The following is a 72,089-nucleotide window of genomic DNA, read 5'->3' as shown; positions in this document are numbered from 1 at the left end:
ATACAAAGTCACTCAGGTGCATCTCTAATAAACGGGATGGTTTCTCGCGGTGGCTTTTGCTGGACTTTCCTAATACCATCCAGTCAGGGAAAAGGTACCCTGGGCGAGGACTAAACCTGAGCTTCCATTGGAAACAAGCCTAAATCTTTGTGCACGTCCGCTATTGATTCCTAATTATCGCCAGGAGATGGCGCTGTGCATTAGTGAACATCCGGCTTACAAAAGTTCACGGTTTCCGGGAAAGAATCACTGGGGAAATGGTAAATGAGACAAATGTTTGTGAGAGAAAAAATATTGAACAGCTGACGCAGGACAAAGGCACATTTGTGGGATTTAGAAGATGGAGTATAAAATTGTGACTTAACTTTTTAATAAGGCATGTAAAACAATTATTTCGCTTTTACTTTTTAGAATATTGCTGGTGAGTCAAATCAAACAGAAATTGTTCTGTTCAACGCAATGGATAGGTGCTCAGTAATACAGGGGAATGTTTGCACTCTGTTGACATCGACCTAGCTCTAGAAATGTTAAATGATTATCCAGTTATTTCCCAATCCGACAGTTCTTTCTTCTTTGTCCAAACTGCTTACTCCAAGCTGTTTCAGGTATGAAAGCAACCTTTGTCTCTTAGGATCATCCTCCTTGTGGTTATTTTTATATGTAAAAAATTTTAGGCTCATAGCCTTTTTATGAATTTAAGAAAAAAAATTTGATCTTTTTATGTTACTGTTTCAATGAGAATGAAGGGTTTTCACATCTTACAGACTTAGAGCCCCTTGATTTCATCAAGGTCTTGCAGTCTGAGGGTCTAGCAGTGTTGTAGTTTCAGTTTCAGATATACATCTAAGATTTTTTATTTTTGAGATCTCATAATCTTGCAGTATTTATTCGTTGTTACTTAAAAGAAAGTCTCGAACAAGTGGCCAAGAAATTTAAAAGAAAGTTAAAACGAGTCTAATTAAAGCTGAAATTACTGAAAATTCTGATAATATCAAAATTTTAGCATTTTAGTGGCCCAAATATTTGGGGGATGAGCCTAAAAGAAAAGAGACAACTACTTTGATTCCTAGTGATTGCATTCTAAGACTTGCCAGATAGATTAAAGTCGCCACATCTCTACAAACATTTCAAATTCTGCTTGAAGCAACAAACTGATCAGTCCTTTACTCTAGCTACCTAATAGAGGAAAACAGAGGAAAGTGGATCACTTCTTAGAGAAAAAGAAACAAATAAAACTATATATATATAAATATATGCAGTATATATATTTTATGCATAATATATATTTATATATTATATAGTGTATATAGTATACTGCATATATGCTATATATAATAGTATGTAGTATATACCATATATGCAGTGTAGTATATATATTACACATACTATATATAATATAGTATATATACTACATATACTATAATAATATAGTGTATATGCTACATATACTATATACAATATAGTATATATAATACAGTATGTTATATATAATACATATATATTCATATGTATACTACATATATGTATTACTTTAGTCTTTCCTTTTATACACTATATTAGCATAAAAATTAGAATTATAAAACATGAATGAGTAGGAGAATATGACCTATGGCAAGGAAATATTCAGTAAATAAAAAGACATTTAACAACCAAGCGTTTGAATTATTAGACAAGAACTTTGAAACAATCATATAAATATATTAAAGAATTTACAGGAAAGGACAGATATGATGAGTGAAAAAATAGGACATTTCAGGAGAAACTTGAAAGCAACTACAAAAAATAGAAAATCTAGAGCTAATAAATATAGTATCAGAAATAAAATTACTGAATGTGATTAAAAGCAGATTAGACATAACAGAAGAATGTATCGTGAACTTTCTATTTGTTGAGTCAATAGAAATCATCCAGTATAAAGCACCCAGAGAAAGAAAATATAGAAGAAAAGGGACAAAGTCTCAAAGACTTCTGAGAAACTATAAATTAGTCAAGCATATGTATAAATGGAGGGTTGTAAGGACAGAAAAGAAGACACTGAACAAAGCAACATTTGAAGAAATAATGGATACAAGTTTTCAAATGTGATTCTTGAAAACACAATTTATAGATTCCAGAAGCTCCAAAGACAAACTCCAAAGACAGTGAATGCAACAAACAGAAAAAGCTATACTTAAGAATTTCCTAGGAAAGCCGCTGCAAACTAAACGTTAAAATAATACAGTCATGCGTCATTTAACCATGGAGATACATTCTGAGAGATGTGTTGTTAGGTGATTTTGTTGTCATACGGAACTCACAGAGTGTACTTACACAAACCTAGATGGTATGTCTACTATGCACCTAGGCTATATGGTATAGCCTATTGTTCCTAGGCTGCAAACCTGTACAGCATGTTACTGAACTGAATACTGTAGGCATTTGTAACATAATGGCAATTATTTGTATCTCTACACATATTTAAACATGTAAAAGATACCGTAAAATACAGTGTAAAAGGTTAAAACATGGTACACTGAATAGGGAGGGCCCTTGCCATGAATGGAGCTTGCAGAACTGGAAGTTGCTCTGGGTGAGTCAGTGAGTCAGTAGTAAGTAAGTGTGAAAGCATAGGACATTACCGCACACAACTATAGATTCATAAACACTGTACACTTAAGCCACACTAAATTTATTATAAATGGTTTTCTTTTTTCAATAATAAATTAACCTGAGCTCACTATAGCTGTTTTACATTATACACTTTTTGGTTTTTTTAACTCTTTTGTAATAACACTGAGTTTAAAAAACAAACACATTGTATAGCTATATATAAATATTTTCTTTATTTATATCCTTACTCTTTGTTTGTTTCTACTTTTAAATTTTCTTTTTTAAAACTTTTTTTTGTTCAAAACAAAAAATAAACACATATATTAGTCTAGGCCCACACAGGATCAGGATCATTATACCACTGTCGTCTATCTCCACATCTTGTTACACCGACAGTCTTTAAAGGCAATAACATGCATGAAGTTGTCATCTATGATAACAGTGCCTTCTTCCGGAATATCACCTGAAGAACCTGCCTGAGATTGTTTCACAGGTAACTCTGTCTATGTATCTCTCTCTCTCTCTCTCTCTCTCTCTCTCTCTCTCTCTCTATCTATCTAATTAGAAGGACTACACTCTAAAGTAAAGATAAAACGTATAGTATGGGCCAGGCGCTGTGGCTCATGCCTGTAACCCCAGCATTTTGGGAGGTAGAGGTGGGTGGATCACGAGGTCAGGAGATCAAGACTATACTGGCTAACAAGGTGAAACCCTGTCTCTACTAAAAATACAAAACATTAGCCTGGCATGGTGGCATGCACCTGTAGTCCCAGCTACTTGGGAGGCTGAGGCAGGAGAATCACTTGAACCTGAGAGATGGAGGTTGCAGTGAGTTGAGATCACCACCGCACTCCAGCCTGGGTGACAGAGTGAGACTCCATTAAAAAGAAAAAAAAAAAGCATAGTATGATAAATACATAAACTACTACATAGTCACTTATTATCATTTTCAAGTGTTACGTAGCGTCCAAAATCGTGTGTGCGATACACCTGGAAGCAGAGTCATCGTCTTTACCCTAGTGATCCACAAACACAGAAGCGTAGTATTGTGCTATCCTGTTACAATGGCTGTGAGTCGGTCAATAAGTGATAAACATTTTTCACTTCTATTGTAACCTTATGAAACCATCATTTTATATGTGGTTTGTTGTTGACAAAAACATTGTTACATGGCACATGACTGTATTTTAAAAGAAACTAAAAGAGACATTTATATAGTAGAACAATAATAACAATGACAAAATCTCATTACCAAGAGTGGAGATTAGAAGGCAATGACAAAAATATATAAAGTGTTGAAAGAAAGAAACTGTCAAACTCAATCTCTATGTACAGAAAAAAGAATTTTATAGATAAAGTTGAGGCATTTCACACAAAGAAAGCCTGAGAGAGGCCGGGCACAGAGGCTCATGCCTGTAATCCCAGCACTTTGGGAGGCTGAGGCGGGCGGATCACGAGGTCAAGAGATTTAGACCATCCTGGCCAACATGGTGAAACCCTGGGAGTTAAAAAGTACAAAAAGTAGCTGGGAGTGGTGGTGCATGCCTGTAGTCCCAGCTACTCGGGAGGTCTAGGCAGGAGAATCACTTGAACCTGGGAGGCAGAGGTTGCAGTGAGCCGAGATCATGCCACTGCACTCCAGCCTGGTGACAGAATGAGACTTTGTCTCAGAAAAAAAAAAGGAAAAAAGAAAAGAAAACCTGAGAGAATACACTGCAGTAAGACTAACACAGGAACATAAAAGGAAATTCTTCAAGCTGAAGAAAAATTACATCAGATGAAAGCCCATTTCTGTAAAAATATATGAAAATAACCAGAAAGTGTACATATGTAGATAAATACAAAATATCTTTTAACTCTGTCTATCTAAACACACACTCACACACTTCTTATAATACCTGTGCTTATACAAAAGTTATTTAGGAGTCTATAACATATAGAATTGAAATACATGTTAACAACAGCACAAAAAATATGAGGGTCAATGAAATTATATTACCGTAGGGGTTTTAAAGTGTTTATGAAATAGTATGACATGATTTGAGGGTAGCAGTGATCAGTTAAAATTAGAAATATATACCAAAACAAGTCATGATTGACCATACAGAAGACTGGACATGAGGATCTGACATATTCAGAAATACTTTTTTTAAAAAGGGGAAATACTTTTTAAAATCCAAGATGGTTAAGATGGTAGACTTAAAAATATATACTTAAATATAATTAAACTGGTTTAAATATTCAGTGTGAGAGGCAAAGATTGTCAAACCGAATATGGAATCAAGAAGAATAATATGCTGCTTACAGAAATTACCTTTCAAATACAAATGCAGAGGCAGGTTAAAAGGAAAAGTATGAGAGATAATATACCATACATATTCAAACATTTTAAAAGGTGGCATTTCCATATTAATATCAACCAAAATAAATTTTAGAACAAGAAGTATTACCAAAATTAAGGAACGGCATTTCAAAGTGATGAAAGAATCAATTCATCAAGAAGACAAAACTGGCAAAACTGAAGAGAAAAATAACCTGTTATCATAATTGAAGATTTGAACATCATTTTTAGTAATTGATAGAATAAGTCTAGAATTAATAGAGCAACAATTTTAATCAACTTAATCCTGCTGAAATGTATATGGAGCTTCATCAAATAATAGAAAAACACATTTATTTTACAGTTAGTCTAGTTATTTTAAAGTGAATACTTGTGCAGTGTAGACAGATAGCCTTCAAAGATGCACACATTCTAGTACCTTGAAACTGTGAATGTGTTATATTACATGGCAAAGAGTTACTAATGTTGTTAATCACTGGAACTTAAAGTTGGGATATTATCCTCTATTATCTGAGTGGGCTCAAATGTAATCACAAATGTTCTTAAAAGTGAAAGAGGGAGACAGAAGATTTAATGTTAGAAAAGGTGTGACAATAAAAGCAAGATTGAAGTGGTGTAGGGTAAGAACTTAACCTGCTCTTTCTGCCTTTGAAGGGAGAAGGGAGACATGAGCCAAGAAATGTGGGAGCATCAAGGAATAGGAAAAAACAAGGAAATGGATATGCTCCTAGAACCTTCAGAAGGAACTCAGTCAGTTATCTTTTAGAGCTATGAAAAGTAAGGAAAAATACATTATGCATATCCTTTTATTTGTTTTATTTCTAGTACTGTTTGTTTTTGTGTCTATGTGAATATCAAATTTTCTGATTCTATATATCTTCTGTCTGAAGAATTTTCTTCAGCACTTCTTGACAGCATGCCAGGAATCTTGACAATCAATTATCTCAGTTTTGGTTTCACTGAATAGGTCTTTATCCATTTCAAAAGAAATTTGCTTAAAATATAGAATTCTGGGTTGATAATGATTTCCTTTCAGTGCTATTAAGATGACACTCCATTGTCTTCTGATTTGTGTAGCTTCTAATGGTAAGTCTACTGTAATTCTCGTCCTTGTTTCTCTCTATATAATGTGTCTTTCATTCTTTAGTTGTCTTAAAAATATTTTTTCTTTGGCTTTCAGAATTTTGTGTCTGGCCTGTTCAAGTTTATATGAGTTTGTGTGGTGGTTCTACTATTCTTGTAGATCAATTACATATATAGTTTGTTGTTGTTGGTTTTTGTTTTGTTTTGTCGTTGAGACAGGGTCTTGGTCTGTCAACCATGCTGGAGTGAAATTGTGCAAACATAGCTTACTGTAACCTTGCACTCTTGGGCTCAACCAATCCTCTTGCCTCATTCTTCCAGGTAGCTAGGACTACAGGTGCACACTACCATACTTATTTAATTTTTAAAAACAATTTTTGTAGAGAGGGGGTTGAACTCCTGTCCTCAAACAATCCTCCCACATAGGCTTCTCAAAGTGCTGAGATTATAGGCATGAACCACTATGCTCAGCTCAATTACATATATGGTAAAACTTCAGATATTTTCCAAAAATTCTGAGAGGCTCCATCCTGATTTCTATTTAAACAAGTAAACAAAACCAAAAGGTTTTATTTTCCCTCTTTGCTTTTCAACTTGTGTTATTTCTGTTGACTTACCTTAAAGTTCATTGATTCTTTTTTTGACCATGTCAAGTTTACTGATAAGTCCATTGAAGAAATCCATTATGTCTGTTACTGTGTGTTTTACTTACAGCATTTCCATTTTATTATTTCTTTTGTTTTCATCTATCTGCTGAAATTATACATCTGATTGTGCATAGTGCAAACCTTTCTATTACAGTCTTCAGTAGATTAATTATAGTTATTTTAATTTTTCTGTCTGATAGTTCCAATATCTGTGTAACACTTGAGTTTGGTTTTGTTGATTGCTTTGTTTTGTAACAGTGTGTTGTTCTTTCTTGTTTATTTGTACATCTCTTATTTTTGTTTTTAGGCTAGACATCTTTAGCAGAGCAGTAGAGACTGAATTAAGTTGTTTTTATGCCTGGAAATGGGCATGGTTCTCCACCTTTTCAGCTTTTGATTACTCAACCTAGTGAGAAGTAGATTTGCTTTCGGGTTTTTCAGTTGTTATGGCTACTCTTCGTGCAATACGGGCTTTAAATTCCTCCAGTGTTACTTTTCATTCAGAATGGAGATGAGTTTTCCAGAGGGTTTTCTTAATATCTATTCTACTCTGAGTTTTGTCTTTTTTTTTTTTTTTTTTGGTCCTGTACTTCAGAGAATGCCTTCATTCATGCTGTTTCCCTCCCTCAATAGTAGAGAGCAGTTACTTGTTATCTAACTCTTATTAGCCTGGTTCAGAGGAGGTTTGAAAATATTCTCTGTTTTTAATTTCCTTTAGTCTTAGATAGGCACTGTGTTCCTGGGTCTTATGAGAGGTGCTATCTTCTCAGTGGTTGTACTGCATTATAAATCATAAGTTTGACCTCACTAAGTATTTATGACCTTCTCTCAATGAGAAATAGATTTATTTACTGTGACGTTATCTAGCTACAATATGTGTCCACCAATGTCTTAAACTTAACAGAATACATTATCTTTCTATCAGTGGTGCAAGTATTTTGTTCTACAGGAGATTTACAGGAGAAGAATCTAGGTGGACTTTGTGCTTTCCCTGCAGCAGCTACAATCACCCTTCCCCATATCTGCATCATATGGAATGATTGCTCATATACCTTGCCCTGCTCCAATCTTTCTTGCTGAACACCCACTTAGGTCTGTGGACAAGAGCCTGTGAGTCAGTATTAAATTTCTTCACAGGTTTTATTTTTTTATTTTTTGCTACCTCACACTCAGCCTTTAGCAAGTTTATGTTAACAAATTTAGCCCAATTTTTCTCACCATGGCCAGGAAGATTCTGCCTCAGGTAATCTCTGTTGCTGCTTATCTTTTCTTAGATTTTTGGTTAGTTGTTTGTCCTAACGCATGGACTGTCTAATGCGTTTAAGTAAAGTTGGGAATTTGAAAACTGGCCACTTTTTGCTATTCTTGTGAGTGTAAGAGTAATACCCTTTTAAACTTTTTACTTCCCTAGAAGAAGCTGGGATTTCTTATATATTTACTTAAAGTGCACATGCAGCATCTATCAACATTGATGATAAGCCGGGTCGTAAAACAAATCTTACAAAATTTGAAAAGATTGAAATCGTATAGAATATGTTCTCTGATCACAACAGAACTAAGTTATGAACGAATAATAACAAAATATCTATAAAAGCATCCCATACTTAGAAATTTAACAACAAAACAACTCACCACCACCACCAATAAAAACACACACAAATAAATGAAATAATAATTTAAATCAAACCATGATAAAAATTTAACACATCAATATTTATAAGGTGCACATAAAGAATCTCAAAGGAAAGTTTATAGCATTAAATACTTATATTAGAAAGTAAAAAGTATTAAAGCCAGGAAATAAGATTGCAACTTAGGTATGTAAAAGTAAGAGTAAATTTACTTGCTTGATCCTGCTAGTAACAAAATAGAATAATTTTTAAAAATAAAATTTCAAAAGAGTAAAAGAACTCCAATCAATAAAAAAATTAATTAAAAAAGCTGAATTTAAAAAAATATTAGTAATATTGATAAGTATCTAGAGAGACTGCTCAAGGGGAAAAAGAAAATATTTACTACTAATAAAGAAATGAAAATAAGACATATCTACAGATCATATAGATATTGAAAATATAAAAATATTATGAAACGTTTACATGTATAAATTTTACAACTTGGAAGCAATAACAGATTTTCTGAGAAACACAATTTACCCAATCTGACATTATTAGTTTTCTAATCCTGTATTAAAAAATGTCCACAAGTGCACAGGCTTAGAATGACATTGTCTAACATGTCTGTAGATCATCAGTCCATGCATACCTCAGCTAGGTTCTCTGCTCATAGTCTCACAAGGCTGAAACCAAGGTGTTATCTAGCCTGTGTTCTTATCTGATGCTCAGAGTCCTCTTCCAATTCTTCCAGTTCTGGTAGAATTGAGGCTGTTAGGTCCTTGAGGTCATTCAGTATTCCCTGAATCTCTACAACATGAAAATCTGCATTTTTTAAATCAACAGGAGAATCTCTCTTTTCAACAAGAGGCAGAATCCCCCTTTCAATTGTTCCCTTATTAGGCCAGGTCTATCTGCAAGAATCCTGCTTTTAATGAACTCACAGTCATCTGCTTAATAACATAATCGTATGATAAAATGCCATCGTATGGGATTTTACAAGTCCTGGTATATTGTCCTTGAAAGTGGAATGGACATAATAAGATGTTATGAGTAGAAAAGAAAAAGAAAAAGAAAAGAAAAGCTGGGTGTGGTAGCTCACGCCTATAATCCCAGCACTTTGGGAAGTCGAGGCTGGTGGGTCAGTTGAGGTCGGGAGTTCAAGACCAGTCTGGCCAACATGGGGAAACCCCATCTGTACTAAAATAAATAAATAAATAAATAAATATTCTTTTAAAATTGACTACTCATAACACTTCACACGTTCATCCCACATTCAAGGAGAATATACCAGGCATGCACATTAGAAGGAAGGAATCTTGAAGGCTATCTCAGAATTCCTCCCAGCATACTGACCAATAAAAATATCAAATCTGAATATTTCTGTATTTATTAAATAAATTAAATGCATAGTTTTTAAAAATTCTATTTATACATTTTAAGCTTAGACCCACTGTTTGCTATACAAAATATTTAGGAAGAATTAAACCAGTCTTACATAACTCATTCAGAATATAAGAAAGAGGGAACAAGTCTAGACTTGCTTTATGAAGTTGGAGTAATTGAGATATGAAACTCTAGTAAGTACAAGAAAAAAATTAGACCAATCTTCCTCATGAACATAGACATAAAACTCATCAACAAATTATTAGCAAGTCAAATTCAACAGTATCTGAAAGAGACAATACATAATGATCAAGTAGATTTTATCCCAGCAATACAAGTTTGACTTAACATTAAAAAGTTAGCCAATATAACACATCTTAATGAGCAGTAGAAAATAACATAATTATCTCGTGATGTGCAGAAAAGGATTTCAACAAAATTCACATCTTTTCATGGCAGAAATGACCGAGAAATAAGAACTAAAAAGCAGTTTCCTCAATCTAATAAACAGCATCATAACAAAATGAAGCTCACATCATGCATGCATCATATGTAATGGTGAAATATACAAATTTTCCCCACCAAATTCAAGTAAAAGAAAAGGATTTCTTTTAAATGGAAGATGTCACAACCTCTATTTAACATTTTTCTAGGTCTCCTAGGGAATACAATGAGTCAATAAAAATAAATAAAAGTCATACCTAAATCAAAGTGAGATTTAGTTTAAACAAAACCACCCCAAGACCTATTATAATCAAACTATCAAAAATCAGACAAAGAGTAATCTGAAAGCAGCAAGAGAATGAAGCAAATAACATATAAGGGAATTCCAATATGACTAACAGCTGAATTCTCAGCGGAAATCTTACAAGCTAAGTGAAAGGGAGATGACGCTCCAAGTTCTGAAGGAAAAAACTCCCAACAAATAATGCTGTACTTGGCAAAACTGTTCTTCAGCAATAACACAGAGAAAAAGATTTCCAAGACAAAGATGTAGAGAGTTTATTACCAGCACACCTTTTTATAAGAAATGATGAGGGGAGTTATTCAAACTGAAAGGAAAGGACACTACAGGTATACTCCCAAAATATTGTGGGTTCAGTTTCAGACCACCACAATAAAAGCAAATATTATAATAAAGTGAGTCACACTGGTTGTTTTTTTTTTTTTTTTTTGGTTTTTCAGTGCATATAACAATTATTTTTATACGATACTGTAGTCCGTTAAGTGTGCAATGGCATTATGTCTGTAAGAATAATATGCATACCTTAATTTAAACATAGTTGATCATTCGAGCCCAGGAGTTCTGGGCTGTATTGTGCTCTGCTGATTGGGTGTCCGCACTAAGTTTAGCATCAATATGGTGATTTCGCAAAGCAGAGGACCACCAGGTTGCTTAAGGATGGTTGAGCCCACCCAGGTCAGAAATGCAACAGGTTAAAACTTTCATGCTGATTAATATTAGGTCCAGAGGTAGCCAGCCCAGAGATTCTGGACAGGCCATCTGATATGGCATTAAGGCAGCATTCCTGCTGGAGTCTGGGCTGGCTGCCCTGGAGCCTGGGTCAGCAAGTAGGTGAGCCTTAAGCCTGGATACATTTGATCCAGTTGATTTAGTTGGTTGGGGGGGTCTGGAGTTTGTATTCCTGGATCCTGCAGAGCTTCCCTGGTTCTGGGGCAAGACTGAAGCCTGCTGCCACTAGAGTTGGCCTAATTATAATCTGAACCTGAACCCCAAGGTTGCTAAGTCGAGTTGGTGAAGGGGCAAACCTGGAAATACTATGGCAGGTCTAGCATTGTAATGGGTCCACTAATAGCCTGTGAGTAGCCACTGCACTCTAGCCTGAGCACCACAGTGAAACCTCATCTCTAAAAAAAAAAAAAAAGAAAGAACTATAAAGGATCGTAAAGGCCTACAGCTGCCTCTTGAAAAACATAGGGCATAGGGGGCAATGATCCACAGCACAATCAAAAATCTACATTTAACTTTTGACATCCCAAAAATTTAACCACTGATACCCTATAGCCTACTGTTTATTAGACACCTTAGCAATAGCATAAACAGTTGATTAGCATGTATTTTTTGTGTGTGTGTCTGCGTATATATATATATATATATATAAAACATTGTAGTCTTACAATAAAGTAAGCTAGAGAAAAGAAAATATTATTAAGAAAATCATAAGGAGGGTAAAATATATTTACTATTCATTAAGTGGAAGTGTGTCGTCATAAAGGTATTTTTCTGTTGTCTTCATCTTGAGTAGGCTGAGGAGGAGAAGGCAGAGAAGAGGTTAATCTCTCTGTCTCAGGGGTGGTAGAGACAGAAGAGGTGGATGAGGTGGAATTAAAGACAGGCACACTTGGTGTAACATTTATTTTTTAAAAATCCATATATGAGTGGACCTCCACAGTTCAAATCCATGTTGTTTGAGGGTCAACCGTATTATAAATAATTATATGATAACAAATTGAATCTAAAAGAAATGGATAAATTCCTGGATAAATGCAATCTGACAAGATTAAATCACAAAAAAGATAGACAATCTGAACGTATCAATAACAAGTAAGGAGACTGAATCAATAATCAATAGTCTTCAATCAAAGAAAAGCCCAGTACCTAATGGCTTCACTTCTAAATTCCCCCCACCCCAATTTAAAGAATAATGAATAAGAATAATGAATATCAACTCTTCCCAAACTCTTGCAAAAAAGTGGAAGTGCAAAGAAAACTTCTGAACTTACTTTACAAGGCTAGCATTATCTTGATAGGAGAACCAGTAAAACTATTAAATAGTAGCCAGTATTTCTAATTAGAGGCACAAGACTCTTGAAGAAAATATTAGGAAACCAAATTCAACACTGTCCTTTGAACAGAAAAAGAAAAAAATATACATAACTTTGGTTGCCTTTTTCCATGTTGCTCTCCCCTTTTCTTTATGGTTTTGTGAAAACATGTTATGTGTTAAGTTTCTGTGCATGTGGAATAAAAAGACACTCACCTAAGATTTGGGAGACCTGGATTCTCTCATCCCCACTACCTTTCTGCGTAATGATGGTCTTCCCTTTTTTAAAGAGGGAATCTGACCAGATAGACATATATTCTCACACAATCTTTTGCTACCGCAATTGGTTTCAAATTCAGGCTAGGTTGTTAGTATATGGAGGTTTAGCATATAAGCCACCCACATACTGTGGGGTCATATGTGCTGCTTGAATGTATATAAAATAAGCACAAACAAAAATCAAATCAAATGGATGATTTCTGTGATGATAAATGTACCGGTTAAACTTCAGATGCCGTCATGTCATTATATATTTCCCTATCATTCATGTACAGATAATATTTTTAATCTATGAACTCCATGGAGATGTTTGACATATTCAATAAGCTTGGTAAAGCAAACAGACTTAGAAGTAGATAACCCTGAGACATGTTTCATATTAGTAGTAACAAAAAAAGAGCCAAATGTGGTGGCTCATGCCTGTTATTCTAGCTTTTTGGGAGGCTGAGGCAGAAGGATTGCTGTGCCCAGGTGTTCAAGACCAGTCTGGATAACATAGCGAGACTCTGTCTCTACAAAAAAACTAAAATATATATATAGCAGAGTGTGGTGGCACATGCCTGTAGTTGCAACTACTCAGGAAATCCCTTGAGCCAGAGAGGATGAGGCTGTAGTGAACTGTGATTGCTCCACTGCCCTCCAGGTTTGTGACAGAGTGAGACCCTATCAAAAACAAACGGACAAAACAAAACAAACAGAAAGAGGCTTGGAGCAATAGGCAACATTAAAAGTAAAAATTAGCAAGTGAATCAAATATGAATGAAATATGGCATTAGAATAATGAGGGAAAAATTGAAAGATCAATTTTCCACGTCAAAGCAAGCATAGGGTATAAAAATACGTTTAGTCCCAGCATTCTAAACTTAGCTGCTTGCTGAGGTCTACTACACTCTGCCATTCTGTATTTCCAAGATTCTTTTCCGTATGTTCACTTTCCTTTTCCACCAAGTCGTGTTTGTGGGTTACTAGAAGAGTCTGGGTGATTCAGCCTATGGAGAGAAGTTAGAGTGCAGATCCTGCAGTCAGATTTTCTGAATTCAAATATTGAATCTACCCTTTCCTAACTGTGAACTCTTGGGCAATTCACTTGTCTCTCTGGGTCCTACTTTCTCATCTGTAAAAGGGCAGGATAGTAGTGATGACTTCATTGTGTGATTTTGCAATTACATTCATTAATATATGGTAAGCTTTTGGACCCATGACTCACCTATGGTAAAATAGTCAATCAAGAGTTGCTATTACTATTTTAGTTCAATTTGTAACTGCTAAAGATAGATATTTTATGCAGTTCTGTCTGCTTCTCTTCCTTCCTTTCCTTTTTTCCCCTTTCCTTTTCTTTTTTCCACTTTCCTTTCCTTTCCTCTCCTCTTTCTCCTTCCCTCCTTCCTTCCTTCCCCCTTCCTTCCTTCCTTCCTTCCTTCCTTCCTTCCTTCCTTCCTTCCTTCCTTCTTTCCTTCCTTCTCTTTTCCTTGTGTCTTCATCACCTCTGTCTGTACCACCTTATGGTCTTAGGTGTGTCTTAGGAGATCTTCACTTAGTTACCAAATGCTTTGGGTACATCCTTCTTGGTGAAGAAGGCCACGTACCAGTCAGCTTGCTGAGCCTCTCTAGTGTCCAGGCCATGCTCATTGTAAGCTCCCTCAAGCTGCAGGGAATGCCGGACACGGATTTCACTAATCCTACCATCAGTAGGTCTAAATTCATTGCAACTAATACAATACTTGTTTCTCTAACCATGCCAACATTTTCTTGACATCGGGTATGACCTCCTGTTATTTCTCAACAAAAGCTGGCAAGCACAACCTGGCTGGGGAAGTAAAACAGCCCAGCGGGCCACAAACTGCTGCTGAGTGCATCCATGCTTAAATGAACAGCACATTCCAAAGAGATCCAGAGAAGCTCAACTCAGAAGAAAAAATAAAAGAACGCGGAATCCCTTACAGGAGAGAGTAATCCTCTAGGCCACTAGACTTCCATATTTATATTTTCTACAGTGAAAACCAGAATGACTTCTACTAAAAAATCCTTGACCATTCCTATTGTACTACCATGCTTTGAAATGTCATTCTCACCTTTCCGTATCAGAATTTACCCTCACAAAAAGAATCACAAATGTCCTCTTGATGGAACAAGTCTCTAAAATCTTTGAAGTCTCTGCCAGCAACACCAAAAGAGGAAGCAGCATGCCCTATGTGTAAGTAGGTTTAGTTACAGCTTAGCTTGAACTAAAATCATACTGAGAAGACTGCTACGTAGGATTAGGTTGGTGCAGAAGTAATTGCAATTTTTTCAATTAAAAGTAATATGAAAGAAAGGTGGTTTGCTTAATTTCAAACCCTTTAACTTCTCCCTTATGATTTCTGTGAAAACTGGGTATTTTAAACCAATTTTTATAATCTATATCAAACTTTTCTATGAGCACAAGGTGAGGTTTTTGTTTGCTTCTAAAACATCAGATTTTCCTTGAAGTCTTCTCTGACAGAATGATGCAAGGAATGTTAATGGAAAGAAAGACCATTGACAGGAACACTTTAGATGTCCCACAGTCTTTTAAGGCATAACTGTTGAACAGTACTCTTTCTAATCACTATCATAAGACCAAGGGAGGAAGATGAACAATATCAAGAATTTCTGGCCGGGCGCGGTGGCTCACGCCTGTAATTCCAGCACTTTGGGAGGCCGAGGCGGGTGGATTATGAGGTCAGGAGATCGAGACCACCTGGCTAACACGGTGAAACTCCATCTCTACTAAAAATACAAAAAATCAGCCGGGCGTGGTGGCGGCGCCTGTAGTCCCAGCTACTCGGGAGGCTGAGGCAGGAGAATGGCGTGAACCCGGGAGGCGGAGCTTGCAGTGAGCTGAGATCCGGCCACTGCACTCCAGCCTGGGCGACAGAGCGAGACTCCGTCTCAAAAAAAAAAAGAAAAAGAAGAAGAATTTCCCTGCTCTCAAGGAACTCACACTCTAGTGAAAGTGATAGACATTAAACAAATTGATAACTATATAATGTAGGAATTGCTGTTAAGAAAATGTTTAAGGTTTTGTGGGAGAGAAAAACGTGAGAATCTAGTATAATTTGAGTGACATAAAAGAAAGACAAGGAATTTCAGAGGAAAAGGTCGTGTCCAGTTGCAATCTATAAAAAAAGTAAGTCTAAAAACTAAAACTGCCATATGACATTATTAATACATTTATGTATGAGTATGACATCCACATATTTCTTCTTTTTTTTTTTTTTTTGAGACGGAGTCTCGCTCTGTCGCCCAGGCTGGAGTGCAGTGGCCCGATCTCGGCTCACTGCAAGCTCCGCCTCCCGGGTTCCCGCCATTCCCCTGCCTCAGCCTCCCGAGTAGCTGGGACTACAGGCGCGTGCCACCTCGCCCAGCGAATTTTTTGTATTTTTAGTAGAGACAGGGTTTCACCATGTTAGCCAGGGTGGTCTCAATCTCGTGACCTTGTGGTCTACCAGCTAGCTTAGGAGGGGATCAGGAAAAATAGCTAATGGGTACTAGGCTTAATATCTGGGTGATGAAATAATTCACACCACAAATCCCTGCAACACACATCTACCTAGGTAACAAACCTGTACATGTGCCCCTGAATGTAAAATAAAAGTTTTTTTTTTTTTTTAAAAAGACTATCATTTAAAGAAAAGCTAGTTTAAAAGAGGATGTAGTTTAATGTGTTTAGATTTAGTCTTCTGAAGAATCAGAGGAACTTCTTGCTGTTTACTGAGCTACCAAAGGATAACTACTGACTATTCTCCTCAAGCCTGCAGAGGCCAAGCTGTTATTTTACATTCTAGTCTCTTCTGGTGTTCTTCACTGCATTTAGCATAGACTTCAGCATAGAGTAGGTATTAACAAATAGCCGAATGATAGTGAGGACCAGTTACAAGTGCTTGCACAAAGCTAGGAAAATAAGTTTAAAAATAAGAAGTGACATAAGTTGGCTCAGATGAAAAAGGATTAATTCATGAGCTGATGATCAGGCTTGAAAAGGAACTTTTCTTGAAAACTAATTCCTGGATCTGAACATTTACATTTTCCTGCATTCTGTAGCCAGAGAAGGAAAATTTGGGTGTCTGGCCCTTGTTCCTTCTGTGAATACAGAACACTCACAGAGGCCTGTTATGAGTATTAATATAGGGGAAGTTAAGGCTTCTTTAAAATGTGATGTTTATAATAAAATGCTGTCACTAAAGGATAATGGATTTAACCATATAAAATACTATGAGTCATAAGGCATTCATAAGCATGATAAAAATGATACATAATGATACCGTTGCAACCTGCGTCTGGAAAACTAGGTCTGTAGCTGTGCGCTTTGGTCAAATAACTTAATTTTCAAAGCTGAAGCTTGTTCATCACTAATTGAAACTTCTAACATTCGAATTGTTTTTATACATCACTTTTTACATGCAGTTCCTCACCTAATTCTTGCAGCAATGCTTATGACAGATTTTTACTAACCTCATTTATCGATAGAGAAAATGAAGACTCCGACTATTTACTTGTTCAAGTTCATCTAAACAGAAAAAATGACAAAGACAGCACTCAAATTTTTATCTTCTGATTCTAAATTTCATTCACATCCCAGTATATCATACATCTTCTGAATATCAGTTATACTGAATATATTTGAAAGTATTTGCTAAATGGTGATATGTTGTATACATAAGAGGGACTATGTAATCACTGAAAATCCATTTCATAATTAATCTATTGATTTTTCCTTTAGCAGTCCTTTGCTAAATGCCACTAAATGTTTTCATCACTAACCAAGGTGCTAGAGGAATATGAGGAACTACTTACAAGTGCCTCCTTATTTCACTGTTACATTTGATTGCACCCATTCGAATAAAAGTAGATCACTGCACACCGGTGTGCACTGACCTGGTTAATATACATGTAAATGACAGCTTTTTCAATGGAGTCATTTAAAGATAAGCAGCAAATATTTATATTCCTTTAAAGTATTGTTCCAAAAACGGCAGCAACAATTCACAAAAATAAGGCAGTTATTTGAGTTTAAAGCTTTGTTTTATTACCTGGACTGCATATAACTGTAAGTTCATTCTTTGATGTATTTGCAATACTACAGAGTCTATTGAAGAACTCCAAGGGAAGGTGTTTGTTTGCACATGGGCAGTAAAACTTCTCTGTCCAATAAAATCTGACACAGAGCTTTTAAGTAACAAGCACACTGTTGATTAGGTTGGTTTGATTTTCTAATGATTACCAGCCCTATATTTGGACTAAACTCTAAAGTGTATTTAATGGTTAAAAATGATCTGAATTAGCTGTCTATGTTGAAATTAAACAGCATTATTTTACAATCGAGGTAATCAGTCTCAGAAAAGAAATATTTAATTATTTAGTATCAGATGTAAAGTGGTTACTTCTAGCTCTTTGCTTATACACTTTGCTTGCCAGCCTAATTTATTAAGCACTTTCACAGATATTTTTCCATAAAAGTACATTACATGCCTATTTAGATGGATTAAATTATATAAAACAGAATATTAGACCATATTTATCTTATATAAATTTTAAACGGTTCAACTTGATAGATAATCCTGCTAATGGGAGATTTGAAATGTACTCTTCCCTTTTCTACCTTTAATTAAATCAGTGTTCGCATATTTTCAGGTGGCCTTATCAAATTTTTACATGAACTCATCCTTCTAACCAATTCATGCAACAAAAAATATTTTTTGAAGGGCGATTGTGCTGGGATGACAACATCAATTTCTTATAAATGTAGTAATGGGTAATGATATAGAAGACTCTACCGTACAAGATTAAGTATAATAGATAAAAATTCCAAATTATAAAAGACAAAGATACATTCAAATAGTTACTTAGATTTCATTAAAATACAGTATTTTGGTCAGATTATCAGCAGTATTGTGAACCCCCAAAGACCCTGACAGTCAAAAAAAATAAGCTTAGAGATACTTAGAAGATATTATTAATCAGTAGTACTGAGTTTAGTATTTGCCTATTTAATGTCTTGTCATATTTAATTTTATTTATTTCATTTTCAAAAGCTATGTTGAAGTTGGCAAAATTGCTCATCTCTGCAATGATTATTTTCCTCTTATGACTATATTATTAATATTTCGTGAGGCTCTAGCTTGGCCTAAGTAAGTGACAGCCCAAAGAATTCCGATCTTGATAGAGCAATTTTTCTGCCCTTCTCTGCCGATCTTATTTCTGGCAGCATGGAGCTATTTCATCTTAGATGCTAAGGCTTGGTACAACGGGTAATGCTCATGAACTAAAATGGAAATCAATGGACCAGGGCTGGAAAAGATGATCCATGACCAGACTGTTCTGACCTTCCGGAGTACTGTCTGCTGACCTACTTGGCAAGTTGAATTAACTATTCTCATTCATGCATAGCTGCAATCACTTAAACATTAAAGGGTTGGAACTCATTTCCTTCTCATTTTTTGACCTGAGTCAAAACTCTGTTGTTATTCCTTGAATATGTGGAATGAGGGAATGAGGGAGGATATGTGGGTAAATACATCAGTGTAAATTGGTGTGTGTATACATATGCATGCCCAAAGTTGTGTGCATTTTAAGTGATGATTTATTTTATTTTATTTTATTTTATTTTGATTTTTTAGACAAAGTCTCACTCTTGTCCCCCAGGTTGGAGTGCGATGGCGCGATCTCAGCTCACTGGAACCTCCACCTCCTGGGTTCAAGCCATTCTCTTTCCTTAGCCTCCCATGTAGCTGGGATTACAGGTGCCTGCCACCATGCCCAGCTAATTTTTATATTTTTAGTAGAGATGGAGTTACACCGTGTTGGCGAGGCTGGTCTCGAACTCCTGACCTCAGATGATCTGCCAGCCTTGGCCTCCCCAAAGTGTTGGGATTACAAGTGTGAGCCACCGTGTCCGGCCAAGTGGTGATCTATTTTTAAAAATGGGGCCCAGTTCTATGTTTCTTTTTTCCACATTCTATAGGGACATATGAAAATGGGGAATATCAGCTTAACCTGCAATCAATAAGCACCCATTAAGTCTTAACAGATATTTAGCTCTTGCATATCCTCTTTCTATGCCTTGAATGCCTTGTGTCTACTCTTAAAATATTTTTAAGGCGCTGGAGCAGGAAAGGCTGGAGAGAGAAAGAACGGAAAGAGGAAGGTTGGAGAGAGAGAGGTTAGAAAGGGAAAGGCTGGAGAGGGAGCAACTGGAACAAGAACAGCTGGAGAGAGAGAGAGACAGAACGGGAACAGCAGGAAGTCCTGAATCGGGACAGGCAAGAAAGACAAGAAAGAGACAGGCTGGAGAGACTGAAACGGGAGAGGCAAGAAAGGGAGTGACAAGAACAGTTAGAAAGGGAACAGCTGGAATGGGAGAGAGAGTGCAGAATATCAAATGCTGCTTCCCCTGCCTCCGTTGAGACTCCTGTAACCTCTGTGCTGGGAGACTCTTCTGCTTCTGACCCAGGCTTGCAGGCAGTCTCTCAGCTGGCTGAGACTCCAGCCCAACAGGGCATTGTCTTGGGACCACTTGCACCTCCACCTCCTCCACCACTCCCACCAAGGCCTGCACAGGCTTCAGTAGCACTCCCTCCTGGCCCAGGACTCCCTCCACCTCCTCCACTCCCATCTCTTTCCCTCTGAGCTGGCTGTTTTTCTCTGGCCTTTACAACAGAATGGAAGAGAATCATATAAGAGTTCCTGTAACAGTTATGCAGAAAATACTAAAACCCATCAGGCAAGATCGCTGCACATTGAAATATTTTCATGTCAAGATAAAATAGCACATTTTCCACAATTCATTGCTTAAATAAAGAGGAGGAAGGCTTAGGAAGTTTTTTGCAGAGAGTGCTGATAAAGAATTGAGCAAGTTTCCTATTGTATTGTAATGCTTCTCTCAGGTTTGCTCTTCCTATCATGTCTGATATTCCGTGAATAATTGAGATCAGCCCTATGTAAGTTCAGATCATAATATGTGGAACAAATGGAATTGTAAGTGCTTTCAAAGGATAATATTTAGAAGAAAGTGTCATAAATTTGTTCAGCTTGAGGGATTTTAGAACGATGGAAAGTCTCTTGAGTTAGCCTTCATGCAATTTTGTAAATTAAAACATAAAATTTGTCCAGAATTTAAAGATTTAGATGCCTTCCTAAATTCTTACAATGCTTTACCACATCTAAAGACTTCTACATAACACAAACCAGTGGTCAAATGTAAACACTATATTGCAGACTTACTGTAGATTTTCCACCTTTTTAGATTTATGCATGTGGGCATTTTTATAATGTAATTACAATCACCACGAAGTGAGCTTTTTAAATTGCAGACAGTAATGCATGTGACACTAATATGTAGTGGCCTTTTCAAGGCCTAGTTCCAGAGAAAACATTTTGTAGAGTATAGGGGGGTGGCAAGAAGTGGAGAAATAATTTTTTATTTGAAGTTGATTTCTGCGCTATCTTTTTCTCAATTACCTGCATGAATAATAATGAGGAATATTTTGTGACTTTAATTGGTAAACATGTTACAAAACCAAGTACTTAATCTTTTATTTCATGTCTTCAGCTATTTGTATTTTATTTATTTATTTTATTGTATTGTATTTTTGAGACGGAGTCTCGCTCTGTCACCCAGGCTGGAGTGCAGTGGCGCGACCTCGGCTCACTGCAACCTCCACCTCCTGGGTTCACGCCTTTCTCCAGCCTCAATTTCAATGGTCTGAAACATGATTTTGAGCTTCACATAATATCTTACTGTGGAACTCAAAGGTTTAATCACTGAATTTGGCAGTTGTTACCTAGGTACTCCTGCTGTTACACAGGTGTTTAGACACGGGTTCCTGAATGAAGCTGCTTTTGAATTCTGTTATGTTGAAATATAAGAAATAACAATGATGGCAGCAATTAAGGCCACAGAAATCATTCGGTAAAGGAAAAACCAATGAGGAGTTCTGCAGTTTTCTTTTAATAAGTAAAGTGAGACTTGGGTTGTGGGAAGAAAGAATTAGACACTCTACCTGTCACCGTGTGTGTGCACTCGTGCACATGCTGTCTATATGGCAGCCACTCCCTTTTCTCTCCTTTGAAACTGGTAAGGTTAAAATAGGGGAGAAATCCTATACGTGGCAATGACACCTTTTTGGAAATTTAATAAATCAAACTCTCCGGCCAGGTGGGGTGGCTCATGCCTGTAACCCCTGCACTTTGGGAGGCCAAGACAGGCGGATCATGTGGTCAGGAGAGCGAGAACATCCTGGCTAACACGGTGAAACCCCGTCTCTACTAAAAAAAAAAAAAAAAAAAAAAAATCAGCTGGGCGTGGTGGCGGGTGCCTATAGTCCCAGCTACCCGGGAGGCTGAGGCAGGAGAATGGTGTGAACCCGGGAGGCGGAGCTTGCAGTGAGCTGAGATCATTCCACTGCCCTCCAGCCTGGGTGACACAGTGAGACCCTGTCTCTAAAACAATAATAATAATAATGATAAATCAAACTCTCCATGCTCTCCATCTTGATTTATGCTTGAGTTATGTGCCATATTTGCTTTGAACTCTGATTATCGGAAGTTTTACTAAAATTTTGAAGAAATGATTCACTTTCATCTGCTTTCTAGATTTGTACATCTCAGTTCATAAAGTAAAGCTTGTTGATAGTGCAGTTTTCTAAATGTTGCAATTTTGCAGCCATTACCACTACAGAGAAGTTTGGATAAGGGATTTTTTTTCTCTGTTAAAATAGCTCCTGTTTCTGTAGAAATTTCATTTTTAAATCAAACTGTGATGGATGAGCTATCATAATTCAAGTAAATATTTCTTTTTTTTCTATCAGATATTCATTGTCATGCAGTAGTAGTAAAAACATCAAAGATGCAGTAAGCTTATGAAGTACTACTTTCTAAAAGAAATAGGAGGCATTTTCATCTTTATTATTGTACTTTTGGTTATGCAAACATTTTGCTAATATAAACAGTTATGTCCCCTATAAATTTGGTCTTTTGATTTTGTTGGGTAAGTTGCATAGTAGGTACAGCACTGGGTACAAGTGGTCCAAACTAAGATAAGAGAACAAAATAAAATTCTAAATCTTAAAAGAAACTGGGTTTGTGCACAAACATTTTGTGCCTTGATCTAATATTAACATGACGTCTGTGTAAAATGACAAAAAGAACCAGTGATGGATCATGCTATATTTTCCATCATCCCAGATTGCTAACTGTGTTCTTTCCAAGAAGTCTGAATGAATTATTATATACATTTGCCATCATGTATACATGACAGTTGTTTCACTGTTAGAGATTTCAGGAATTAAAATGGGAAACAGAAGCTTAAGTTATTTTCCTTATCAAAACTATGTTCCTTGGAACCACAGTATTATGATGATTTTTGTGCCCTTGTACATTGGATGGTATAAGCTGTGTATAGTTTAGGGGATCCTTCTTAATTACAGGAAGGTATTGCTTTCCTCATCACTGTGTTCTGACCTGTGACAAATCTGTACTATCCACTATGTACATGGCTCACAAGTCAATTATAAACAAGCTGAATGGTGCTGGTGCTGAAATCTTAGTGCAGGTGCTAAAATCTCTTCAGAATAGTCGTCATGATTTAAAAGTTGGTTTAACAACTTGAAGGACTGTTGAAGGGCATGATTGTGTTTTGAAATGTGAGGATATGAGATTTGGGAGGGGCCAGGGGCAGAATGATATGGTTTGGCTCTGTGTCCCCACCCACATCTCGCCTTGAATTGTAATTCCCATAATCCCCATGTGTCAAGGGCAGGACCAGGTGGAGGCAATTGAATCATTGGGACGATTTCTCCTGTCCTGTTCTAGTGATAATGAGTTCGTCTCACAACATCTGATGGTTTTATAAGGGTGTGGCATTTCCCCTGCTGGCACTCGTTCTCTCTCCTGCCGCCCTGAGAACAGGTGTCTTCTGCCATGATCGTAAGTTTCCTGAGGCCTCCTCAGTCATGCAGAACTGTGAGCTGATTAAACCTCTTTTCTTTGTAAATTATCAGTCTTGGGCATTTCATTTAGCAGTGTGAGAACAAACTGATACAAGTGGGGAAGGTAAAGTGAAAAGTTCTGTCTCTGTTCCTCATCTACATCCCTAGACAAGGTAATACACCAAAACCTCCCTATAGGAGTGGACATGAAGTGTGAAAGTTTGTGGTTTTTTTGAAAATTGTATTACAAGTTAACACTCATCAGAGGAAATCTATGGTTGTAGCAGTCCCATCGACACTGCAGGGCAGCACAATGGGCTCATAAGTGGAGTAGGCTTGATGGTGGAGATGGAAACTTAGACTGTCATAAACCCAGCAACATGGGCTTCACATTTCTAGCTGTTGCTTAATATCAACCTGCTATCAGCAGAGGCCATATGACTCTGCCCCATTTCTTAAGCAGATCAATCAGTTATTTTCTTTTAAGATGTTTACATTGAACCCCTTACATCAGAAAGGAACAGCAATTCATTTAGACTGAAATAGATAAATATTGAAGAATAGGCCTGCCTTCCAGTTCTCAGGGTTTTGACCAGCACCACTATTTAAGAGTTTATAGAGTTTGATGTATCACTTGTGATTCTGCATAATACCATCTCAGAACAAGGAAGCTACTTTACACCAAAAAAAAAAAAAAAAAAGCTATGGAAGTGGGCATATCACATGCCCTCCCATCCTAAATCTGCCAACTTGATACAGTAGATGCAAATAAGGCACCAACTTGGAGATGATAGCCTACAAAGATGATATGCTATCCTCCAGGATGGAGTTTACACCCTAAATCAATGACCATTTTATGGTACTACACCTCCATTACATAGGATATGTGAGTCCCATATCAAAAATGGGAGATAAGAGTGGCCCCACTTACTCCATTAACTCACTTGGAGGATTTGTGCCTTAGTCTCTGTTGGCCTAGCTACCTTATTCCTGGGGAGAAACTCCTTTATCAGCACCACAGTAACAGTCCCATAGAACTTTGAGCTAAAGTTGCCACCAAGTCATTTGGGCTCTTTATGCCAAAAGAGCAGCAGATAAGGAAAAGGATCATTACACTGGCATAGTAGTTGATCCTGGTCATCAGGAGGAGGATTGGCTACCATTACATAACAGTTATAAGAAGGAAATGCTTGGCATTTCTTTGACCCATTGAAGCAATTCTTAGTACTGTTTTGCACAGTTTGATGGTAAATGGCCAAGTGCATAAGACACAGCCTGCAAAGATCATGGTGACCAGGGCCTCAGATGACAACAGGGTTATTACTCGTGTCACTACCACATAAGTTACCTAGACAAGCAGAGGTGTTAGTTGAAGTTAAGTGCGCCTAGAATGGATTATGAACGAAAATAATGAGTATCACTTGCAGTCTCAAGATGAACTGCCACGTGGGCCCTGCTGTTTGTCACATTAAAATTATTCTTACAGGTTTCTCCAGAAAAAAAAAAGATCTACCAGAATACTGCAAGAGCTGCTCCCAGGTGGGATGAACTTACCACTGAAGTAAGTAGAGTTGAGAAGCTCACAGAGTGCACTACCAGGAATATTGTAAGTGTTACACCACCTAAAACCCCTTTCATGATGAAGGTACTTACTGCCTCAGATGCCGGGCGTATAGACTCCTGAACCCTTCTTCAGGAACCGACTTCAGTTTAAGAGAGCTGCCCCACTCAAGGTTAATCCCACTTTCAAAGTCAGGATCCAAAGCCTGGCCCTTTGCCTCAATTCCAAAGAGCCATCTCGGTTTCATAAATCTCCATGGAGTTGGCTGAGGGCTTTGTTTTGACTGTATCATTGATCAATTTTTCTCTTTTCTAAACTTGCCCACATTCCTTTAGATACGCTGTTCCTGAGAGCACACCTCTGAAAATCCCTTGCATGTTTATCTCTGTATCTGAATCATTTTTCCTAAAGAAGATAACTTAGGACACAAGGTCACACAGCATATAAGTGACAACCAGAGCAAGAACTCAGACCTACACACTCTCACAACAATATTCTTTTCTCTATATCATACTGCTAAATTCTCTCAATATGTTTCTTATTTATGCTACTGTAGGATGAGATGTGAATTATCTGTTTGCATGTCTTTGTCCCAAACTAGAATATAAACTCCTTGAAGACAATGAAATGTATTATGAACGTATTTATTTCCTATGCTGAAATTATTGAGTATCCTATATTAAGAACCCAATTAACATTATATTTAAATAAGTACAATGATAGATAAATAATTTTAGCTTATTGGAAAATTATGATTATCATGAATTAATTTCTTTACAGAAATTAGAGTTGTAGACAAGGCCATACTGTCTTTTCTGACTTTCCTCTCTATTACTTCTGCCTGTGCAGGATATTCACAAAACCCCCTATTCCACTTCCTTCTCATTGCCGCCCTCCATTTATTGCTATCTTTATCTTCCTGAAACATAATTGCAAGTAGGTAAGCCTTTTGTTCATAAGATGCATTCCTGTTTTCTAAAGGTGAGTTTAAACTCAGTACTTTTTTTCTGGATGAATAGAAGTCTCTGTGTAATTTATTAATACCAAATTTTTCAATTTTATTTACCATTTATTTATTTAATTCACCCTAAATTTCTTCCTGTATTATTTTGACCTCACTATTTGCTTTCATCTCAAATGTTTTTCTAGGCTCCATTATTCAAAATTTTAAGAATCTTTTAAGAATCTCCAGATCAATTGCTACTTTTTCGGTCTTCATATTTTTCTAATAAGTACCTCACCCATGCTGAAAGTAAGCCCTTTCTACATTAAATCTTCATGCTTCTGTTCTTTAATTCTCTTCTGGAATGTATCTTTTAAAAACATGTATATTATGCACATTTGTAGTTGTCTTATCCTCAATACTCATTTTTTTTTTGTTCTTTTTCCCAGCTATATAGCCTTGTGCATGGTAGTTACTAAGTAAATTTTACTGTGTGGATGAGGTACAAATGGATGTTGGCAATATATTAGTTGAATGACCAGCCATGGAACTGATTTGTGTTCCTTAAGATATGTGTGTCAAATACATTTAATTACAGATGGTAAGCAGAGCAAATACAAGGAGAGATATTAGGGATAGAAAATATTTCAATATTTTTGATTAATATTGATGTAAAAATCCTCAATAAAATACTGGCAAACTGAATACAGCAGTACATCAAAAAGTTTATCCACAATGAGTAAGTAGGCTTTATCCATGGGATGCAAGGTTCAACACACACATATGAATAAATGTGATTCACCAAACAGAACTGAATACAAAAACCACATGATTATCTCAATAAATACAGAAAAGACTTTTGATAAAATTCAATGAACATTCTTGTTAAAAACTCTCAATAAACTAGATACTGAAGGATTATACCTCAAAATAATAAGAGCCATATATGACAAATCCACAGCTGACATCATTCTGAATTGGCAAAAGCTGGAAGCATTTCCCATGGAAACTGACAAAGACAAGGTTGCCCTTTCTCACTACTCCTATTCAACGTGGTATTGGAAGTTTTGGCTAGGGTAATCAGGCAAGAGAAAAAAATAAAGGACATCCAAATAGGTAGAGAGGAAGTCAAGCTATCCCTGTTTGCAGAAGACATGATCCTATAGCTGGAACATCCTGTAAACTCAGCCCAAAAGCTTCTAAAGGTGGTAAATAACTTCAGTAAAGTCTCACCTTTACAAAATAAATATGCAAAAATCACTAGCATTTCTATACACCAACAATAATCAAGCCAAGAGTCAAGTCAGAATGACCTCTCTTTCACAATTGCTACAAGAATAACAAAATACCTAGAAATACAGCTAACTAGGTAGGTGAAAGATCACTACAAGGAGAACTACAAACCACTGCTCAAAGAAATCAGAGAAGACACAAACAAATGGAAAAAAAAAATCATGCTCATGGATAGGGAAAATCAGTATCATTAAAATGGCCATGCTTCCCAAAGCAATTTTTTTTTTTTTTTTTTTTTTTTTTGAGACGGAGTCTCGCTCTGTCACCCAGGCTGGAGTGCAGTGGCCAGATCTCGGCTCACTGCAAGCTCCGCCTCCCGGGTTTACACCATTCTCCTGCCTCAGCCTCCCAAGTAGCTGGGACTACAGGCGCCCGTCACCATGCCCGGCTAGTTTTTTGTATTTTTTAGTAGAGATGGGGTTTCACCGGGTTAGCCAGGATGGTCTCGATCTCCTGACCTCATGATCTGCCCATCTCGGCCTCCCAAAGTGCTGGGATTACAGGCTTGAGCCACCGCGCCCGGCCCCCCAAAGCAATTTAAAGATTCAGTGCTATGCCTATTAAACTAGCATTGACATTCTTCAAAGAACTAGAAAAAAACTATTTAAAAATTTGTATGAAGCCAAAAAAGAGCCTGAGTATTTTTAAACAGGCTACAATGCCATTTTAATGATTAGTGTTAGCTATAATTTTTGTTACAGATGACTACCTTTTAGGGGTGTAGAAATGTTAAGATACATTTCTGGTATCATGATATGTATTTTATTTGAGTGTAATTAAAAATACAATAGAACACAATTAGTACTTACTTAAGTGATTTGATACTTGGAATGCAATTTTAGGGACTGATTTCAGCACCTTGGCCAGAGCAATGTGATGGAGGATGTTTTTGTTCACTTTCTGCCCCTTGGATTCAACAGGACAATTACTGCTTCCTCATACCAATAAATATATGTTCTGGAGTGAATTGCCAGGAGGCTGAGACAGAAGAATCACTTCACCCTGAGACGCGGAGGTTACAGTGAGCTGAGATGGAGTCATTGCACTCCAACCTGGGTGACAAGAGTGAAATTTCATCTCAAAAGAAAAAAAAAAAAAAGAGTGAATGGCAAAGAGATGTAAGAGCCAACTATAATCATTTTGTAAGTACCCACTAAAGTCTTCAGACAGTTTTACTTTAATAACCATCCTTTTAAAATAACTAATCAACCGTAGAGCCTTAGGGTTGAAGAGAACATTAAAAAATTACCTAATCCAAAACTCCTTTCTCCCATTGCCCAGGGACAAATACCTGTGCTGAAGTAATTTTTTTCTGATTACAAATTTGTCCATAAATTAAAGTTCTTTTTATCATTGCAAATATGCTTGTTAAAAATGATATTTTCTTATACAATAGATTATTTAGTAGAAATTATCAGGGGACCAATGTTCTATATCTAGTTTTTTCATGTAAATTGGACTAAGTAATACTGAAAATCTGGATGTAAGATTTTTTGTTTCATAAAATGAAACAAAGAGTTGTAATGATACTGATGGTACTATAGTTGCATGTATATTATTCTTTTATGAAAGCAATGTGATCAAAGTATGATCAGGACTCACAATCTGTCAAACTGCTTACAAAGGCATACCCTTCCTAACTGAAAAGACTTAGGATCCTTCCTGAGAAGTGAGGTTATTCTCAGTGTTAATAAACCAGAGAAGAAATGTGCCTCCTTGGACTGGATACTTTAGTGCTTTCCAGTTTGCATATAAAAATATGTTATTTTTAGTCTTGCTCACACAAGAGTTAAAATGTTTAGGAGGGAATTTCTGAATGGTACATGTTAAAGTGGTACCACTCGTAGAAATAAAACATTAGTGCTAGGATTAAGTAATCCAGTCTATGCAAAAATAAAAGACAGTGGACTGCCTTTCTTTTCTCTATCATATCCTCCTTCTTTCCCTTATTTTCAGATTTATATATTAATAATAAATTAAAATACAACATGCACCAGAAATATTGAAAAAAGATAACCACAGAAAGATAAGAAATATGTGTGCTGTAAGCCAAGTTATTTTACCCTTCTTTGTGTTTATTTTCTTTTCTTCTATCTTGGGATTGCCAACAATTTTAAGAGTTATGATATATAATAAAATACCACACAATGCAGTCACTAAATAATAATAGTTATATATGTTGATATTAGAACATGCATAATGAATTCACATATTCAAAAACTAGTCAATTCTGCACAACAAACAGCCAGTTTATTTAACAAATCAATGCTGTATAGAAAAGTATTAAATAAGTTTGGCTATTATAGAATAAAAGAGCCTTACAAAATAAAAGTTTTACTAAGAAGTAAGTATTAAACTATATTAAGGAATTAATGTTAATTTTGTCAGACACGATAAGGACCTAGTGGTTACTTTAAAAGTTCTTATTAATTGAACATATATATTACAGTGATTTGGGTGAAATGGCATGATATCTTATGCCTGTTTTTAAAAACTCAAAATGGTGATCATAATATAGTAGTGGTTCTGAACAGATCAAACAAGATGTGAAAATGTTGATAATTGTTGAAGTACATGGGGCTCATAAAGGATTTTCCCTATTTTTTGACACGTTTGAAAACTTATACAACAAAAAGAAAAGAAAATCAGCAGTTCCCAAAGTCGCTACGCCCATTTCAGTATACTCTCACCTTTTCTTCTACACATCAATGTGTATTTTAAACAATTCTTCTCATCTCTGCTTCTGCACATAAATGTGTATTTTAAACAATACTTCTCATCTCTGCTTCTACACATAACTGTGTGTGCGTTTGTGCTCCATGTGTATTGCTCTATGTGCTTAGTTTCGTTTTCTAATATGTATCATACAAGCATATGTGATTAAAAAATAGACCAATGTTTTGTAAAAATAAATGATTATCTTTCACAATGCTAAGGGAACAAGAGTCTTACCAGATATCATATATTGAAGTAAAGAACGTGCCTTATGGGTCCAATATATATATATATATATATATATATATATATATATATATTTTTTTTTTTTTTTTTTTTTTTTTTTTTTTTTTTTGGAGACGGAGTCTCGCTCTGTCGCCCAGGCTGGAGTGCAGTGGCCGGATCTCAGCTCACTGCAAGCTCCGCCTCCCGGGTTCACGCCATTCTCCTGCCTCAGCCTCCCGAGTAGCTGGGACTACAGGCGCCCGCCACCGCGCCCGGCTAGTTTTTTTGTATTTTTTAGTAGAGACGGGGTTTCACTGTGTTAGCCAGGATGGTCTCGATCTCCTGACCTCGTGATCCGCCCGCCTCGGCCTCCCAAAGTGCTGGGATTACAGGCTTGAGCCACCGCGCCCGGCCCCCAATATATATATTGATGGCAATAATAATTACAGGGACAGAGATCAACTCAAGAGCAAAATGATGCCATGTTGAAGAGTCATCGTAGCTGATTGGCCACAAATTTCCACTCTCAGCGTCTCTGTCAGTCGCTAAACTACCTACTTTCTGATAGTGCTTTTCACAGGAGTTATATTCAGTTGATCTATGTGGTTTAGAAAATCTTTTTCAGTTCTCATAATTTGCATTTCCAGCCTTTCTTGTTCTACCTTGATGTGTTTCTTCATAGATGATTATAATAGTAGTGATTATAATAATTAACATTTCTGCATCTTACCGAGTATGTGTCAGGACTAGTTCTAAATATTTCAATGTAACTCATTCAATCATTGTGTCAAAACTCGAGTTAAGCACTATAGTGTTGCCAATATTACAAATGAGGCAAAGTTCTAAAGAGGTTAAATAATCTGCATAAAGCCATTTAACTGTTAAGTAGAAAATTAGCATCTATTCTAATTAGTGTGGATATGAGCCTTTGGGGGAACTTAACGACTGATTATCTTACATTTCGGTTGAGTCTAGGCACAATAGGAAGTCTGCTTTAATCGGCCTTTGTAAAGTTGAGGGCTAAATGCTTCTAAAATTATTCAATATGTCAGCATTCCTCCAAATGTTGGTTATAACAGACTCCAAAGCCTATTGATGAAATTTAAAATCCATGGATAAAATGATTGGTATAAACATATTCTTAGTTTTTCCATATTTAATAAAATTAATATTATTTATATGGTAAAAATGCTTTTTTCTTTCGTCTTTTATGTATATGCCTTTATACCTAGACAAGCTGAGCCATCCATCTGTCACGTGGTAGTGGGGTTAAACTGTTACAGTAGTCGTACAAAGGAAAAAATGTTTATCAATATTTTGCATAGAAGTAATTTTTTGACAGTCTCTATTTTGCCAAAATTATATTGAAAAAATCTGCCCATGATGATGGAATGAGCATCAGGAAAAATAGACATTGTATAAGATTTCTAGATGAGCAATAACTTTATCATCTTATTAGCATTTAGAGAAAGCACGAAGAGAAATACTAAAGGCTTCAAATATATACAATAAATTTGAATACACTTAACAGAAATTACTGCTGTTTGCATTTTCCAATTATTTGGAGGAAAAAAGAGGAAAAGGAGGGATTGATAAATTAGCTTACTTTGTTATCTGCAATATGTAGGAGATTCCATCTTTCTCTGATAATAAATTACCCTATAAAATATGATCCTTGGATAAAATAGGTATAGATTATATCTATAATGAGAAAATAATGTACATTATTTACAAAGTAAACCACTCAACTCAAATACTCAAAATTCAAGACTCTCATCAATTGGCAGAATTGACCAGAGAGCTTAGGAGACTCAATGACAATTTTTTAGCAAAGAAAAAAAAAATAGGTGTTAGCTCTGTTGATTGCAGTAATTTTATTAACTTAAACTTCCAAATCAACCCTGAAAATTCATATGTCTACCAGAATTTTCTTGAGTTTTATTTTCAGAATTTTCCTGGATTTTATTTCAATACGTGAGAGCTATACCAAATTTAGGTTTACAGATATGTTAATATCAAATGTAAGATTTTGCATCATGAGGCAACAAATTATTTAAAGGCAGTGCATTAGTCCATCCTCACACTGGTATGAAGAACTACCTAAGACTATGTGACTGCAGAACTGAGAGTCAATTAAACCTCTTCTCTTCATAAATTAGAAGTCCCAGGTAGTTCTTTATAGCACTGTGGAAACAAATTAAGAAAATAATGATAAGGTCTAGGGCTTTTTCTCTTTTGCCATTTATTTTGAAACTTTATTTTTTTTGAGACTGAGTCTCGCTCTATCCCCCAGACTGGAGTGCAGTGGTGTGCTTCCTGCTCACTGCAATCTCTACCTCCTGGGTTCAAGCGATTCTCATGCCTCAGTCACCTGACTAGCTGGGATTACAGGCATGTGCCACCACTCCTGGCTAATTTTTGTATTGTTAGTAAGGACATGGTTTCATCCTGTTGGCCAGGCTGGTCTGGAAGTCCTGACAAGTGATCCACCTGCCTCGGCCTCCCAAAGTGCTGGGATTACAGATGCGAGCCACCGCACCGGGCCTCAAAACTCTTAAAAGTGTAAATACTTTTTTACAAAACAAGTACAGTTTCAGGAAATAAGCAGTGAAAACATGTAGCCACAAGAGGTTCCCACATTATATGTGTAATGTATATGTATGTACATTATGTCTGTATAGTGTATATGTATATGTATGTATAGTTATGTTATATGTAATAAAGAATGTTGCGCGGGGTGCTGTGGCTCATGCCTGTAATCCCAGCACTTTGGGAGGCCAAGGAAGGTGAATTACCTGAGCTCAGGAGTTCGAGACAAGCCTGAGCAACATGGAGAAAACCAGCCTCTACCGAAAGTACACAAATGTAGCCAGGTGTGATGGTATGCACCTGTGATCCCAGCTACTTGGGAGGCTGAGGTGGGAGGATCGCTTGAACCCAGGAGGTGGAGGTTGCAGTGAGCCAAGACTGCATCACTGCACTCCAACCTGGGTGACAGAGTGAGACCCCATCTCAACAACAACAACAAAATAAATAAATAAATAAATAAATAAATAAATAAATAAAAGAAAGAAAAGAAAAAAGGAAATTGGAAGTAACTTTCATATGAAGAGGTAATTAGTTAAATATGTTATAGTACATTCACAAAGTTGCCATACCATGCATTAATTGAAAATCATATTGCAGAAAAATTTTAATAACCTGAAAATATTATAGTTTTTTATGAAAAAAGTAATTATAAAATTACTGTTTGATATGTATATATATATACAGATTCACATATACCTATGTGTGCATATAAAATTTATTACACATTTCAACACCGTTTTACAAAAATTTTGTAAATTCATACGCAAATATCTTAACTGAAGTAATATGTGGAAATTTAAAGTTGTAAGCTTTGACATATTTATTTGGTGATTTATGACTTGCTGATAAGCACCTAATGATTGCTGAAAAGAAGTTCATAGAAACTCTAATTTGTTTTACTGTACATTTGTGCTCCAGTTCATCTCGAAAAACCTACTCTGTTTATTTGTCCAACTAATTTTTCACTCTCAAGAGACACTTTTGAGTCCATTTATTGGGAGACCTCAATTCATTGGAATATTAAGATAAATTAGCTTTATTTTTCCCTTTGGCTGATTTTAGCTTTGCTATGTTGAATTATACTTTCTATTTTGAGGTAAATATCATAAATATTATGTCACTCTTGTCCATGAAACTGAGTCCATGTGTTTTAAACTTTAATCTTTTAACTGATTGGACTGATAATATTATAACTGATCTCCCTGTTCCAATGTGGGTTAAACGTGTGGTCCAAGGCACTTAAGAATGGAGGAGAAGGTCCATTGTTGACACACTTTGTTTTCGTGTCTTATAATTGGATTCATATCTAGCAAATAAAATGAAGTTTAGCCTATTCTTACTCATGGTTGCTGCTTCCCTGGATAACATGACTAGCTATTGATGTCCTTTATCTGGCAGAAATAAAAATGCTGTTTTTTCCCACATATTGTGGACATATGTCTTGGTTTGGTGACAAAAACCTAGGGTTACATCTATTGCCCCAACGTAACTTCCAGTTTAGTATTTGTCACTCTAGAAATGTCATAGTTTGGACAATAAATTACATAGTTATGCTCCTGGTGTGATATATTTGTGGGATCTTTCTAGAGACCTGAAAAACTTCTACATAGCTTTACCTTGACCATTTCTCACAACTCCTTCTGCTAACTTCAGCTCGCACTATCAGATGTCTAATCTACAGCCTCTTGCAGCTCAGATCATTGCCTGGGAGATGGGTGGGGAACATAAAGATGTCTCAAGTTTATTGAACGGAAGCTTCTGCTGAACTTCTGCAGTGCTTCATCACAGTAATTATTTTGTGTTGAAAAATGTTGGGAATCCAGGTTACTCTGCTATCTCCTCTTGCATTGCGCTGACATCCAGGTCATGTTGCTGCAGCCCATGACTATATGAGGAAAAAAGATTACATTCCCTTTCTTGCCATCATTCCTCATCTTCACATGAATCTCTTGCATACCTCCATTTGCCTGCAAAGGAGAAGTTTCCTCCCCCTCTTCCTCTAATGGGGAAAGGGTTAGGACAGTTAGGATAGGCTCTTTTCTCATTGTGTGTTCCAGAAAGATGGTGCCCATTACTGTATACTCACCCTAGTCCTCATGTTATACGTGCAGCGCTGTTAAGATCTTCACAGAAGTATAGGAATATCATGTTTAAAAAATGACCTATAATTTTGAAACAAAACTGGTGGATATGCATCAAGAACAGCCGGTAATTTTCATTACCTACATTCCCATAATTTTGTCTATAAAGGGTATGGCCGCCTCAGTCTTGAAAAATTGAAAACCTTTAAAAAGGACATCTATGAAAGTTGGATACCTTTAATAGTTACCATACTGATACCAGTGTCAATCAGCATGAAAACTGATGCTTTAAGGTTACAGATAACATATCTAAGCTATTGTCTTCTCTCCTTTGGATTTGATATACACTGCTTCCCTTTTATTATTGATAAAACATTCATAGAAGCTGTATGTTTCATTGTACAGAAGCTTCTGCTGCATTTCAAGAATATATACACCATTTTATAAAAATCCACCCTGCAGTCAACTGGAAAAGCTACCATTCTCTACATAGGCCCCACACTCTGTGCTGCTGAGCTTTTTGTTCTACCTCTACCTCTACTTGTTGCAATTATAACTTTATAACCAATTAATGTTTCTGATATCATGCCATCAGTGAATCCTTTCCTAGTTTCCCTCCACTTACCAACTGGTAAACTCTTTGAAGACATGAACTATAGTACCTAGAACATCAAATTTCACTTTGAAGACAATAGGAAAACAGTGGGCATTTGTTGAATTGAATCAGTAAAAATATCTCTAACTGATTTAATAGTGTTGCATTTTATGAAATGTGAAGCTTTTCATTTGAGAATTAATTTGAAATGGATTTTTACACTATATGAAGGCAAAGATTGAGGATATATGACAGAAATTTAACATATACACAGTCCTTCAAAATTATAAGATTATCTCAGAAAACTGGTAAACATATAGGGCAAACATTATTATCTCCATTTTACATGTGGATACACTGAATCTGAGAAAAGTTAAATTAATTTCCAAGATTGATAGTTATGAGTGGAGGAACCTACTTTTTATACTGCAGTCTTTGTTTGTCCATAGTATCACTGCGCTGTACAAAAGGCAGTGGGAATCTCTGTATTCTGATCAACTGACATAAATAAATCCTAATAATTACTATACATATTAAACGGTCTTCTAGAAGCCCATTTCAAGGTCATTGAAAGGATATTTCTATTCATCATCTAGGGCTATTCCGAGCCACCAGCCATTTTTACTCTTGTTGTTAACAGGATGGCTCCCAAAAACTTGATTCATCCTTTATCATTTCAAAAGGAAGCAGCATGCTGATTACAACTATTGTCGAAATTTGGAGGGAGAACAAGAGGATGGGCTGGGTGGGACTAGTCATGGTTCTGAAAAACAATGGAAGAAAAGGCTAAGGCCCTGGCAATATGGTGCTCTAATTCCCCAAGGAGACTGAGATTCCTGGGGTGCGCACACAGCTCTATTCATGGGAGGGACCACCTGGCATCGTGCAGATGCCACTTCCAGGTTCCACCCAAGACTCCCTGTGGGCCAGGGGGTGGAAGAAGAAGAACTCTGTGGCTTCTGGAATATGGCACATCCTAGGAGAGCAAAATGAAAGGAAGGTGTGTGTTGCCTGTTGCCTGATTATAACAAGGGATTCTGAATTCTCAGTGCATACTCATTACAGAGCTTTTCTTGCTCTCAACTTCACAGCAACTGGAGGGCCCTGAGGGAATCTTTATAAAGCTCCTGAGGTAGTTGGGCCTTGTCCCTGAGGGGCTAGTCATTTGGGATTAAGGACTCTCTTGAAATGAGAAATTACCTAGAAATACCCTTCCTATGCCTTATTATTTCAGATTATAAACTTGGCGTAGAAATAAGAAACAACAACAAAAACATCAGTCATGTTCCTGAAAAGGTATCAATTAACCCCTGATTTCCAAAGTGTGAGGATAGACTGTCTCTAGTGTGTTAGAACGAGTCAGCTTATAAGTATGACTATTCACTGTGACTATTCACTGTTTCACTTTCCCTTTGAGTTATACTGAAAGGGAATGACAGTAAAGGGAGTAATGCTATTACTTGAACAGGTATAACATTTATTTTCTGTATTAAAGGAAGAAGAGAAAGACTTTCATAAGGATCATTTATACACTGCTACTTTAGGATTTAATATTAGTAGTGGTAATTGAGAAAGAGATTTATTGCCCTTCACTTTATTTGAATTTTTTTGTTTAAGAAGCATATTAATACTTTCGACCATGATAACCTACCTTTTCCATCCTACTCTCCTCATCCAAATTTCTGAAATGGGTTTCAATGTGTACACTTCTCTCTTTTGGAATGACGGAGGATGAATTAGGTCTCTTGTGAACAAGCCTGTTAGCAATAGTGAGATTCTTCACACCAGAATATCCCTCTGTTGAAAGTAAGCAAAGGTTTAAGAGCTCCTCCATACTTTACACTGCTCTCTCTGAGGTTTGTAGTAATCTCTAACAGTCTGTTGACTGTAAGCATATTTGTTAGTGCCAAATATTATCATTATGTATGATAGTGATAGAGACAGGAGACAGCCAAGTGTCCCCAGTGAAACCCTGCCTTCAAGCCTAAAACAGCCTGAAGACTGAAAAACCGGACTGCTGGTTCTGGATGAAGCCTGCCCTTTCCCGACTGATTCTGTCTAAATAATGCCGACCTGGGCACTGGGAGGATGGGGAAGAGCCTGAAGAAGTTCCTGTCCGTTTGCAGGAGTGAGGAGCCTGGCCTCTCCTGTTCCTGTGCGGTGACCTGGGATTTCAATATGTACGGCAGGAAACCTGCCTGCAGGACTCTTTGCTGAAAGTTATTTTTCCTTTTTCCTTTTTGCCTAATAAATTCCACTCCTCACCCTTCTATGTGTCCGCGATCCTAATCTCTCCTACTGGTGTGACGAAAAACTGGTTTTAGCTGAACAAAGGAGAAAGTTCCGCAACAATAGCAGAAAGGGCATTAGACCTAACGTCAGCACCACGGTTTATCTTGGGCCTCAACTATTATAATGTGGCCCATATCACACTTAGAACCAGTTTTCTCATCTTTAAAATAGAAATAAAGACATGAAACACATGGTGATAATATGTTTGAAATAACTTATATCAATTACATCCCTATGCAAGGATTATTTAAAATGAGTGAAGTCTATTCATAGTTTTCTCCAAGGAAAGAAAAGTACCACTGTAAGAAAACTAAATAAAATCCAGGTTATCCATGACTGATAACAAAATAATCTCCATGTAGAGAGAGGTTACTGCCCTGAGATGCAAGTTCCAAATCACTGTCTCTTGATATTAATCTTTCCCTGAGGAAAATATGGCTATATACCTATATAGTGGCCTCAAGATAATCCTGCTCAAAATTTTCATATGTGGATACCCTAATCTTTTCATAATTCCTCATGGTATAACTAAAATCAATCTGGAACATTTAACTGAGGCTTTGCTCATTGGAGGTGGAATTTCACAAAACTAGAGAATATTTATGAGATGTTGATTGCTATTTAAGCTCACAGACCTTATCCCATGTTGGTTTCTGTCACGCTTTTGTATGGTGAGTGTTATCCTAACACCATTTAATAATCTATTCCTAATCATAGCCTTGCTTGAAATCCCAAACCAGATTGCTGACATTTTTTGAGCACATAGATCCAACTATTCTGGAAATATAAACATCAGTGACGAGAGCAAATGATTCTCTTGCTTTGATTAAGCATGTTTAAATTATGTTCCTCTCATTTATAGCCAAGTTAGTTTTAACACATGTTTCATCTTTATATCCTCAGGTGAGCCTGACCCTGAGTCTGTATCTCAGCTGAGGCTGTATCTGTTGAATAAATACCTCCATTATTAATCATACTACTATTTCATACACTTGAAAATTGACATGCTTTTTCTTTCTGTGGCAAAATTTACAGAAGAAATGGATACAGAAAACTTTTTTTGGTTTGTTGCTCCATTCACTAAAAAATGTTTCCAAAATAAGGGCCAAAACTAGGATTAAGTAAGTTTTTGTCATTATTTATTAGCTATAAATTCATTACAAAATTGATGCTTACATATCATTAGAAATATTTCAAATCATATAGAAATCATATTATTTAAAATATTAAGTGTTAAATTATATTTAACAATTGCAGGATATTCAATACAAGAATTAAAACTGGATGTCTGGTTATCTCTATAGAACAAAAAATATAGATAAAAATATGAAAAATAGGTTGAGAAACATACTCACACTATATATCTGTAGCTTGAAAACCAAATCTATTTGGTTTAGTGAAATATAAAGAAAAAATCAGAATTTAATATTTAATCTTATGTGAATCTTTTGGTAAACAAACACAGGTAAAATTATATACCCTGACCTTACAAGCACGATATCATATTTATCAAAAACTTATCACTGGATATATTAACGCTATACTTTTCTCCACATCTGTACTACAGGTGAGTTGTTAAATCCATTTGTCATACTTTCTTTAAAAAGTCATTTTCTTGAATTAAGTCAAACAGACAATTTCTTCCATTAATTCATATTGCTCCTTTTCCTCAGATTTTTCAAAATTAGAGGTTAGCATCATTGAAGTCTTGAATAGTCTCATTTTTTAACATCACCTTCATAGCTGACGTTTAACAACATCCTTTTTTTCCAGATACTAGTGAGATACAAGTATGATTTATCTTTCAGATGGTCAGAGGACATTGGAAAATTTAACAAATTTAAAAAATCAATACTGGATTCTAATTTTTATGTGTGGCTAGTTAAGAGAGTAGTGTATCCAGCAGGCACTGGACTCTAAGCCACTTAACATTTGAAAGCCTCATTAATGTACCCTAGAGAAGGCAAAGAACCATTAAGCCCTAAATGCTGAAGACATTAGTCTGACCATAGATATCATACAAAGAAATGCAAATACACAGGATTATGGTTACAAACCAGGAGAAGAAAATCTACTATTAGGGAATGTTAAGCATAATATATAAATAGTTATCACAATCACAAAAGACTTCATTTTTATTTCCCACTATCGCTTAAAATATGAACTGCGGTTTACTAGAGAGACATGGTGAAGCCATACAAGTAAAACATACACTCAGGTGAAAGAAATTTTTAATTTTCAAACATGAACAAAATAATTTTCTATACATAATTTAAATGGATATTAAATATTTAAAGACACGATTTCAAAAACATTTGGTAATTGTCTTCCATAATATCATCCATGATATAAGCCAGGAAAACATCACATGTTATCCCAAATGTTCTGTAATATCTTTAAACTGGGCCAAAATTAAGTTTCACTTAAAAGCTATCAAAAGCTATGACATTTTGTGTGGTTTTGTTTTATAAACCAAATACATTGTGCTAAGCCTGGGTGTATCCTCATGGTACTTAACACGTGATAAGGCACGCAAGGAATGCAAAATAAATATTTGTTAACTGATACATTTCCTTTTACAGCTTGATTATCAGACTTTCAAAATTAGTTATATTACTTTCTCAATTCCTAGTGTACTAAAGTACAGTAATTCCAATTCTTAAATCTCTTATTCTAAAAAGAGACAAATTTCACCAACCAGGGGCACAGACACCAGAATGCAAAAGGCACAGTTATTTATTTTATTTTATTTTTTAGAAAATGGAATGTGTTCTACTTATTAAAGTACTCCAGCGAATAATATTAATTACTATATTGGATTTTCTTCATAAATTATTTTTAAAAGTGGGTGGTAACAAAATTTTATAACAGACTTTTGCTTACATCACCAAAATAAAGGAACAAGCAAACAGCAACAACAATGAAAAGCAGGTCTTTGTTACAAAGACTCCTAACCAACACACTTGACCTATGAGATATGGATTGTGCAAGATGACTTATTGAGATGTGGAAAAGAGAAAAATGAAAACAGGTTTCAACATGAAGGATTTCATCATTAATTGAAGTTTGTCTAAAAAACATAGGTGCACACACAGGATGTGTAAATTACTCTGGGAATGATAGGGGTCTTGAGAGATGGGAAAGAAGAAAACTAGCACAAGCACTAAAAATATATGGTTTCAAATTTAGAAATATGAAGTCCTTGATAGCAATATTTATATTCAATCTATCCACACTTATTTAAAAATTAACATGTATCTATTTTTAGATGCAAATTATTCTCACATAGTAAGACTGAGTTAACTGCAAAATGGGCTCTAGAAAAAGAGTACTGTGATCAGAGCAATGATTTCCAATATTAACTTCAAACGACTTATATTTTTGAATTTTATTAATTGTACATAAAATTTACCCTACATAATATTCGCAGTGCCTATCCAAAGACTTCTCTTTAGTTTCTTCAATGACCTGAAATTGCCATGTTGGAGTAAATCTGATAGGACCTAGCCTCAATTCATAGAATATTAGTGATTATGTAGTCCAACTTCTGTATTCCACAGCTGGGAAACTGAACCTTCACAAAAGGGAAGTCGTTTTCTCAAAGTCATAACCGATGAATAGGTCTAAGTCTCATGATGGTGGTCACAGTGCCTAAATTGCTTATATTTTATCACTATCACACAGCATAGTGCCTGGTACAAAGTAGGCATTAGGTATTCTACAGATATCTCGGGTGGACTAATCAATGAAAAAATAAATATGTGAATGAATGAATGAATGAGACAATGGCTGAGCTAGGTTAGTCTATTTTCAGCAATAAGAGTTTGTCAGCATCTGGGTAGTCGCAGACGATGACTAGATTTGTTACCACAGTCCCTCAAAATGTTCTTCTTGGAGTCATGTTGGTTAAAGAAACAATGCTGGGCACATGTAGAAGCTGATACATCATGAGGCATTTAAAACTAATTTAAATTCTTTGTAATTTTAAAGTTTATCTGTGATATTGATTGTTAGTGAAGTTACAGTTGTTTTAAGAGACTTTGTCAATGCCACCATGGGGCACTGAACTTTTTGAACTGCCATGAACATAACAGTACACACATCCATATCATGTCTTCAGTAGTAGTGGTGATGGGCAAAGACACTTGTTCTACCCCACCCTCAGGTATTTGAACATGCAGTAGTAAGTACTTGAAGCAAAAATAGGGCTCATTCTAAAGGCAGTTTTCAGAAATGACAAAGGGAGAAAAGTAAAAGGGCTGTGAATATTTCAACTACTTAAAAGAGGAAAATCTGTTAAACTGGTTATAATTGGAAAAATGTATCTAGGTCTTAAAGGAATATAGAAGCAAATGGAAAATACCTCTTCAAGTATAGGGCAAAGGGAGGATGTCAATAGCAGGTATTGGTGTGTAAACAAGTCAAATTTAGGTGAAAGAAGCGCGGACATGTTTCATTATGGATTCTTGGAAGCCATTCCCTGCAGATTTAGGTGGGTAATTGAGAGTGACATTTAAAGTGGCAGGAGACCGTCTAAGCAATAGCTTCTGTATTCCACATAGTCAAATTCAAGTGCAAGAGAGGTCTTTGTAAACAGTTCATGGCAGTGCTTTGTGATAAAAAAGAGGGGTCACTAAGACTGCTTAGGGACCCAGGTAAACTTCCAGCCTCCCTCCTCATCTCGACGCACAAAGGCTTGTCCCTGGTGGAAGGAATGAGTTTTCACATTACAATGAGGGCTCAGGGATGTGGAAAATGCCATCTCTGTCTTGTTGGGTGACACATTAGCAGTATAGTAAGGAAGAGTATTCAGCCCCACTGGGGGATTTGAAAGTTGAGAAAGGCTGTGGAAATCTTCTCCATGAGTGGCAGTGCTGTGCAAGGGGGTTGTTGTGTCACCTCTATAGTCAATTGGCATATCCTCTCTGGGGACATTTTTATAATCAACTGCATCATCCGGAAATTGGGAAAATGTGCTGGCGACTCTTCTGGGACGAGATGCGAGGGCACTGTAGTTAGCTGGTAAGGTGTCATCGATAGTGTCAAGGTCTTTTAGCCCAAGTGTTTGAAGGACCCAGGGATCCACAGGGGGCCCAACTTGTCCTTCACAGTTAGCAAATTCACTAGAGAGGTTTCTTTTGGCGTTTTTGGGATGGGGAATCTCAGCAGGAGAGTATCTTTGTTCTTTGGATTTTCTCTTCCCCTTCCTGAATTTTCCACATGCTTTGGAGAACTCATCAGATGAGAGCAATTTCTAGGGAAGTGATATTTGAAAGTTATACTTTTTTCATATATTTACTAGTTAACTAAATTATTTCGAAAAAAATGATTAAGTTTCTCTTCACACACAAGTAAGATGGATTGGATTAGCTTGTTTGTAAAGTAAAATCTGTGATGACAAATTACAGCCTATAAACTCTAAATCATATTTTTTGCTCAGTTTTCTTAAATGTTGAAAGGACCAGATGGTATTTTTAAGATTTCAGCACAGGCAAGTTATTATTATAACAATAATAGCACTTTCACTTATTAAGCTATCATTTATAAATAAACAATCATTTTTAAAATAAATACTATAAATAACATTTATATTTATTTATAAATACTATAAATAACATTTATATTTATTTATAAATATTATAAATTATATTTATATCTATATTATTTATAAATTTATATAAGTAAATATAAATTTATATGAATAATATTTATATTTATTTATAAATAATATTATTTATAAATAATATATTTATCATTTACAAATAAACTATCACTGACTATAATTTATAAATCACTGATTATATGTATTATCTCATTGGATATAGATGTTATTAAAATCTTCATTAATGAGGAAACTAAGGCACAGACATATTAATGGCTTGCTGAGAATGATTTAGCTTGGACATAAACCTAAGTCACCCCAATCTAGACAGATCCTCTGATTAAACACTATACAACACTGCTTCTTCTTATTTCATTAACTTTCAAAGCACTTCTGAGATATTAAATTATTCTAAATCTTGGAAAATTATTAAGAGTGACAGATCAAACTGCCTAGTTATTATCACTTAATAATATAATAAGTGTCCTTTTATGGAATGGTGGCTGGAGTCAGGAGCCCAGGCAAATAACCAAGATGTATTCTCTTTTTAACAAAGGCAACTGAATTGTAAAGAAATCAAATCTAGTGTCTTCTGTTCTCCAAACTGCTCTATTTAGTAACAGTAGCAAGAAGCATCATCAATTTAGACCAAATAATATCAAATAATGTAGCTTGTCTAGAAGTACAGAAGAGATTGATGATGAAAGCATTAATGATAACATAATGGCAAATAGATAATAAAAAATTGAAAGGCAAAGAACTGAGCATGAACAGAAAAAGACTATAGGCAAGTTATTTATCCTTGAGTTAGAAATAGCTCATTTTAAAAGTGGAGAAAAAAATGTGAATTAAATGATAAGGTAATTGTATACGCCTAATGTAATTTGTAAATGCCAAATCAAGAGATTTGGACTCCGGCAATATTCACAGCATTTTAGATCTAGCAGAATTTTTAAAGGACCTTTTAGACCATCCATTACAGATGAAGTGAAGTGAGGATCTAAGTAAGAATGATTTGCCTAAAGTCAAACAGATTATTAAAAGAACTGAGTGTCTTTTAGATCTGCTTCCCATACCAGTATTCCATCCATCTAATTCTGCCTTTTGATTAACCCTGATTGTCTAAGCAACCCCCACCCCCGACTAGCATTTGATTTTTAAGCAACTTCTTTTGTAATATATGACTGACGCCTGAGGTACTTCAGAGAAATGATAGATAAAAATTATTGTGAAACAGCCATATTTCCTTAAGAAAAATCATCTATCTCATAAATGCATATCAAGATACCCTGTTTAATCAAGGAGTTTGACATAAATCATTTCCTTTCTCAAATCACTGCTTTGTTCTTATAAAGTAGATACACACATACCTTGGCCTTTTCTTCAAGACATTTAACCAAAGCAGAATTCAGGTATTGTCTGAGGTGATTATTCTCTTCATGTAACCTAGCGAGTTCTTCTTCCTTCTGCACCAGGGTATCTTGCAGCTACAAAAAGCAGACAGTGGTGAAGGCTGCTCCACTGTACTGACTCTGTAACCTTATAGTAATGCCACTGCTCCTTGACTTGACTAGTGTTTGTTGTGTGAGCACGAGCACGGGGAGCCCTCATCCTGAGAGGCCTAAATTAAATCTACGTTCCCCTAATGCCCAGTTGTTCAGCTTTGTGCTCTGAATTCTCATTCATTGCAAAGTGTTTGGAGAGATTATAATACTTTTAAACTTGTAATCACAAGGGAATCAGGTAGATATGAAGGAAAATGAGCCGCAGGCAACTGTTTAAATACAGAAAATGATGTTTAGGAAGATGTGGCTGGACTCCTTCCTTGCACTTATAAATAAATAAATAAATAAATAAATATAGAGGTGGGTCGGCTTTTTTCAGCCTCAAATTGCCCTGTCTGTATGTCCACAAGATTAAATTAAATATAGAAAATGATGCCTTGCATGTTTAAATAAATAAATAAATAACAGAGGTGGGTTGGCTTCTTTCAGCCTCAGATTGATCTGTCTGTATGTCCACTAGATTAAATTAAATATCAAAAATGATGTTTAGGAAGATTTTGCTGGACTCCTACCTTGCAGGTTTAAATAAATAAATAAAAACAGAGGTGGGTCGGCTTCTTTTAGCCTCAGATAGATCTATCTCTATGTCCACTAGATTAAATTACCCTTCGGGGCAAAACTAACACAACATGAAAAAAGCAATCTTAGGAAAATATTTTATAATCATTCTCTTCTCCAAGTATTAGCAAGATTTTGCTGGACTCCTCCCTTGCATGTTTAAATAAATAAAAAATAAAAACAGAGGTGGGTTGGCTTCTTTCAGCCTCAGATTGATCTGTCTGTATGTCCACGAGATTAAATTACCCTTCAGGGGCAAAACTAACAGAACATGAAAAAAGCAATCTTAGGAAAATATTTTATAATCATTATCTCTTCTCCAAGTATTAGCGATGTTATGGTTTAAAAATACTGTCACACTCATTATATCATTTGATCTTTTCAAATTCCCTCTGAGATAGGCAGCACAAGGATTACAATTCCATAAATGAGGAAAAGGCAAAGGATTCAAGGTCATACGGCTAAAATGTGTAAAGTGGGAGCTTGACTGCAGGCCTTTCTAGAGTATCTTGGTGGTTTTTCTTTTCTCTGACATTGATCATCTAACTTTGATCTCTCTGTGGACACACAGTCACTTTAGTTCTAAACTGAGTCAGCATGAATTTCAAAAGGGAAAAGAAGCAAGATATTAACGGTGGGGAACGGATCACGCAGAACACGACCAGTCTCAACGCTCTGACTTACACATACCTGCTTGTTTCTGTAGAGCTGAGAGGAAAGCTGAGCCTCTTCCCATGAGCACAAGTCCGGAAGAGAAAAATTTGAGTCACTGAATGAATCTGTGAAAATACAAATGGATAACTGAGAAAATAGTCTTGTAGTTTCTGTGTAATAAAGAAACTTATCAAATCAAATCAGAAAGTTTAGTAGGTTCAATTATTTTTCTTAAACAGCTATTGCTGCCATACAGGAAAACAAGACATTTAAAGTTTTTCAGAAAAGGCAAGCAAGCTGAGAGAAACAAATATTTATACACTGGATCACATAGCAGTTAAAGACGTAAATTTTTATAAGCAGGAAGGGGTCACATTCTTGCCTAATATATGTATTCCTGCTGGATAAATTAATAAAGACTGTCCGGTCTTTGTCATTAATTTATGCACATATTACTGATCTCCCCCTAAACTCGGCATAACATTGCAATTCCATTATGTTTTTCTAGTTTTTATCTTGCTTTCTAAGCTTGAGCACTTGATAATATATTGTTTGGCTCTATAATTAAATTCTAATCTGTAATGCTACTAGTTTCTCTGCCTGTCTGCCTGCCTGTTTTAATCTAACGGACTGTATTTATTTGGAATTTTATGTGGTAGCACTTTCTACTTTAAAACTATTTGGACCTTGCTTCTTTGAAGATCTTAATGAAAATCTCAAAACTGTGCCCAGACCTTATCTGTTTCAACTATTTTAATCTGTATATTTTATAAATTTTTTTTTCAGAGTGGCTTTTCCCCCCATATTTGACAGTTAGCTCTATCTATCAATAAAAAACTATGGGCATACTAACCGGGTTTACTTTTACTTTCTTTTCTTCATCTAGTATAGTTTTGACTCTTGCCCTTCTCTGGTTATACTGTGGATACTGAAATATTTTTGATTAAAGTGAAATGGTGAGTAAGGAGATAGGAATAAAACGGCATAAGTAGTTTGGGTTCACACTCTTGGGCATTTTGTTTTTACTGTTGCTTGTAGTGGAAAGTTAATACTCAACAACATCCTCTGTGACATTTAAGCGTGCTTTTAATTTTTTGAGTTCCTTTGTTTGTGTCTTTTTAAAAAATAAAACGAATCATGTGGCAGAACCAATGGTATGGATATTTAATTCTAGGGTGTCTGAGAATTATTTAAGAAACCGGAGTGTTTAACACAGACATTTCTTTAATACTTATAAATATTGCTCGCATGCCACAGATCAAAATTAATATGTCATTTTATGTCAATGCTATACTTCTCCCAAAGTTGAAGCTTTTTTTGTGTGTAAAAGGGAATCCTTTTTCCACTTCTAACACACTATCCATGGAACTTCCTCTATGAAATAAAAATTAAGCTAGTATTCCTTGCTTTTCTCTCAAACTCAGGGAAACTTTCCTGAATTCCAAAAGAAGTGTTCCGACTGGTATCCTCATTCCAAAGACATTCTGCTGGTGTGTTGTTTATAAAACCTTGATCCAGACTCACACTCCCACAGTGAGATAGGACTCTCCAAGAACTATAAAGTGTAGGGAGAAATACATGCTATCCGGTGGGCAAGGTAAAGAATCCCATTTTCACCATTTGGCAAGTGTAAAACAGCAGGCTTTCTGACTGTAAAAATCAGGAGTCCTTGGGTTTACTTAACTTTTCCATATCGTCCCTTATTCTAGAGTCCTAGCCCATGATGCTCTGTAGCCACGGGTATGGAAAAGAGCTCCAGATCTGTCAGGGAAGCAGAAGAGCAGAACTTACCCTGTGCCTGTGGTGCTTGTTGGAGCTCCCTGTTGTCCAGGAGACCAGCAGCCCAGAAAGAGACCCAAGTCTCCGTGGAAACGTCAACACTAGATTCTGACGTTGTAGTGGAATACGGGCAATTATAGCTCTGGCCTCCTACAAAGTACTGGTCTTGGCAAGGCAGAATGGTGTTCTGTGAAATTCAGAATGGGGGGAGTGCAGGGTCCCAGGAGATGGGGTGATGGAGATTTAAAAGGGGGAAAGGGTGGGAGAAGTACCGAAATTATATGCAGTGAAATATAAAGAAAAAAAATCAGAAAAGGTGTTAAGTATAGATCCATATTAATTTTGGGGTGGTCAAATTACAATTACTAAAAGGGAATGAGTTTCTTGGTTTACCCAGAATTTCCCTTAAGCCCTTTGATGAAAAGAGCAGACTAGCATTGAATGGGTAAAATTTGTACATATCCAGAAGGATTCTCTGTTGCAACGTCCAGCTCATCTAATAGTCTACCCAAGATCTGAATAAAGGGAATTCTACTTAATGATGCAAAAACATAAGAACTATTTGGTTCTTTCTAGCAAATACCTTAATTATATTTCTAAAACTCCTGAAGGACAAAGAACGCAGAATGCTAAAGCTGAAATGGATATGACATAATATAGACTAACCTCTTCATTTTTGTTTCTGAATCATACTTGCCTCATTCCTTCCTTTCTCTTCCCTCTGACCTAACATGCTGCTGGCTCAGTCTATGTATGTATGTATGTATGTATGTATGTATGTATCTATCTATCTATCTATCTATCTATCTATCTATCTATCTATCTATCTATCTATCTATCTCTGTCCCAGAGATAATTAAAACATTTTGCTCCCAACACTAGGCACAGGAGCATAAAGTCACTCCAAGTAAACATATAATCAAAGCTGAAAGAAGTTTGTTAGCAAAGACAGCAAGCTCTAGTTCTGCCCATCACTAGGGTTCATGCTCCTCCAAAGTTATCTTGTCACTAACTGGCATGTATTCTCCACTGTGTTCTGATCCAGTGAACACTCTCCTGCCCTCCACTTCTTGAACCTCAGACACACAGTCTTTCCAAATGTCCAGGCAGGGGCAGGTATGCAGCCTTCCTGGGTGAATTGGTACAACACCAAATTTAAATTATCTGTCAATGCTTAATCAGGTAAAAACCATTCATTTTAGCAGAGCCCAGCTTTGGAAAAACTCTTTTTGACTACTACAGAGCTTCTCTGGGCATTAACGTAAACAGAGAGAAAACAAATAAGAAGAAGAAAGAGAAAAAAAAGTTAAGTCAATTCAATCACACTTTGTTAATGTTCTCAGTAATTTAAGTTTTGAAAAATTCCAGTTCTGAAGCAAGTCCAGCTTGGGCAGTGCAGACCAAAGAAATTCAGCCAAAAGTTTATCAAGTGCAATTTTCTTTTATTATAAAAGCGTGTTTGCAGACTCCTTCCCTGAGTTTTTTTTTTTTTTAAATCAGAGCTAAGCTATTATGCAATTGATACCTGAGAAGAAAACAAACCCCAAATATCCCTAGACAAGTTCATGTCCAAGTGTTTGCAAATATATGCATAATCTAGAGGAAGAGGTGGAAATGAAAAGAGAGTGCAGGGGGAGGAGGAAGTTGGGGAGAAAGTAAGGAAAGTAGTAATAACAGAGGGAGGGAGAGAGAAGAGAGGAGAGAGAGAGGAGAGGGAGAGAGGGCGAGAGAGAGAGAGAGAGAGAGAGAGAAAGCAGATAGAGGATACGAAAAGAGAGGGCAGCAGAGAGGATCTGTTTTAATTGGTGGGTAGCAGAGAAATCTTGCTCCCAAGGTGGAATAAATTCTAAATGCAAAGCTCATTAACTTCCAGAGACCCAAGTTTGCCAGCGGACTAGCTAACGCCAGTTCCTCACTTACCATCTTGCAGTGGAAGAAAGCGCTGCAGAAACTGAGCCCACTCAAGTTTTCAGGAAAACCAGTGGGAAGCTTTAAATGAGACTGAGGGGAGGAGCTAGGAGAGGCGAGTTCTAATCTGCGGGAGCTCCCGGTGACGCCCAGAGCTCCCGGCGAGCGCCGCTCTCTGATTTGGTGAGAGGCTGTCAAACTGGTGACGTGAGCCAGGAGTCACCCAGCAGAGGACAAAGTCACTCGCGCTCTGGGCGACCACCGCGCCGGGACCAGGGACCTGCCGAGCTGGCCACCGGCCGTGGGGCAAAGGCAGGACCTCCGGCCCTCCGCCTCCGGCGGCGCTGCTTCAAACCCGGCCCCAGTGTGGACTTGCCGCGGGCGGGGAGACGGGCAGCGGAGGCTGGCGGCGACCCCGGAGCCGGTACCTACGCGAGGGCCGGGCTCCCTCCCGCTCCACGCGCGGCGCGGGACAGGGCCGAGCCGGGCCGGGCGGGAAGATGGTCCGGGTGTGTCTGGACGTAGGGTAAGAAAATCCCAAACCGGCATCACAGGGATCAAGGGAGCCTTTAGGGAAGCCCATCTAACTAGCCCCAGAGTTAGTATGGTTCCTGGGTGTTTTTTTCTGGCTACGCGATAGCAATATTAACTTGCTTTATGAGGTTGTCAGTTGACTTTTTTTTTTTTTTTTTTTCCTATTGGGTGTGTCTTACTTTCCCCTATTTCTGAAATGAGTGTTAAACGTGGAAGTGATATATATCCATTCTGGAATGTAAGCTTCACTAGAATAACAATTCCTGTTTATTTTGTTCCCTGCTGTCTCCAAAATACCAGGAGCACTTTCTCACCTTAATAAGTGCTCAACAAAGATTTGTGAAAATAATTAAGCTACAAATTTATTGTCGTTTTGTATTGTACCTTTCTTCACATTATAATAAATGATTATAATTAAGAACACTTGGTGTATGTTAATATCTTTCAATTAAAGAATTTTATTTCCTCTGTCTTTTACCTTTTATTCTCACAGTTCCTATTGTGTTACATCGAGAGAAGAAAGAGGAGTAGCACCATCTTTAAAACCACTTAGCCACCACTAATAGCCAACTTTTATTTCAACTTCCTAAAATAATAGATACAAAGCAATTTACATTAACCCTGGGAGGTAAGTACTCTTATTGTCTGGTTTAACAGGTTGACTGATGAAGCACTAACATTAAGACATTTCACCAATGATTATACAATTAAGAAGTATCAGACGTGGGATTCGAACCCAAACTGGCTGAAGCATCCATGCTCCTAGCTCCATGCATGTGGTGTCTGACCTACCTTGGCTTATGTCCACTGCACATTATAGACATTTATGTAATGGTTATTGTTATGGGTGGGTTGTTTCCCCAAATTCATATGTGGAATCCCTAACCCCAAAGTTACTGTAAATGGAGGTAAGGCCTTTAAAGAGGTAATTAAGTCTAAATAAAGTCATACGTGAGACCCTAACACAGTAAGACTGGTGCCCTTATAAGGGACACCAGGGGTGGCACACACAAAGTCAAGGCCATGTGGGGGAACAGTGGGAAGGCACCCGTCCATCTCTAAGCCAAGAGGAGAAGCCTCAGGGGAAACCAACAACCCTGCCAACACCGTGCTCTTGAAATTTCAGCCTCCAGAATAGTTTTTCCCAAAATAAATTCTTGTTCAAGCTATCCCGTCTATGGTATTTTGTTATGGTAAGCCCAGCAAACTAACCCCAGACAAGGAGGAGGAATTGAGAACACTTCTGATCCTGTTCTGCACAGCTCTTTCTCTACCATAGTTTCGACTGTTATTTATTTTTCCTTGAACTATGCTTATGACCCACAGCACTTAGCAAGGTGGTTAGCACACAGCAGATACTTAAGTGCTCTGTGTCCAAATTTAAGAAAAGAATAGATGATGAAGAGGAAGAAGGTGCCAGACTTGTTTGGGCCCTTTCCTCTTGTTCCAATACTGTTTATTTGCAAGGTTTTCTTTTTTTGTTTTTTTGACGAAGTCTCGCTCTGTCCTCTCTCACCAGGCTGGAGTGCAGTGGCACGATCTCAGCTCACTGCAACCTCCGCCTCCCAGGCTCAAGCGATTCTCCTATTTGTAAGCATTTTTTAAGTGAACAGTACCAGGTTTGGGTGTCACCGCCTGGAAAATAGGTGAACCGGCCTATTCTACATGGACTCATTTCAGAGAGTGACGTGAGTGAGTGGGCCCCTCTCTGCCCTCACTGCATATTGGGCAAGATGCACTGGCAGTACCACCCTGACATCAGAAGAGGAAACTGATCAAAACCCACTTGAGTTGTAAGAATCAGCGATTTTGTTCAGGGCAAAGAACTCATGTTTGTAGTTCTCCCAACACAGAGTCTGTCTGGCAAAACCCCAGTTAGTTTTGTAATGAGCACCAGGAGCAGAAAAAGGAGGATCCAGTTGTTTTACTTTTTTAGAAGCTGTCACAAATCAGGCATGAGCCTCTGAGAGATACAATTTCTTGGGCCTGAAAATGATACAAAATGGGCAATTGAGCAAATACAGTATGAAAACAAAAACCATAGGCTTTCGATCCAAATATACCTGGATTCCAATTTCTTCTCTACTCTCTGAAATTGAATCACCTGGAATTATATTAGCAAAGACCCTAAATCCTCAGTTAACTCATCTGGCAAATTAGGAATGCAATACATACCTGAAAGGTTTATTAAAAAGCTTACCACTAATGCTTATAAAATTACTATTTTACTGCCTAAATTATGTGTTCATTATAGTAGCTATTCTTACTATTAGATATAGGGAATTCTGCCTTTGATCATGTGCATGCTGCCGTGCTTTTTTGTTGTTGTTGTTAAAAGTAACTATAAATGAAAGGTACATTTGTAAAATAAGGGTTTTTTTTTGTTTTTTTGTTTTTTTTGTTTTTTTTTTTTAGGGCTAGACATAGTTTTCAAGAGTCTTTGATTACCTTTAAGCACACAAGTGTTTTACAAATCATTAACTACTTTAGCTTAGTAGAAGTGGGAGTATAGATAGTGATTCAGAAACCCTGAAGTTAAACAGTGAAGAAGTGTTAACAACTGAACATAAATCAGAAGATAAACCTTCCTTAAAACCATAACAGATGGAAAATATTTTAAATTCTGAAAGTTTGATTTATGTACATCTTTTTACTTAAGATCTACTGCTTAAGTATAAGCCTTATTATTATTGTTGGTTTGACAGTTTTTTCTGAAAAGTGCATCAAGTAAACAATCATGTGAAATCTTTTGGCAGTTTTGTTTTCATATGTATGGATGAAGTGCCTCTTTCTTAGTGTGTAGATGTAACCCATATAGATGATTTTCTTCTACGAACAATAAGATCGGTTAAATACTGCCTTTTGCATTGTGTCTAAAGGGGTGGTGTTAAGGGGGAGGTGACTAATAACGACCTAGTTGTTGAGTCATCATACTGCCCCCTGCCAGGGCAAAACTATATTAAAAGAAAATAGGAGGTCATTTGACCTGCACACAAACCAAGCCTGCAGACAGGAAACGGTAGAGTGTGATCAGAGGTGGACTGAGGAGATAAATAGATTGGTGTACGGACTGTTCTTTCATTTCACCCCTGGAGAACTTTATTTGATTACCCATTACTGGATTCTGTAGCAAATATAATAAAGAACAATTTTTAATTTCTCTTTACAAACATGGCTTTCTCTCATAGCTTCAATAGCTGAAACTCCAGGCAAAAAACAAAAACAAAAACAAAAAAACAAACAAAAAAACACAGCATTTCTGTTTTCACTTGTAGGTGAAGAAAAATGTATCCTTAGAGAAAATTCAGTGCAGTAGATGGTTTTCATTGGAAGATTTAGCATTTGCATTGTTTAAAATATCTGGAGAACCATGACAGATTCAGTTTGTTAACCCATAGTTATTAAATTTACCCCACCAAAGTGATGTGCAGAAATCAATCATGCTGATATTGATAGAGACTTGCCTACTACCTACTACTACCTGCAAGTAACATAGCTTTCGGATACCCTTCATATATGTAATTATTTATGCAGTGGTAACAAACTGTTTCTACATGAACAAAAGCCATGAAAGAGCAAGGCAACTGTTAATTCTGGCAATAGAAAAAGTCAGGAAAACGATATTAGGTTATTAGCCAGGAAAGAGAAAGACCTTAGGTAACTTAAAAAGTGACATCTTCCATTTGGGCGTAATTCAGATTAGCTCTCTATGGAAATGTGATGTGTGTATGTGGAGATTTATAATATTGTTTTATTGGATGTTTCAGTGAGAATGCATTTTAATAGCTTTAAAACTATCTGGTCCTTTATTTATTGACTCATTAAGTGATTGCTTAATTTTTTCAGTTATATTTTATGGCATTTTATTAAGGAAAATGACATACTATAGTGATATTCACAACTTTCAAGATTCTCAGTCTAAGGGTATATATTTTAAATATCACCTATCTACTTTATATTTTTCTGGAAAATGGATACAGATCTATATTCAGTGAGCAAAATTAAGCAAACCTTTACTGTAGTTGGTAGCATTGCTTTATGGCTTTTCTCGTAAGATAACACTTCAAAATAATACTTGCAGACAAGCTGGAGTAAATAGTTGAGGATTTTCCTGCCTGTTGACAGCCATGTGAATCCCCTAAATCTTACCAGGCCCGCCCCAAGGACAGGAAGAAACAGTATATCAAAGGCCTGTAATCTACTCTGCCTCACTGCATCAGTTGGGAAGCTCTTCTCTGTATAATATAACCTATCTGGCCAGACTGGAAGAAAACAATCTCAATACGACTATGAATATACATACAAAACAGTAAAATTTAGTTTGTATTGCCACAAGGTTAAAGATGTGGAAATGGAAATAAAATAAAATAAAACAAATACAGTTCCGCTTCCCTCACTTTATCCCAACTGCATTAGAAAATAATTAAAATAAGGCCAAGCCTGGTGGCTCATGCCTGTAATCCCAGCACTTTGGGAGGCCAAAGTTGGCAGACCACTTGAGAACAGGAGTTCAAGACCAGCTTGGACAACATAGTGAAATCCCATCTCTACAAAAAAATTTTAAATATTAGCCAAGTATGGTGAGGCACACCTGTACTTCTGGCTACTTAGGAGGCTGAGGTGGGAGGATCACTTGAGCCCAGGAGTTTGAAGTTACAGTGAGTTATGATTGTGCCATTGCACTCCAGCCTGGGCAACAGAGCAAGACCCTTCCTCTAAATAATGATAATAGTAGTTGTCATAATTAATATACATCAGAGGTATGCTAGTCCAATTATAATTTGAAATAAAATGAATTTCTGCTTCCGGAGCACCAGTATTTCCACAAAGTTGGTTTTAGTGCTTTCATTGCTCATGAAATCATCTTAGGGATTTTTGATGGACAGATGAATGGATAGATTACTGACAAAGCATTAAACGTCTGAAAGGTACATTGGCACTGGACATGTCATCCAATTTTATTCTGAAGATAACAGAAATGAAAGGGTTACTGCCTAGTTTCTTTAAAAAACAAACAAAAAAAAAAACTTAATTAAGAGTATAATAGAAAAACAGGACAACTGGGACCTAGTTCGTCTAGCCCTGAAATTGTCAGAGAAACTGAAAAAAATGTAACTTCTCTCATGAAAAGAAGACAAAGAAATACATTTAAATATAAAATGTTAAGCTATACTGAAGCTATAGTTTCATGTTTTTCAATCTATAAAATCTATGAAGTATTAACTGAATTTTAATTAACCTAATAATTTGTGGCAAAATTATCTGATTTACCGACTAAAACAAATAAATTTACTTCAAAATTGTATTAGATTAGTGAAACTTGATAATATCTCTGTTTTCTACATTTATTTTTCACAAAATGAAAGCATAATGCCAACCTGTAGCCAGAGGAAGTGTTTGTATATTCTAAAACAATAGAAAAATATATGATTGCTGTGAAATTCATAATGCTAAATGTCATTAAGATGAATAAAAGTATCATAATACAGTACTCTGTCAACAATAAAGTAAAACTCCAGAAAGCTCTATGATGTTAGATAAAGAGGGCCATGATGAAAACAGTACATATAATCCTTTTGTTTTCTTTATCCAACCGGAAGCTTTTCTGTGGCCACCTTTGGAACAGCGGTATTAGCACTGCATAACCAACTCATAGCGAATAATGTTAAACTAACAAATGCATTTCAACAGCTTCATTTATAGATAAGAGGGCCTCCAAAGACAGGCAAGCAAATTGACTAAGCTCTTTAAAAAATGGTTTATTGCCCTAGAACACAATTGGGAAAAACTCAAATTGCACATTATAGAATTGCGTATTTTAAAACATTTCTATTAGCTGTTATTTTTGTGTATTCTTTAGTATCAATTTACATGTATCACAATATGTATAAATATATGTGCTTATACATTTGCATGTATACATGTGCATGTATATGGAGTAATCAGTGAAGTTCACTGCCTTGAAATACATACAGATGGAAATGTACAGATGTCGGGAAACGAAGACTACTCTCCGCACCTAATTTTCCTATAAAGGGCCAACAATTCCTAGGAGAACAGATTTATTTCATTGGCGAGATTGAAAGAAGAAAAGGAACAATTTGTTTCCCATTTTAATGTAATCGTCTACACGGCACATGCTTTCTCTGCTTCTCCTGAGGAAAGTTTACAGAGTAGGCTCCGTCCCAACTGCAGTTGTGTGTGGCCACCCAGTGTCTCCATAATAAAGTGAGTAAATCTATTTCTATTCAGAAATGCATATTAGGTAGCCTATTAAAACTGTGTGTGTGTGTATATGTATACATGCAGTATATGTGTGTATATATACACACACACATATATGTAGTATAGTATATAAAGTATATGTGTAAAATATATGTTCTGGTAACTATAGTTACATATGTTATAGTAACCACATATGCAATGGTCCTGATACACACATCAGAAACGAAAGCAGTGGTGAATAATAGGGCTGGAGTGACAGGTTAAGACTAGGTCACACAGGTGCTATGCTCTATCCTATGAGCAATGGAAAGTTAGTGAAGGGTTTTTAACTAGGTGTGCAAAGGCAGATTTGTTTTCAAAGCATCAAATAATTGGTGAAATAATGGTCTTTCAGATAAATACGAGAGTCTACAAAATTGAGGCATTTTCTCCAATCAAGTACTTCGGACAATACAGGTTCCCATATGCTTCTGCAGAGCCAGCTCTCATTTGCAGTAACTGTGTGTGTGTATATATATATTTAGTAGGCTATCTTATATGCATATGTGTGTGTGTACATAGTTTTAGCAGGCTACCTAATATGTAGTTATAGATATGTTGTGTTTTACAGTCAAGCTTTTTTTCAATGATAAAGATAATTTTATTCCCAAGTATCTGTCTTTTGTGTCCATTGCTTGTTTCTTAGCTCAGGAGAGAAATAAGTGCTATGAGTGTGGGTTTTTTTGTGTGTGTGTTTGTATATATCTTTCTTTATATATGAAGAATCATATATTTTGTCATAAAACAAAATAATCAAGAGAAGAAACATACATATAACATTCATCCATATGCAAATATATTTCAAAACTTTAAAATATTCATATCCTTTAAGCCAGTAAGCACAAAATAATTCATAAAATTGCAAAAATAATACATTTCAGCAAAAATAGTGTAAAACTTTGTTTATTACATCATTATGCTGAATATTTGTGAACATTTAAAAATGTTCAATAAGAAACTGGTTAAATAAATTACAATATATCCATAGTATAGATTGTGTATTTACAGAAAATCTTTTTGAAAAAAATTAAAGACATAGAAAAATGACATTGTTACTTATATTAGAATGTATGCAAGTATATTCATACATATTACAAAGCAAAGGGAAAATATACCAACATGTTAATAGTGTTTATTGTTTTGTAAGAGAGATGTTGTAACAAATTTATTGAAAAGATTAACTAGAACAAGTTCCAACAGTTACAATTAACAAATTGCCTGATTTCAGGTTAAAAAACAAAGACATTTGTAACACTCAGTACTATGTAAAGATAGAATTTGATACCCTGTAAGTAGTGAGCTCTTGGTCACTAGAGGAATTCACTAAGAGGGTGGATTACCGCTAGCCTCATATGGTTTATATTATACTCATACACTAATAGTGCCAAAAAGATATGCTTCTTACAATTATTTCTAATTCTCAGAACTCGCAATTTAATATGATTTTGAGATTAGAAATCTGTCTTTGTAATTCATTTCCATGCATATCTTTAAACAGACAGGAGAACTTCTGGTTCTTTTTTATATAGGATAACTTTGCTGAGATTTAGTAGAACTTCCGTGGCCATGAAGGGTGATCAGGAAGACAGGAAGAAGCAGCAGTGAGTGAGAAGGCTGAAAGGAGAGTAGAATCATTGCTAATCTCCACTACTATAGCATTCTTTCTTTCCTACATCTGAGTCACTAGGTTCTCAGAACTGGTCATGAAAAGCAGGGAAGTACATTGAGTGAGAGGATATATTGAGTCTATCCCAAATCTTAAGGGTTTAAGCTTTAGGAAAGCAAAAAAGAATTTTGAGTGCAGGACCTTCATGGGCCATGTTACTCTAAGTCATAACTTATCAGGTTCAAGGGGAAGTTAAAAATCACCAAGTTGAACCTTCCTCTCACATTGATGTTTTGATTATACCCGTGGGAACTTATACGTATATAATCTGACATACATTATATATATATGGCATGTAATATATATGTGTATGTATAATCTTAAGAGGAATATAAAATATTCTGAACAAATTAAAAAGTTGTATGCTACTAGCTGAAATGTGAGGTATTGAGGACAATCTAAAAATAAGCAATCAGGCAAATAACATCTATTAAAATTATAAAACCTTTAACCCAGCAAATATTCTCCTGGAAAAATATTTCTAAGACACTAATCACCACTACATAAAGATATAAATAGAAATATTTTATTATTTAATGTTTACAGAAACAAAAATAATAGATATAACTTGAACATCCATTAAGAGAAGAATTACAGGATATATTATGTAATATTATATAGCCAATATAAGATTTGAGTTGATGTATTATTTTATAACCAATAAAAAAGTTTTAAAATTGTTCATTTATTTGATTTCTACAAGGTATTGAGTGAGAAAAGAAAGATTACATAGGCATATATACATATTATCTTTTCATACCTTTGTGAAATGATGTTAAAAATAGTCCTATATGCTATGTATGCATGTATTATGTATAAATGTTGTGTAGATTTAATTATATGGGCTAGTTAAATTCCCTAAGTTGGGACGTTGGTGGGGATGATATCCAGGGCAGGGAAAGACAAGCTATTACTGTAACTACATAACAGAGAATGACAAAATTTAATGGCTTAAAGCAGTAATTCTCAACTGGGAGTGATTCTGCCTACCAAGGATATTTTTGATTGTCAATACATATGCGGGGTTGCTACTGGCAGGAGGCTAGGAATGCTCTTGAATATCCTATCCATGCATAGGATAACCACCTATAAAAAAGGATTGTCCTGTCCAAAAGGTCAGTAATACAGTGCCAAGAAACCCTGGCTTAAATAAGTGACAATATTTATTTTGCTTCCAAATCTGCAATTTGGGTAAGGCAGGGCTGGTTGAGGACAGCTCAGTTCTGCTCTGCTCAGTGTTAGGCTAGAAGGCTGGGCCTGAAATCATGTGAAGGCTGTCACAGGTTTTCCTTTTAATATTAGTAGTTTCTTATCATTCTTATTTTATTTGGTGTTATTATTAGTAATGGCTACTGAATTTTATCAAATGCCTATCCAATATCACCATCTATACATTTTCCGATCATGAATATTCATCCCTTGCTTTAATATACCTGAAGTACATACTTTTTATATATTTAATAGAAATTACCTGTGAATGTCTCTGTTCCTTCAATACTTTTCTAAGTGATCATTTCAGATTTTCCACTTATTTTTCATTCAATTGTGGTAATTACATATTTTGCCCAAAAATCATTCATTTATTTTGGTTTTCAAATGGGCTGCCATATAATTGCATATCATAACATATATTATTCTGTAAATACTCTCTGTAGTTAAATCTTCTTATCTCTATTCTTTTCTATTTTACTCCCTTTCTTTTGTCCTTAATCAAGCATATGAAGGATTTGTCATTCTTATTGGATGTGTCAAAACCTTTTGACTAATATCGTTTGTAGTTTTTCTCAATTGTAAATACAGATTATAATTGTGTTCAGTTCACAGGGTTATTATTGTGAGGATTAAGTCAGTTAATTTTCATGACATGCTTACATTTACTTAAATTTCAAAAGAAACATATGAAATGTTCTTATTCAAATTATATTTTCATCAAGTTGCCAAGGTGATATGTAGTTCTCACTTTTTATATTGAGCTGCTGTAAGGTGTCATGTAAAACTCTATGACTGCAAATCTGCTTCACAAAATGTGACTTTTATCAGTACATATCAGCCTATTTTATTTTCTGTTTAGTGCTTTCAACCCTGAAGTCCACCTTCTAACATTAATATTGTTACTCATCCTCTCTCTCCTCCAACCTCTCTCTCTCTTGCATTTATTTTTAGATTTTCATTACTTTCTTTTTATTCTGATTCTTGCAAATAGTATAAGCTAGATTTTATTTTTATTTACTTTTTAAATTTATGATTGACAGATAATAATTTTGTGTGTGTGTGTGTGTGTGTGTATATATATATGGCACAATATGATGTGTCGGTGCATGCATACATAGTATAATGATCAAATTAGGGTAGTTGCCATATCCATTACTTCAAACATTTATCATTTCTTTGTGGTAATGACATTAAAAATCTTATCTTCTAGCAACCTTGAAATAGATTTGTTACTGCTACAGTCACCCCACTGTGTAACAGAACACTAACACATATTCTTCCTGTCTCTCTGTAACTGTGGATTTTTCAAAGTCCAGCTTAAGAATATAAACCTTTTTTTATGGGAAATTATAGTCCATACCCAATCTCCGTAATGATTGATAAAACATCTTATATCTTTCATTTCATTTTATGTTTTCATTTATCTGGTCCATTATTTTTAGCACGTTTTGCAGAATATATTTATTTTTTACGTTTATCGACATGAGTCTTTTCCAAAATCAGAAAATCAGAAGAATTAGTCTTTATGTCCACTCAGCAACTTGCTTGCTCCATGAAGTTAACCATTCCTTTTTCTGTAATCCTTAAAGCATAACTAATACCTGCCTTTGATTACCTCTTAGGATTACTACAATGATGAAATAATCTATATGTATTTTATAAACCATTTATTTGCAAGGTGTTGTTAATACTTCAAGGAAATATTAACATACAAGTAACTAACGATAAAAGCTAACAAATTTATTATGTAACATAGTTGACAAAAATCTGTTGTTACTAAATTATATACATAATTAATATAAAGTTTCTAATATATATATTATAAATTTCTGCCGAGTTATCTCTCGCTTTTTCTCTCTCTCTCTGTACATATATACACACACACATATATATATACACACAGATACATATATATAGAGATATATATACACAGACATTTCTACACTATTTTTATAATTAATTATAATTAATTATAATTAATTATTAAAATTAAAAATTTTATAATTTTTTGTACTTTTAGCTTTACAGAAAAGGTGAGTAGAAAGTACAAAATTCCTATAAACTCCCTTACCCTCCCCCTAGGTTTCTGCTATTATTAACATCTTGCATTAGATGGCACATTTGTTACATTTCATAAACCATTGTTGATACATGCTCATTAACTGAGTTCCATAGTTTGCGTTAGTGTTCATTTCTTGTATTGTACTTTCCATGGGTTTTGACAAATGTCTGATGACCTGTAGCCACCATGACAGTGCCATACAGAATAGCTTCAGTGTTCTAAAAACACCTGGCTTCACATTCTGTCTTTCATTTTTTATTTTCCATTTTTATTTTCTTAATGTTAATGCTTTTGTATCTTTTTTCTATTCAATCTTTATTCTTATGTGCTTGATAAAGTTGGTATTCATTCCATTTTTTCACCTTGTTAATCTGGAAATCATACCTTATTTTTATTATTAAGTAGCTGTCTTTCCCTCTGGATGTTCATACTGAGACACATTTCACTCTATTGCTATGAATAAAAAACTGTTACAGTAATAATAATAATTTATCAAGTATACACTGTGTGCCTTTTTGAAGTGTTAGGAATCTATATGTATTTTATTATAATTAATAATCTATAATAATCTGTACTGTCTAATTCAGTTCTCTCAACATCCCTATAAGATAGGGATAATTGTCATATCTAACTACTGAGGAATTGAAGCACTTACCTTATGTTATGCAGGTAGTAAGAAGTGGAACTAGTATTTTTGAAAACAGGTGGATCAAGTTTGGTCAAAGCTTTGGTACCATATTTTGTATACTGACTGATAAACTCAATTAGTTATCTCAGGGAAGCATTCTAGTTTTTCATTCTTTCCTTTCATCCAATAAGATTATATTTTAAAAACATTTTTAGCTACCTCTCTCACTCTCATCTGCCCCTCCCAAGATACCTTTAAAATGTTTTGTGATCTATTTTATACACTATTTTATGCTCTATTTTATGCAGTTATTCCTATATTTTGCTGAGATAATTTAGAATTTTTACTTCTTACTGTTTTTCTTACCAATTATTTTTACATCACAAATTAAAATGAGATATTACTTTTCCTAGTAGAAAATAAAATTAAAGGTATAATCCAGTGTTGTCAAAACTATAGTCACACAGCATACATTAGTAAAATATTTATGTAAAACACTTTGGTAATAGATATAAAGAATATTTACTTGTTAATACCTATTTATTAATTCTACTCTAGGACCATAATGTAAGACTATATGAAGAAATGAAGACATAAATTCAAACAAAATTACATTTCTCACATTTATAGCAAAACATAAAATTTGCCAAAAATTCAATGAAAAACTGAACAGTTTAAATTAATCAACTGGGATCAGAGAGCAAAGTGATAGAAAGATAATGGATTATTGTCAGATAATTGGACAAGGTGAAATTGTGAAAGGTATCCCAAAGCTACTAAAATGTATTTGGATCTCTTTCTCTAGAAAATAGTCTAGGATTCACTTTAGACAACCTCTTGGAGTAGTAATTTATTGAATAATTTGCTGGACTTGAGGCTCTCACATGAGCAACTGAATACTCCTAGGTATGATTGTGAATGAGTAGAAGAAATAGAAGTTGTGGTGAGGGATGAAAACCATCAACTTGGTTTGGTCTAATCAGTACTTTCATAACATGCCTTAGTGATCATATATATATATATATATATATATATGTGTGTGTGTGTGTGTGTGTGTGTGTGTATATATGTAAAATTGCAGTTGGTACTTAGATCTCTTTTTGCATCTAGTCTTCTACCATAGTTCCCACCATACTTCCCTGTACTGAACTATTATCCAATTTCGTGAAGCCACCAACTTCTTGTTCATTACTGGAATATTTTTACAGCACTTAGGTCTTCCCCAACATTTTAGATTCAATGATATTTCCATCAGGTTTATAAAACTTTCTTAATGATATTTCCATCAGGTTTATAAAACTTTCTTGATGATATTTCCATCAGGTTTATAAAACTTTCTTAAGTATAGCTCTCTAAGTTCACTCTAATGTTTCACATAAAAAACAAGGAATCATGTATTTTATATACTATTTTAGATACAGAAACTTGCTAAATGATGTGATGAAGATTTTTGTGGAATGCACTGATACTTTGTCTGTTTCTCTGATGCTAGTGGTTCAATAGTATTGCCTCAGGGATAAAAGTTTTTTGCAAAAATAAAATGCGATGATGTTGGAAAAAATACTAACTATAGTACATTGCACAAGTTCGGTTCTCAATATATTTAGCTTATTAGGTATTTGTCTTTATTTATGATGATGATTGTGAAAATTGAAAATAGAAAAAGAACTAAATTACTATGAAGTCTTCTCATTTTTCAAAGTGACTTAACAGAAATTTGTCTCCAAATCTCTACTACTTTTGCCTGACAAGAAACTGCTCAATTAATGAGTAAACAAGTCAGCCTTGAGGAGTTTTGTTATTACATTCCATAAAATGATGTAGCATAGAAACTCAGAAATTCTCATCTACTTACTTGCAATTCCCCAGCATACTCAACACTTTTTAAAATCCCATGCTCTCATAGTGCATTATTCCATGTGGAAGCTTCTTTTCTAACACATTTTTATTTCTCAGAGTCCCACTCCAGCTATATCTTCCTTACGCACTCACCTCCTACACTGGTATTGTTGGTGAAGAGTAGCTCATGTATCAAGTATCCTTAGTACCTGACAGGATGTATTTGGTAATAATATCTCCAGCGAACTCAGCATCACATTTCAGAACTGCTAAGATGTAAAAAGTGCTGAGAATTGAAAGGTATTGGAAACCATATTTTCCGCTTCTCTTCCGTACCTTCCTGTTTTCCCCACCAGACTATGACCTGTTGGATGTACATCTCTATACATACAGCACACTCTCACATTAAATACTCGTTAAAAAGAAACAGTTGAATATATTTTTACAAACTAATTCTCAGACATGGTATGAAGACAAAAGTCACACACCCAAGAATAAGGCAATGAGGCTGTTTACAGTTGTGTTTCTAAAGGAAGGTAATTCTTAGAGTTTTCTCTATAGAGGAATTGTCCTTTGTACACTTTGGCAAAAGGATGGGGAGACCAAAAGTTGCACACACGACTTAAGGATAATACATCATGGCTGTTTGAACTAATAACCCCGCTGCCAGTCCATTATCGTGAACTAGGATAGGGCAGGAAGTCAAGGTTTATTGTCTTGCTTTGGCATTTTCATATTCTGCATTGTGAGCAATCTCTACTGAGAGAGTTGACAAGAAGAGAACAATAGTTAATAACAGATTTTAATAAGTGGGGAATTAGTAGCTAAACTTCATTAGTGATCTTAAGATCCACAAATAAAATTTATATTTTTGCAAATGCTCAATTTAAGAATATTTCCAATCATCTATCCATAAACTCTCAAGTATATTAAATTTTAACTCATCATCTTAATCACCCTGTCTCTGGGTTCCTGTTCTTTATTTTATTATTTATTTATTTATTTATTTAGACGGAGTCTCACTCTGTCACCCAGGCTGGAGTGCAATGGCACGATCTCGGCTCACTGCAACCTCTGCCTCCCAGGTTCAAGCGATTCTCCTGCCTCAGCTTCCCAAGTAGCTGGGATTACAGGCGCCTGCCCCAACATCCATCTATTTTTTTGTGGTTGTTGTCTTTTTAGTACAGACGGGGTTTCACCGTGTTAGCCAGGATGGTCTCGATCTCCTGACCTCGTGATCCGCCCGCCTCGGCCTCCCAAAATGCTAGGATTTATAGGCATGAGCCACCACGCCCGCCGTGGGTTCCTGTTCTTTAAACGTATAGCTATGATTCCCTAGCCCTTTTTGTTAATGTTAACCTTGTTGTTTTCTCCTTTATCCCAATGACTGTTTCCTCATCCCTTAACTTCTTCAATTAAAAAATCTCATCTTCTTAAAGTTTTCTGCTTTTATTCTGCTCTGGGCCTGTCTGTCCCAAATCCAAGTCTACAGAGTAGAATGGCATGTTCTGTGGAGAACCTGACTTCTACTTGATATACCACTCACTAACAGCGTAAGCTTAAACAAAGCATTCTCTCTGGACCCTTAGTTTTCCCATTTGTAAGAAGAATGGGTATTGGAGTTGATAATCTCTATGCTCTTTGAGCCAGACATTTTAGACACTAAAATTCTCATGTCTGTCTCTCACAAATCCTTTGCCAGTGAGCTGTTGCATCCTTCAGGCACTAGAGGGAGCTTCTGGGAGTGAAGTAAGGGATTAACGTCTCTTTAAAACAATACATATTCTGATTGAAAAATGTAATTTCACTTTTTAATTTAATATAAAATAAATAAATGTTGCAGCAATTATAGAATTTTGTATTATTATGACTCTGTAGCATGAAGTTAACTTAATTCGCTTTAAATAACAATCAGTCTTGAATTTTTTGTCCTCTATCTTTAAATTTATGAAAGCATGGGGAAGCACATTTAGAAACCAACGGAAAATAGTTCAATTATGTGAGTAGGATTCTATTTAAAAGCTGCAATTCTCAACTGAGATAATTCTCTGCTTGATGATAATGTAAAAGAGAGTTATGATGCCCCTGTATGCTTTTTAAGAATAGGCTTTAGAAAGTAGACAAATGCAATTTGACAAAGACCTGTTTAACTATGAAATTAGTATAAACTTATTTATTAAATTTCAAGGAAATCAGGATTGGGAAATTTGTGAAAAACAAATGAACATCTATTCATCAACCTGAGAATAATGTAGTTTGAGATGAGAAGTTAATTTGCATTTTTATTACTATTATTTATTAAATTATGAAAACAGTCAAAATATTCTTAGATTAAGATATGACTTTGAGTCTTTGCTTCCTTTGTAGACTATTTGCTTATTCTTTGGGGATCTCTCAGATAATATCTTTGATACTCTTACATTTGCTGTGTCTTTAGGTGTAGGAATGTTCATCTCTTGAAGGACTGAAATCCTACATAACTTTTCAATCTGACCTTTTATGGCTTCAATTATAATGAATTCTCAGTTTTTCTTTTCATTCATTGCCTCTTTTATTCTCTTTATTTCTGGTACTTCTATTATGGGAGTACTAATAAGTCTCTTCCTAACCTCCATTTTTTTATTAGGCTGTATCCATTCTTTTCGTCAGCTAATACTTTCTGGTTAGATTTATTTATTTATTTATTGAGATGGGGTCTTGCTCTGTCACCCAGGCTGGAGTGCAGTGGCATGATCTTGGCTCACTGCAACCTCCGCCTCTAGGTTCAAGCAATTCTCCCTGTCTCGGCCTCCTGAGTAGCTGGAATTCCAGGTGCCTGCCACCACGTCCGGCTAATTTTTGTATTTTTTAGTAGAGATGGGGTTTCACCATGTTGGCCAGGCTGTTCTTGAACTCCTGACCTCAGGTGATCTGCCTGCCTTGGTCTCCTAAAGATCTGGGATTACAGGCATGAGCCACCCTGCCGAGCCGAGGTTATTTCTTATGCCAGCCATATATATTTGTGACAACAAATGTCTTTGGTTGATTCTTGCTTCCTGTTGTTCAACATGTTTATATTTTTGAGAATATTTATATCCACATTTTAAATACTTGTTTTCTCTATTATTTTATTAGCTCTATATTCTCTAGTATTAGATATTCCATTTGTTATCCCATAGTGCGTTCACTTTATTCAGAAGTCTCAAGGATTTTTACTGGGAACTCATCTTCTTTTACATGAGGCTGTCGGCTGACTTTTAAGACTATAAGATTTCAAGGTTGGGATAGGTATAGTTTTGATGCATTTACTGAGTGTTACTCTTTATTTGTTCTTTTTCTATGTCTTTTCTGACCTATCAAAGTTCCGATGTAGGAACATAAGATGACAAGCCAACTGCCTGAACTGGTAGTATCTCATTTCCTATTCAGGTATGCAAAGTATGTTTAAACATTTAATTTCTTCTCCCTCTCTCTCTTGCTCTTACTCTTACTCTCAAAATGCCGTTTCTCTAATTTGGAGTACTATTTTTTTTCATGAAATTCATATAGTTCATATATTACTTGGTGTTAGTAAATAAATAAGATATTTTAGATTGAGTTATTAATGAATACAAATATGACCAATATTCTATTGAAAGAAAAACACTACATACATTTTAATTACTCAAATTTAAGTAATTATATGTCTGTGTGAAAAATTATAGGGCAGGTGAAAGAATACTGAAAATAAACTGAGAATATCTGTATTTAAATCCTAGATCTGCTTTTATTAATAGTTTCACCTTGGTCAAATACCAAGATCTCTGGACTTGGGTTTTATAATTCATAATATATAATTCATTTCTTCTCCTCTGAATGTACCTGTTAAGGGAGCATATGCAGCATTCACAGACACACAAGAATACATCAGTGAGAAAAGTCTGTGTGTGTGCGTGTGTATGTGTGTGTGCATGTGTGTGTGTGTGTGTGTATGTGAATTTGGGTGTTTATCTAATAATCCCCAATGCAGGGGATTACTTTCTGGTAAACTATGGTAAAGGAATTCACTTGACTGGATGTCTAAGTGAGATGTCTAATCCTTTGATGTTAGAATAGCTACTTTTATGGAGCAAACTCCCAAGTCCCTTTATTCAACTATTACATAAGCACGTATGGCTGCTCTACCTTACCTTGTAGCATGAATGGAACTGAGAGAATGAAGCAGTGGCTATATTGCAAGGGTAGATGCTGACAGCTGATGGCTAGGTAAGCTTTATACACAGGAGCAGGTAGCACAAAGAAAACTACAGCACCTGAGTACAAAAAGTGAAAGATAAAGCAGGGCATTTGCCTGCTTTTCACAGAAAATAAACCTTGTCTAGTAGCAAAGCCTGCGCAGATGACTCATGTTCAGAACAGGCAAATGATCAGCTCCCCTTTCTGTGGGCAGAAACCAACAAGGCAGTGAAGACAGGAGAGATGTCCTTCTCTAAGAGCTAAGGCAGATGTGTAAAGAGAAGAGGAAGAATCGCATTTTTTTCTTCCACAACAGTCACAAATGAATAAAACAATGTGAAAAGTCTTGACAAATTATAAGTTGCAAAAAAAATGAGAGACGTCTTGACATACTGATTAAATGATGCAGTTTTTTGTTTAAATCACTGTGTGCTTTAGATAGAAATTTTTTTTAGAGTGGCATTGTGTACGATGCTTATCGCTCCTGGTGGAGCACAGTAGGCATTTAACACATGATAGTTTGTTGTTCGAATTTTTACCATACTTAATGAATGTTCTGACAGCTCCATTCAATATTATCAACAGAAAAATATATGATTCATAAAACTTGCTGAAATATTGAAATCTCAATTAGTATTACTAGTAATAATACAAATGGGAACTCCAGTTTAAAATCCCCATCAATTTCCTAATTCAACTTCCTATAATATATTAAGTATCAATATAATTTTAAGTCATTCTACTTAATTTCATTTTTAATGACATTTTCTTCTTGAATCTCTTTTTCTCAAAATACTCTATCCTGTTATCTTACCATAATATCACACACCTCTTTTCATCTTCACTCTCTATCCGTAACTCCTCCTCCTCTGGCAGACCATTGAAATTGCTCAAGATTTTAATCTTGTCACTTTTCTAATTCTACACATTTTTTGCAGGTAAACCAATCCATTGCCATTGGTTTAATGACTTTCTATGCCTTGATGACTTGAAAATACATACGGTTAGTCTTAACTTTTTTCTTGATCTCAAGAGAAGGACTTTCAGTCCATGCATTATTGTTATCTCATTCTAAATACCTCACAGGCAACACAAGCACGACTTGTCCCAAACTGACCCAGTCTCTGCCATTGTTCTCAATCTTCTTTGTATCAGTAATGGTGACACCATCCATTCTGCCACACAGCCGGAATCACAGAAATCATGCTTGACTCCTTCCTCATGTCAACCTTCTGCAATCATGAAGTCTCAGTCCTAAAAACCTTTCTCAAGGCTCAAATTACTTCCTTTCCCACTCTACCACTATAGTCCAAATTCCTATCACTTTTCTGTAGTGGGATATTATGATACAGACAGTAAACATTATTCTGAAGCATTGCTGAACTCAGGAATTAGTAAGTAATCTCTAGTAACTTACCGACTCTTTAATAAAGTTAGAAATCAAGAATGTAAACCAAAAACAGAGCAACTTTAAAAAATAAAAACATATGTCTAAATGTCTAAATCATTAACCGGTTAAAGAAAAAAAAAAAAAGGCTGGGCGCAGTGAGTGGCTCACGCCTGTAATCCTATCACTTTGGGAGGCCGAGGTGGGTGGATTGCCTGAGCTCAGGAATTCGAGACCAGTCTGGGCAACACGTTGAAATCCCTTCTCTACTAAAATACAAAACATTATCTGGGCATGGTGGTGTGCGCCTGTAGTCCCAGCTACTCGGGAGACTGAAGCAGGAGAATTGCTTGAATCCGGGAGGCGGAGATTGTAGGGAGCCAAGATTGCGCCACTGCACTCCAGTCTGGGCAACAGAGCTAGACTCAGTCTCCAAATAATAATAATAATAATAATAATAATAATAATAATAATAAAGTGTTATAAAATGTTTAGAACTATGGAAAATAAAAGAACTTGTATCACAATTTTTGAGAAATAAAGATTTAGAAGATGGTTTTAGACTTTAAAAATACTTAGAAACAAAACTCAAATATTAACTAATTAAATTTTTAATCCACAAAGCTGGTACAATGCAGAATGAAAAAACTGAAAAAGGAAAGCAACAACAAAAAATAAGAGTAATTGCAATAAAGAGCTGAAAAAATAGAGTTAATAAACAAATTTATTTAATTAGTTTTTAAAGAAATGAATAAAATAGGTATACATATAGATCACTGGTTATGACAAAATAGTAAAATATTAGCAATAAAAAAGGGAGACACAATATTAGATATAGTCAATTTTAAAAAAAATTATAAAATGTTGTGAATTTATGATTACAAATAAGTTTAGAGACATAGAAGAAATGATCAATCTTTTAGAAATATTAATTAACAAAATGACCCAACAGAAAATAAATAGAAAATACTACGATTTTTTAAAAAAATATAGTCAAAATTCTCCCTTAAAATATATGCTGAGCTCAGGTGTTTTTATAAGTGAATTTTAAATCAAATTAAAAAAAACTGATAATCTCAATTTATTATAAATAAAAAACGGCAAAGAAAAGAAAAAGAAAAAACATACTCCAATTCATATTACAAAGCAATTATAACCTTCTTATTAAAATCTAAACAGGAACAGCATAATAAAAAGAATTATTGGCCAATCTCTGAAAAGTGTGCTTGCAACATATTACATAATACTTTAGAAAATGTTTCCTTTATTTTCTTTTGCCTTCATATTGTTTGAACAGTTTGGCTCCCATCATTACCATGCTTAAGAAATGAATTTTGTAGGATGCTTGTGCTGTTTGATTGAGTTTACTTGAATTTGTAGCCATTTTCTTTATACTTGACTGCCAAACGCCACAAGATATTTTTACCTTTTCTAGTTTTCTATAATTTCATTGTCTTGTAGATTCTGTTATCTGACTCTTTGCTAACACTCTTTCTATGTTCTGTGACTTTCCCTTTAGCCCTTTTATGCTGGGAGTTAAACATGTAGAGTCTGACCTATTGCTCTTCGTGATTTATATCCACTGCCTTGAATAGCACACCCATTCCCATATGTCTAGTAATCTTCATTCGATCGGTAACTCTCAAACTGAAAAGTTCCCCATCTGATCACTGGAACTGTAGTTTTGTCAGATACTTAGCTCTGCTGTGCACATCACTTCTTTGATTGAATTTGACTAACACCAAACTCAGCATTTTTCCTGTCAAAACTCTGACTTCTAATTTTTTTTACCTCACATCACACCTTGTCCATGGTCACATTTTTTTTTTTTTGGTAACCAAAACTTGTCAATGGCATATCATTGAATTTTTTTCTTTTTCATTAGCTGTATCCATCTGATTCAATCTTTAATATAGCTCATATTTGTCTCTTTCTGTCCAATCTCATTTGTACATTGTTAAACAAGTGTTTATCACTAATCTGGAATACATCATCCTCAATAAGGCTCTTGTTTTCCTCTGGGCTGCACTGCTCACACTGCTCAGTTTTCTGTTAAGCAACCTGCTCATTACAGTTGATCACCAAGGTGATCTGTTCTTCTGTTCTTCAGAAGTTCACTATTTCTTATTGCAACGGGGCTACACGATTTTAAGATTCCTCAAAATCAGTATCTAATTAACATTATTTTTCATTCTTATTCTGTGTATCTTCACATTCCATAAATATAATATTCATGTTTATCTTAAATTTCCTTATAAGTTCAACACATTGAAAGC

At 35.6% G+C, this 72,089-nt stretch overlaps 1 protein-coding gene across 1 annotated transcript; it reads right to left on the bottom strand.

The window, feature by feature from the left end:
- Window positions 1-39,270: 39,270 nt before the first annotated feature.
- LOC105470856 (geminin coiled-coil domain containing) lies at window positions 39,271-50,162 on the bottom strand. The gene is made up of 5 exons (XM_011723122.2): window positions 50,040-50,162; window positions 48,132-48,306; window positions 46,377-46,465; window positions 44,934-45,050; window positions 39,271-43,215 (listed from the first exon to the last, which is right to left on the bottom strand). The coding sequence occupies exons 1-5, from the start codon at window positions 50,040-50,042 to the stop codon at window positions 42,595-42,597; spliced, it is 1,005 nt and encodes a 334-aa protein (XP_011721424.1). The 5' UTR covers window positions 50,043-50,162; the 3' UTR covers window positions 39,271-42,594.
- Between the last annotated feature and the right edge of the window lie 21,927 nt (window positions 50,163-72,089).

The sequence above is a fragment of the Macaca nemestrina genome, chromosome 2, assembly GCF_043159975.1.
Source record: "Macaca nemestrina isolate mMacNem1 chromosome 2, mMacNem.hap1, whole genome shotgun sequence".
NCBI classification, from domain to species: Eukaryota; Metazoa; Chordata; class Mammalia; order Primates; family Cercopithecidae; genus Macaca; species Macaca nemestrina.
The sequence above is the reverse complement of the archived record's forward strand: the minus strand, read 5'-3'. Positions and strand labels throughout refer to the sequence as shown.

Coding starts and splice junctions, on each gene's coding strand:
- LOC105470856 (XM_011723122.2), bottom strand. Junction 45,051..46,376: donor AGCTCTACAGAAACAAGCAG/GTATGTGTAAGT, acceptor TGCTTTTTGTAG/CTGCAAGATACCCTGGTGCA. Junction 43,216..44,933: donor GTCTTGAAGAAAAGGCCAAG/GTATGTGTGTAT, acceptor TCACTTCCCTAG/AAATTGCTCTCATCTGATGA.